The sequence below is a fragment of the Pinus tabuliformis genome, chromosome 1_1, assembly GCF_031772625.1.
Source record: "Pinus tabuliformis cultivar Carrire ecotype Pingquan chromosome 1_1, CPIR1, whole genome shotgun sequence".
Classification (NCBI taxonomy): Eukaryota; Viridiplantae; Streptophyta; class Pinopsida; order Pinales; family Pinaceae; genus Pinus; species Pinus tabuliformis.
Genome location: NC_142297.1, coordinates 971,776,063 through 971,848,151, shown reverse-complemented (window position 1 = coordinate 971,848,151; position 72,089 = coordinate 971,776,063). Strand labels below are relative to the sequence as shown.

General features: G+C 37.3%; 3 pseudogenes; 1 reads left to right on the top strand and 2 right to left on the bottom strand.

The window, feature by feature from the left end:
- Positions 1 to 30,677: 30,677 nt before the first annotated feature.
- On the bottom strand, positions 30,678 to 31,983 carry LOC149217747 (protein TRANSPORT INHIBITOR RESPONSE 1 pseudogene; annotated as a pseudogene).
- A 7,150-nt stretch (positions 31,984 to 39,133) lies between these two features.
- LOC149217746 (protein SPIRAL1-like 1 pseudogene) lies at positions 39,134 to 39,733 on the bottom strand (annotated as a pseudogene).
- Positions 39,593 to 61,516, top strand: LOC149217745 (OBERON-like protein; annotated as a pseudogene).
- Positions 61,517 to 72,089: the final 10,573 nt, after the last annotated feature.

The window sequence follows — 72,089 nt, the reverse complement described above, 5'->3', positions numbered from 1 at the left end:
AATATATATTCCCACAAATATTAAATAAAATATATTTATAATATTTGTGTGCTACCCTCACTCTCATTTCTTTAATAAAGATGGAAGGGAAATGGGAGTGAGGATGAAACAATAGATAAAGGTTAAAACTAGCAATTGCCCCTAAAGGTGCAAAGGTACACCGAAGGAATAAAAGATTTGGAAAAATCAGGAAATTTGCAAAGACAAAATGGATCAGTTTTCACATGTTTTTTTACCAGTTGGGTCAATAGAACTCAGAGGACCTATTTTTTTACATGTTTTTATTAGTTTTCAAATGTTATGAAACCAGCTCACAAAAAGATAGAAAAGAAATATAAACACCTTAGAATTCAGCCTCTTCAAGGGGGAACCTCCTTTACATTACACAAATGAACAATTCTTGGATGATACAAATGAAAAGACCTCCTTTCTATATATAGGAGTCTAAGGGGTCATAATATAATCAGAGCCGACATAACAATAATAATATAAGGGCACAACAATAACAATAGTGGGCTTCTATGGGGCACAATAATAACAATATGGAGACTACATGGGCACAACAATATAATAAGGGGGTTGCACTAATAACAATAGGGGTTACACTAGTAGTATAGGGACCTAACATGCCCCTCTCCTTCAAAAAGTGTTGTCCTCAACGCTTGAGTAGTTCTGGATTCTTCTGTATAAAGTTATCATCCATCCATGTGGAATCTTCAGTGGGTAAGTTCTTCCACTTGATAAGATACTCTGAAATTGATTGATTTCGTAGCTGTTGATTTCTCGGTTCTGTGACTGCTTCAGGTTCCAATATGATTTTTCCTTCCTTGTCAAGTTCTGGAAATATTGTTTGAATTGGGATCTTCTGCAACTTTTGAATGAGTTCCCACCCTGCTTCGTCATTCTTCCATTCATCCCTTGCTTCGTTTATCGAATTTGGTTGGATAATTATACCAACCTCTAGCATTTCTGCAACCATACGTTCAATTTCACTCCTTTGGGCATATGGATATCTGTAAGGCCTAATTTTTGGAGGAACACTTCCTGGAATCAAATGAATAGCATGATCATGATCACGAATAGGTGGGAGGCCTTTGGGAGTCTCAAATACCTTGGAATGATTGTCCAAGACTTTTTGGAGATCTGGAGAAATAGATGATTTCGATGTGGGAACCTCTAGCGAACATAATTGTGCAATTATGCCTCTTTGTTATTTCTTTAGAAGCTTTGTCATTCCATTAGAGCTAATTATCTTTCTCGGTTTCCCTGTGATACCCCTTAATTCAACTTCCTTTCCTTCCAAAGAAAATTTCATGAAAAGTTCTTGAAAATTAAAAGCTATTGTACCCAAGGATTGTAGCCATTGGACTCCTAGTATAACATCAACACCACCCATTGGAATGGAAAGAATTGGGCTATTCAATACATATTCTCCCATGGATAGCTTGATATTACGTCACTTTCCAGAGCAATTTATGGTTCCTCCACTTGCAACCATCACTTGATACTCTGGTGTTGGATATAGGAAGCAATTCAATTCTTTGGCTATCTTACAATGAATAAAATTATGGGTACTGTCCGAATCAATCAACACTATTACCTTTTTCTTCTTGATATGTCCTTCTATCTTGATAGTTTGAGGAATGGTCATTCCGGCCAACGCATTACAAGATATGGTCGGATTCAGTTATTCTTTCTCTAGTGTTTTTTCCTAGTGTATATCCTATTCTTTTGACATTTCTTGTTCCTTTTCTTCCTCCTCTTCACAATCTATGTAAATTAATTTCGTCTCAGCACACTTATGACCTTTAGTGTATTTTCTATCACAGCTGTAAGAAATCCCTTTTTCTCTAATTTCTTCCAATTGTTGTGGTGTCAACCTTGTAGGTTGTGGAAGGCTAGGGGCAAAAACACTTCCATAGTTGTGAGTGGTAGGATTCCTTGTTTCCATAATTTTGCTTTCCATTTTTCTTGCAAACCTGAATGCCTTCTCCAATGAATCAAGTTCCCAAAGGCAAACCTCATGTTGGATGTTATCCTTTAAAGTCCCTATAAACACATAAATCCTATGCTCCTCTAGAATATCTTTCACCCTTATGTTCAATTTTTGGAAGTCCTCGATGTGTTCCATCATTGAACGCTTTTGTTTGAGATTTATCAATTGGCTAAAAAAAGTGTTGCTTTTTATATCCTCATAATGTGCTATCATTTCTTCCATAAAAATTGCCCAAGTGACAATTTATTTACGAGAGCAAAGCCATTGATACCATACAAACTAATTTGGTTCCAAGTATAAATTTACAATACGTACCTTTTGTGTGTTTTTCACATTAAGGAGATCGAAAAATTGCTCCATCTGTAGTATCCATATTCTGGGATCCTTGCCATCAAACTTCCTCATATCGATCTTTGGAACATGGTGGGTATTCAATCCAACGTTAGAGTCTATCAAATCATGATTAACATTTATTTTTTTCTCATCATGATTATCCTTTACTACCTTTTCTCCATTCGTAAACATTTCTTGTAGCAACTTTGTCAAATTTGTCTTCAAATCGTCCATTTTGCCTTCCATCTTAGCTTCCAAACCATCCATCTTAGCTTCCACGACATTCATATTAGCTTCCATGTATCTATTTAAACCACCCATTTTATCTTCCATGTCTTTCTTTAAACCATCCATCTTAGCTTCTGTTACTTTTTGTGAGAGTGAATTTTGTTGCACTTGTTCTCATAATTTTAATATATCAAGTTGCATTTCTTTCGCTTTTTTCACTTTGTAAGAGCTCGATATTGAATCTGTTGTATCTCTATAATTGTGGCTCTCCATGATCTGAAATTACTTCCTACGGTAGTCCTCTGAGTCCTCTTTCCAATGCCACCAGTCTGATCAAAATTGGATTCTCCAAGGAAGAGTTATTCCCAATCTCCTAAGATGACCTGATTATATAATGTTTTAGTAGAGCGAACTTGTACGACGTGCCACGTGTCATTGTTTCAAACTTCGGATCTAAACAATATACACAAAAAACTATAGTCCGTCCTCTTTCTGTAACTTCTTACGAAATTTCAATCTGATGCTCAGAGAGAAAGTTATGACGATTTTCCCAAGGTCACTTGTTTAGAATGTAATTCGGGATTCTGCAGAAACCCTAACTTCCTCAAATTATATCTCCGAAAATATAGTGACACGAGATCTGAAATTCGGCCCTGAGCTTCTCCAATATTTCGGCTCAAATGGGTTTTTTTTTAGCTTATGAAACTTCGTAGCAAAAATGTTATAGCGAAAATGCCACGATGACCTGTTTGGAGCAACGAAACCCTAGAATCCAAACCTCTGATACCAAATGTTATGAAACCAGCTCACAAAAAGATAGAAAAGAAATATAAACGCCTTAGAATTCAGCCTCTTCAAGGGGGCAACCTTATTTTCATTACACAAATGAACAATTCTTGGATGATACAAATGAAAAAACCTCATTTCTATATATAGGAGTATAAGGGGTCATAATATAATTTGAGCCGACATAACAATAATAATATAAGGGCACAACAATAACAATAGTGGGCTTCTGTGGGGCACAATAATAACAATATGGAGACTACATGGGCACAACAATATAATAAGGGGGTTGCATTAATAACAATAGGGGTTACACTAGTAGTATAGGGACCTAACAGAATGTCTAGTGACCTAAGTTTTTATTTATGACTATGACATAGTGAAGAAGAAATATTGGGTAAATTATAAATATCTTTTACCCAATACCTTTCGCTACCTTCACCTTGATAAAATTCATTTTTTAGCTAATATATATTCGCAAAAATTATTAAATAAAAGATATTTATAATATTTGTGTGCTACCCTCACTCTCATTTCTTTAATAAAGATGGAAGGGAAATGGGAGTGAGGACGAAACAATAGATAAAGGTTAAAACTAGAAATTGCCCCTAAAGGTGCAAAGGTACACTGAAGGAATAAAATATTTGGAAAAATCAAGAAATTTGCTAAGACAAAATGGATCAGTTTTCACATGTTTTTTTACCAGTTGGGTCAATAGAACTCAGAGGACAACTTTAAAGAGTTAGAAAAAAAATTGAATCTACAACACATTGTCGCCTTCTTGCCCCACACCAAGATTGTGGTTGGCATGACTATGCCATATCGACAAGCTGCAACATTTTCACTTAATCTTGTCGAGTGAATTTGTGAATTTTTAGTTTAAAATGCATTTTTAAACTTCATGAATGCCTAAATTCTACAAATTGTATAACTCAAACTTTTAATTTTAACACATATGCCTACTAATTTCAATAATAAAAAAATCGAAAACTATGCCTTGTAAACTCCATGAGTTGTTGTGCACAACAATGCTTCTTTAAATGATAGCACATATCCATGATGAGTACTGGGAAGGTACATTGTGTTATTTTGTGTTTAACATTTAACTATATGTCAAGGAACTAATCAACGTTCCTTCCTTATACAAATGACATCACATGTCCATGCTACGAGTATTGGGCAAGTGAGGTTTGGTCCATGCTTGGAGTACTAGTTTGGTGAGGTATGACCATTTTAGGTAGTAATGTTGACCTTGAGATAAAAATAGGAGAATTTGGTTTTGTTTTTGTGTGGCTAAATTCACCAAATGAAGAAACTGCTTGAATTATAATTGTATCGTTGAACAATAAATCTAGCTTGGACTAGTACCATCCTTAGTGCGAGTTTATTTCTTCTTTCCTGTTGTTTCACTTTTATTCAAGTTACTGTAATAGAGTGAAATTTCAAGTTCTCCTATCAATATAAAATAACCCATATGTAACTAGTATCCATAAGACCTACTTCATCCTTCACTATCTAGAAAACTATAATAAGTAACTTTTCCAATTAAATGAAGATAAATTGAAAATAAATTTATGTGCCCTCCAATTCAAAACAAGGGTGCAATGCACTAATAGGAAATGCAAGCCCATGGTGATAACTTCAGTTCAATATGCATGCAAATGTGCACTTGACAACAATGCAACAATGGACACTCTCAAGTACCAATAATAAATAATTTTTCATATATATTTGTAAAGTGAACGACTTTCCGTAGTAAGTTAGATGTAATCCAATTATAGATTTGTTTAAAAAAAAGGAAAAACCCACCAAAGTGACTACAAGATCTACCACTGTAAACAAATATTAGCAAGATACAGTACAACAATTCAAGGAATTTGTTGAGTAGTACTTGATGATTGGGACTTCAACTGTTATTATCATTTCAATTGTGTTCCAGGCAGGTTCCACAAACATTGCAAGGTGCCATAATAATTTTATGTTATTATTAATTTTTACTTTTTAAATGTTATTTTTAATTTATATTACATTTCTCAATTTTTTAATATTTCTTTGCAATATGTTTATATTACTGAGATATTCTATTGTATAAAAATTAAAATAAATTCATTAAATTTGTATTTTAATACTTTATATTTTTCATTTTAATAATAAATTTTCATTTATTTATTTTTATTTTAAAAAGGACCAATTTAATAACAACTTTTTTTTATCCTCCATTAATGAGTATGGAACTTAATCTATAACAACTATTTTCACATAACTACATGATTAAATTTGTGATCGTTACTTAAAACTGTGAGAGTTTTAATCCCTTATCCATTTACTATTAAAATAGTAAATGTCGGTACACCCGATCGGGGTGACGGAGGCGGTAATGCGCCATAATGGAGACGTCAGAGGTATGATGGAACAAGGATATGCCAGCGTAGCTCGCATGAGGGCTAACATGTACATGGAGAGGCACTGTCGTTTGGTAATGAAAGATGGCAGAAGGAATGTCAGGCCGAAGAGTGCTGGGAAGGACGGTGATGACGGCATGACGAGACAACAGGGTGGTGGCATGCGGGAGTATAGAAGGAGTAGAGTAGAGAGGAAGGATAGAAGGCGAGGGAGGCGAAGAAGGAGCGGGACGAGGGAGCCACATCCTACACCAGCGAGCAGGGAACGTGCCACCGGGTATGTAAATTGTTGCCCCCCTGTTATTGTTTCCACCGTTGGTAGTATGCTGGGGGGGTTAAAACCAGAGGAAGGGAGGATGAAAACGGTCCTGTCAAGGGAGATAGGAAGAGTGATCAGTCCGGGCCTCAGGATATGGCAGAGCCTGAGAGCTGGGATTGGAACCAGGAGAGGGGTAAAGTCATAAGCAATGACAAAGTGGGGAAGAAGGAGCCTATAGCCTATGAAACTAGTAGAGAGGAAATGAGGACGAAAAGTCAGGGTAGAGGCACCAGGCAGAGTAGTCAATTAAAGAAAGCTAACGAGAAGCGCATAAGAAAGCGGGACTGGGAGGGAAACCCGATAGGGAACCCAGGTAAGCTGATAATGCCACCCCAGGAGGAGCCCTCTGATGAGAATGAAAGGGTAGCTGTGATTATGGCTAATGGCTTTACCATGCTGCAGAATACCTGGGATGGGGAAGGTCGAATTATAGAGGGGGAGCGGACAGGCATAAGAGACGCGGATAATAAAAATCTGCGAGAGGAAAAAGCAATGAGAAATAGAGGGAGGGGAGGGGATAGTCCCCCGGGTGACCTGGGTATAGGCAAGTGCACCCACAAACAGCCCAATCCGGAGTGGATGGGTACTTGGACTGGCAAGGATTTTATATTAACTCATTATTGTTCGTCCTGTGAATAGATAGAAGGTAGCAGGGAGATGGCTCGGGCAAGTCACGGACGGGGTCGAGGGCATGGTCGTGGTCGCCAAGGACAGACAAGCACTCGCCTGGGGCTACAAAATAGTAATACCCCGGGCAAACAACAAGGCCGTCGACCGATGGACGAAGCCATACAAGAAGCAGCCACAGCTTATATGAGAAATACAGATGAAGGTATACGAGAAATAATTGAAGACATGGAAGTGGAAGTGAAGGAGGAGGAGTCCGAGGAGGAAATGGAAGAGTGGAGGGGTATGGTTTCTGACCCGGGTAACACAAGGGGCAGAATGTCTCAATACAAGCAAACACTACACCTTTACTGGCTCATGAAGAAGCTACTCTGCAAGGCAGTTGAGCAAGTTTCAATGGGCATGGCTTTAATAACCAGAGACATGCCTGACTACAAGAAAGACTTGCAGACCATACAATTCCAGCTCTGCAAACAGGACATGAGACTGGACCGAATAGAGAGAAACATCCTATGCATAGCTAATAGGGGACCAGTGCATGGGGGTTCAGCAAAGGACCCAGCAATGGTGGAACCAGACCAACAAGATGAGGATGAGTAAACTTAGTCTCTTTTGTTTTCAGAATAGAACTGTGCTCTTTTTTAGCGGAAAGTCTCTTTATATTTTTGAATGTCTATAGGAACAGTAGATAAAAACTCTATTTTCAATTGTTTGGTTTACATAGCATGGCTTGAAAGACTACAGACATACCAATTTTGGATGGCCTATGTTATATTTAGGTGCCTAAAAGCTTGGTTTTCCATTGGGCAAACTGTGGCCACCTATGCTTTGTATGTGTTCTCAGTTTGTGGTTTATAAATAGAAAAGGACCTACCTAAACTTACAAAAAAAAAAATAGTAAATGTCGGTAATGATGCTATGTTTTTCAAAATATATAATCATTTTGAGGATGTCTTATTTTTCTTTCACGACAATAATTCTACCTAGAAAGTCAAAGATGGCTACAATGCAATATTTTCCACAATATTTAATAAAGCGACTCTTCGTTGCATAGTGTATGCTCTACATAATTAGATTTTAATGATTGCATAAAGTGTCATCTCAAACTTTTCACTATACCTACTTCAATTCATCCTCTGCAACATTCACATGGACACGTCAAATCACCCGATCAGATGTGCTCCCTGTAGCATCCCAATTTTATGAATAGTGAGTTGGGTCATTTAGAAGAAAAACTAATATACATTTCATAAAATTGGGATATATATATATATATATATATATATAGATATATGTATATGTATATGTATATGTATATGTATATGTATATGTACAAAATTTTGCATGTGATGTAGAGGAAACGATGAAGTAAGAGACATAGACATGAGGCGTTAACAGTCTGAAGGGAGAGAAAATTGGTGAGGAATGACAAAAGGTTGATTTTTTACACTTAGAAGATTCATACCAAGTGGTTGAATTCATACTCATCTATCATCTTAAACCTACGAAGTGTCAACTGCTTCTCCTAAAAATCTAACATACCCGGTGCCTCCAACGCTGCAAAGAGATGTGGCTCGGATAACTGCAAGGTCACAGTTTTAAGTACTATTAAAAGCAGGCTTCTCAAGCAAAGATAGATGGGTACCTATTTTTGTATCGACCAAGCTTATGCTTGGAAGAAAATTTTAATTATGCAAGACTAACTTAACATGCAAATGCGCGAGATGATTAGAAGATGGAATGAAGTTAGATTCAAGGATTGAGAGCGCTTATGCCACAATTTGCTTCAGAGTTATAAGCCAAAAACCTTTAATCGCCCAAATAAATATTCACCTTACTAGACAAGAACTGAAATATGAAGTTCTCAGCAATATCATGATATAATGCCCAATTAAACCGCAGGCTTATCACTTCAAACATTTTTAATGTGATTATAGCTCAAAGAGAACAAAAGTTTTTTTACAATTTAATATCAATGCAAATTACATAGATGCTCAAGAATAATACTCAGTTTAGGAAACAAAACATATTCAATTTATCACAATTCCATTACTTGAAAAATTTGCAAAATATTTAATATGCAATAAAAATCCAATAATTCAAGTAATTAAACAACACTTGGAGTTAATTAAACGATGAGCAATGTAAAAAAAAATGTTCAAAACCCTTGGCATGCAAAATACTTTATCAATTAAATTTCAAAAATTAATTACCATGAAGAACCATGAAATTCAAATGCTTAAATACATCAAAAAAATTATTGTTTTCCTATAGTCAAACTTTGTAGATGATTTAAATGATATTTAAATGTGTCTTGATTATAGAGAAATTTAAAATTTTTTAACACCACAAAATTTTTCCTTTAAAAAATTTGAAGTCCCAAACTCCTAACACAAAATATCCCAAAAAAGATCTTTAGATAAGAAATTTATATTATTCTTTTGGCAATTTTAATGTGATAAGTTTTATGAAAAAAATTTAATGTGGCAAAAGGTTTAATTTAATTTTTAATGCGCCAAAGGCCACATAATGATTTTAATTCAAAATTTTAGAGGCACACTAAATCAACGCCATACCTAACAATTTAAAATTAAATGGAAATAAAAAATCTTTAAAATTTTGTTTTGTTTAAAGAAAAAACAAAAAAAAAGAAAATCAAAATAAAAGGAAAAAGCAAATAAATTAAAAAAGAATTGGTTTGTTTTTTTTCTAAACCCTAATGAAGAATTAAAACAAAGAAAGAAATGAAGTGAAACAGTGAAGGAGGAGCTCAGGAAGTTGACGAAGGAGATGAGACGCAGATAGAAAGGAAAGGAGAGCCACAACGAGAGAGTTTGCAGGTTGAAGAGCAGTGAGGGATGCGATATGAGAGCCGATGCGCACGAAAGGATGGAGGAGCTCGATTTTTTATTTTTGAGTGCAGGTTCGAGGAGAAAGGAGGAGCATTCATGAGTTCGCAGATAAAGCATGAAAGCAAGGAGTAGAAAGAAGAAAGGAAAGGCAAGGGTGCAGCGACATGTGAGGAAGCAGCGATTTCGAGGGATGCAAAGGGAAGGTCGAGGAGCGGAGGGAAGAAGGAGAATCTAGGGAACTTAGAAAGGCAGGGGAAGAAACACAGATGGGAGGGAGCGAGGAAGAATATGGAAAAAACACAGCAAAAGAAAACACAGAAGAGGAAGAAGAAAAACGCAGTTGGAGAAGGCTGTGATTGGGCAGTGGAAAAAGAGGAGCAATTTCGAGAAGAAAAGAAAGGAAAATGTAGACAGAGGGAGCAGCGAAATTTTAAAGGGGTTTAGGGAAAAAAACAGTAGCCAAAGAATCTTAAAACACATCCTAAAAATTTAAATTTCAAACCAATATATTTATGCTTTAAAATTTTCTCTCAGAAAAACCTCAGATCTGAATTTGAAAACCTCGGACTAAATTATTTTTTTACTAATGTCCCTGCAAAATGGTATTAAGGCTAGATCTTGCCCTCCACGATATAGATCTAGATTCAAATTAATTTTTCCATTAGATCCACACCTGCAAAATAAAAACAAAAAATACCCAAATCCCAAATATACAAAAATGAATAAAAACCCCAAAATCCAAGCTAGAAAAAGTTCAGATCTATACAAAATATTTACAGATCTATGCACAAGAGTTGCGGATCTATAAGATATGAGGAGTATGAGTACAACTCCACTGCTAGATATTAAGATATAATATTCTTAATAGCCAGATATATCAAATTTTCTACAAAACATTTAAAGATAAATTTTGGTTTTTTAGAGAGGTACTAGCCCAAAAACACCCTGCAGAAAAAGATTAATCGTTAGATAAATCTTGGGGCTTATATGAGGTAGGCTCTTCAGAAAATATGTGCTAAGAGTTGGTAGGTCCAACCGAGGACTATCCCTAAATGCTCAATGAGAACCTGAGAGATCTTCTGCAAACACTAGATCAACCATCAAACCAAGTAGAGAAATAGAATAACAATAAAATTATGAAGAAATAGAGATACCTGCTAATTCAATCAAAATTAAAAATGTTTCCCCATATCCAACAAACTAAATAAGATACCTGTATTCATATTATTCTAAGAGAGCTATTGATTGATAATTTTCACATAATATTAAGCAGAAATTAAAACAATGTTACCATAAATTCATGAAGAGGAACACCATCGCAAGTTGAAACCCCAAATACTTTTGCATTAATTCCAAAAAACATATACAAGAGAGATTGAGAGTTTAGTACACGATTCAAAGATTGGATCTAAAGACACACTGGCACTGGCCTCTAATTTATAGGTAAAATATCCAACGACTAGTTGGCTTGATCTCTGTCAAATTAATCTCGATCGTTCATAAAGATTTAATTAATCTTTAATCATCACCATCAGGATTATTTATTTTTTGAGGAAAAATCGAATTTCTCATTTAATTGATTTTCAATTAACTCAAAATTAATTATTTTGAGTTAATTTCCTCAAAATTTTGACTTTGACTTAAACCACCAAGGCTGAATGGTTCAAAATTTCTTAATTTCTTCAATATTCCCTTGGCCCGGGACCTCCAAAAATTAACTTCTTTAAAACCCACGAATTTCACCATTGGAGAATTTAATTAATTAATTAAATTTCAGGCTTAGGATTTTAATTTAATTTTGCTAGAAAATTTAATTAATTATGAGGGGATTAATTGTTTTTCCAAACCTCTAATATTTAGACATGGTGTCTAATTACGGGGTATCAGGGACTAAATATTTTCTACATGAAGATTTTACAATTTAATACATGAAGGGGGAACACCCGTTCGCTATAGATCCTCAACATTTACCCATTTCTGCGACACAAAATATGATTTAGTAGACCAAATAATCTGTAATAAAATAATCTAGCCAATTAGCTAGGGTTATTTCCAAATTACTTTTACAAGGACTCGATAAAAAACATTAGGACTCACTTAATATTTTGACGACAAAATACACCCTAGCTTTGGGGTGAGGTCGGAGGGAAAAACTTTTTCGATCATTTGTGTCTAGAGACTCAGATGAATCAGTGAAACAAAAAACCTCCTAGCATAGAAATCGTGACCAAAATACTATGCTTACCTAGGTTGTTACATACATGATGGTCTTACTAAGATCATTTAAATCATAACCATTCAAAATGGGTTTACATCTTTAACAAACTACCAACTGATGATGAAATCTGAATGATGTGAACACTCGAACATAATAGTTCCCTTTTGCAAAAAAAGGGGTGTACTGCTATGGGGTCGTTGACACAAAGTGGTCAACACACCCTATTCGGAAACAGGTAAAACTCAAGGAACATATGTTCTCTAGCATGTAATACACACGTAGATAAGCCTTCAAAGGCGGGCATGTAACTCGCAGTCAACATTGGAGACATAACAGAGTATCAAGGAAGGCTTCCTTCAAGCTGAATTTCAATGCATAATCGAAATCTAATATGTAATTCTCTGGTAGTGTGGTGGCATGCACAACTCTGGATGTCATTATCTATTTAATCACGGGTATATACGGTTTGTGTTATAAAATGTAGTAAGAGGATTCTTAGGTAACAATGAGTAGATGCTCTGTATTGAGGTAGTTTCGGGAATGAGAGGATATTTGGTTGAAATTTTTCTTGAGAAACAAGCCACATAAATAGAGGTTGGGGATTCAAATTCTATCTGATAAAGGATTATGGTGAATTTTTCTTCAAGAGGTATATGTGGAATATCATATCCAAAAATTCATAACCAAAAAATTTGGTTGACTAAAAGAGACCTTAGAGTAATATGGACAAACCCATATGAGGAAGATTTACTAAATATGTGTTATATACGTATAACAAGATAATATAGCATCAAAAATTGTAATATGGATGCCCAAGAGACTAAAACATGTATGAAGGTATTGGAAGAAAGTGTAGGAACGATGTAGAAATTATCAGCGTTATACCGAAATGAACCAATGCTTAAATCCATATATGCATTAAAAAAAAAAAAAAAAAACACTTCATGGTTATACACATGGCGAATAATTTTCATAGTTAACCACGAAAATCAAGTGTATACAAATACTCCTTAAGTATCTATGTTGGTAATGTCCTTATATTTTCATTGGTTATGAAAGGATATGGAAATATGTAACAAAATGATCACAATGGACTTGCCTAGATCCATGTTGAAAACAGAGCTGGTAGTAGTAGGTTATTGATCTTACACTGAAATACACATGATAGATGTGTATTGGATACAAACATATCAAGCTAATGACATAAAATGAAATGATGCAAATCGATGGTAATTACTATCTCTTCTATGTAAGCAATATGAAAGGAAAAGCGAAAATTACTATTTTGAATTCCACAATAGATTTCACCCATGTCACTGGATATAGTTGTGAATAAATGAACTAAAAGAATCTATGACATCATCACATTGCTATATTAATGTGACTAACATTGTGTTATGCATGAGGAAAGTGTGATGGGTGCAGGTGAACTATCGAAAGTAGGTTTTTGGCATGGATACAAACGTAGTGGGAAAAGAGGCATTTCCTTTCTGCTACAAAAAAAAAAACAAGAAATTCCAAAATGGGAACTTATGATTAAATTGCGGGAAAAATTGAACCCATAGATTATATATTTACCTAGTTATAATAAAGTTCAGGATATTTTTTATATATATCATTATTTCAGAAATATGTACATGGTATCTCTCACACAATCAACTCAAATAAATGTTACAGGTAGCACTCGAAGGGGTCTTGTGGACAAAACTCCTTTGTATCTTTGATTTTGAAAATGTATGATTCAAGTTGAAGTATAATCGAAACATTTTACTTTTGAAGCAACTACATGGAAATGAGAAATCAAGATGTTGAATGTTTATCCGTCACTGAGTACGAGAGAAATGACTGGGGAATACACACCGAGGAGGGTGTGAATTAAAAGGGGGGGAGAATGTAATATCCCTCTCTTGATGTAATGATTATTTTATGGAGTTGTGTCAGTAGGAATGGTGGAAAAAGGCCATGAATAACATGGATATGCTTATAAACAAATAATTTTATTAATAAATAAACAGAGGGAGTCGGAAGTACTTGGGAATGAAACACTCAAATATGAGATACTTGCCAAAGGAAACAAAACACAAATCTCATTGGTAAATGAGAATTGGATAATTCTTTCATGATAAGAATTCTAGATAAGCTTAACGGATGGGAGAGAAAAATCCATTAAGTTTCTTAGTTGTATAAAGATGTTAATATTGGATAAGCATAAAAGTGTCGCAGGAGAGAAAGGCGGGATTTTACGGAAAAACCTAAGCAAGTGCATAAAAAGGGTCCAGAAAATCGGGACACCACTAAAGGAAACTTTATCATGAAAGAAAGGTATTAAATACCTATTGAAGGGATCAACAAGGGTTGTTGAATCCCTGGAAAGGTCATCTCAACAAGAGGGTGAACTAGCGGATGTCAGTTCAAGGTTGGGTGGTAAACAGAGTGAGGTTCCCAATTGATGTCCCATTTGATTTTTCGTTGGTAACTCTGGTTGTAATAGCTTCGCTATGATATTCTATTTCATTTATATAACTATATTCATGCATATGTCCTTAATATGAACAATTATATGCAGATGCAATGCGCTATTAAATTTGTAAATAAGATGATAGTACACTTAGTTACTTAATTATTGAATTTTGAGTTTGTAGATTAACAATTTATATTCTAATATTTAAAAGCAATCGTTGTTGAAAAATTAATTCTATTATTCTGTAGATATGCAAGAAGTTTTCTAAAGTAGGAATCTGTCATAAGACTTTAGGGATTATCTTACTAGGATGTATTATGTTATTCTAGTAATTATGTTATAACACTTTTGGAATTATCTTACTAGGATGTATGTTGTTATGCTAGTAATTTTAATGATTATTATCAGAAAAGTAGATGTAACAATTAGGTGGTCAATTTCAATTATTATCTGAGGATTAAAGAATAAACAATTGCGTAACAGAGTTGGGTAATTGGTAGTATTTATAGGGATGTAACTCTCTATACTCTGCAATAGATATGCTCCCAAGAACAATGATCTAGCTTGTAAACATAAAAACATCGAAATTGAAGTTGAACAACATAAAAAATATATATCTAGTCCGGCTTATACTTTGAGACTACTTATTCTTAAATTAAAAATATCATTAATGCATATCTGGGCTCAATACATGAAGGTGATGAAGGTAATTCTTATTCAGCAGTGGGAACGGACTAGGCTAGTAGTACATGCATATGATTTCATGAGTTGTATATGTGATGACTAGGAAATTGAGTGAGAAATATGGGAATGATTAACTAAAAATTTAAATTGAGATTTGTGTGATACTTTGCTAAGTTCCTCCTGCCTGAGATAAATAGATCATGTACACTCTAAGAGAAACCTTAGCTAGTTATAGTGCATAAAATTTCGAGGAAAAAAATGGAACATTTCTCTTGATAATATATAGTTAAGGTATAAGTATAAAGGGAAAAAAACGATATTAAATATATGCATGGTGGTGCTAAGACCGAAGTAAATTCCTCAGTGGTTCATAGAAAAACAAATAGAAGCAATTACTCCTTGATTGTAGCATCGATTTGAATCCATACTTATATCAACAATTCACTAAGAATGAGTATGAAGTTACACAGATATAAAAACCTATCCTTTTGAAATTAGGACGCAATCGATGAGACAAGTGGTTTAACGGATTTGAAAAGAACATTACATTAACATTAACAGTATATTAACCTTGCAGAAGAAGTTAGGGACAACATCGTATTTTGGATAAACTAATATCCTCAACAAACAATCCATATCAAGTTCAGATATAAGCACTTACGGGTTTTATATATGACTGTAAAAACAGTACAAAGACTCTTCTTCTATGAATAAAATTGCCTTCATGACTAGGTAGTATGCAAGTATTTAACTAAACACCACGTGCAGTGTAAAACAAAGAATAATTTCTAGTTGATACACCCTCATGAACACACTTCATGAAAATAAGCATGACACATTGACCTGCAGCAGTGTATAGTATTGTTAGTGTTGGGACGTTTAGCCGAAATGAAAGGATGTGGTCCAGCCAAACAAACCTAGTCATACTCTACCTGTATAAGAGGAATAAGAACAAGTGAAATAAATATATATAAGTAAAATAAATCTCAGTGTAGGGTCCTCGATCATAATCAAATCAAATAAGTAGAGAAAATACCTGCTATAAGTAAGCATGTCTGGGTATTGTCCTCTCCCATCTGAAGAGGTGTTATGGGGAGAGAAATCACTAGTTTAAGCTGGCAAGAGCTAACCAGCCTGCCATAGGGCATTTAATGCCCCTATGGAGGCTGGTTCACCCTAAATGGCCATGGGAATTCATAGGAAGATTTGACTGTTGTCGTGCAATTCTCCGATATTTTGGTGCCCCACCATTGCCTTGCTGGCGCTCGCCATGCTGGCACATACTCAAAATGAATTAGTCACCCGCTCGCGCCAATATGCCCAGCGTTCAACCATCCTGACCCTTTTCTCTCGCCCACGCGAATCCTCTTTGCTCCCGGACCTCACCTACGATGCTATGCTTGTGCGCTCATCTGGAAGCCTCACAGGACCTGCTCGTCCACCATGCTGGAACATATTCAAAACGAATTTGTCACCCGCTCGCACCAATATGCCCATCGTTCAACCATTTTGGCCCTTTTCTCTCGCCTGCACGAATCCTCTTTGCTCCCGGACCTCACCTGCAACGCTACGCCTGTGTGCTCGTCTGGAACCCTCACAGGACCCGCTCGTCTCCTCACCTGCAACTAGCGCAGTGTTCAAATCCCTTGGCTCAGCCTGCTGTCACGTAGGCTTTGGTGAGTTGCCATCCAGCTCCTTGCGCGCCTTGCTCTGCAGGAGTAAACACATATCTAACGCTTTCATTTTAATCAATGGAAGAGAATTGATGTTACATAAACTGGCAAATGTATTCTTTAACCTATTTTAATCTGTTTAAATGACAGTTTGAATTCCCTCCGAGTCCATTCTCTTCCACGAAGTAAACCTCAAGGCAACATCTCCCTTGATGTGCGAGAAAATGCCCCTCTTTTCCAGTGGGAAATGTTGCACAACTGCTACTTCCTCTCTGACAACGCTACTTCCATAAATACAGGCTCTTCCCATGAAGTTCTGGTGTGAGTTGACTTATTCTCATGATATACATGTACATCTATTGTCTCAAAGGAAAAATTAGAAGGATTTGGGACAGTGAATGAGAACTTTTCATTCCAGACTGGACTTAGATCTTTATCTTTAGTAACAGTGCGAAACCTCTGGTGGGAAAATTCAACCTCAATATAAGCACTTGATGAACCCTGCTTATCCTTGGGCATCAAATTGTGGGCACTAATAACCTCCACTACTAACTTGAGCTTACTCATTTTGCGCTTTTTCTACCTCTGAAAATCACAACAGTATGGTGAACCCCTTTCCTGTTGGGTGAAACTCTAAAGTAATAAGCCTCGCTCAAAGCCAAATTGAAATAAATTTGCCTCTACAGGCCAAATTGATAAGTTTGACTTAATAAACCAAAATATCAAAGTGCTCCTCTCTAATAGATCTATTTATAAAACCTATCCGCCTTGATAATCCAAGATTCCAAAGTGATATGGTTTACTTCATACCCAAATGCAATAATTAGCAGCAGCACTCTCCTTAACGGACTCAAAGCTCCACTAGCCTTGTAAACTCACAAACCTGTAAATTATGAGGCAGTTTTGTGATGTGAGCAAGGAAATCAAGACTTACATGAGAAACAAAACTCAATTACTATACTACACTAAAACAAAATAGCATATGTTTGCTTAAGAAAGAAAAAATCAACCTTTATAGACATTATTGAACTCGACCAACCCCCTTTAATCATTTTCACAAAGAGCAGAGCAGAGGAAAATAGTTTAGCACAATGTTTAAAACCCAACAGAAGGACACCATAGAAGGATAAGATACCAACACCTTATGATACAGGACATATTTAGATTGCATATACCCAGTGTTTTATGCCATAACAATAATAATTTTCTGATTTGTAGGAAAGCAAGTAACCATTACTGGTCAAATCACATGTTGGTCATATTCAAATCCATAGTAGAGGTATATGGAGCAGTTGGAACAATTCCAGGGCCTTTAGGCTGAAGCTAACAACAATAAGTGACTGCATAGTTACTTGCTACATCTAGTTATGTGAAATAAAGCTGAGATTATCTCAGTGCACATCAATTGTTTTGGATCATATAATTTGTCCAACATCACAAACAAGCTGAGAAAACTACTGGCTCAGCCTACGATCATGTAGGTTTTGGTGAGTTGCCATTCGGCTCCTTGCGTGCCTTGCTCTGCAGGAGTAAACACATATCTAACGCTTTCGTTTTAATCAATGGAAGAGAATTGATGTTCACAGAAACTGCCAAATGTATTCTTTAACCTATTTTAATCTGTTTAAATGGCAATTCAAACAATGTGTATTTTAGAATCTGCAATTTTATGAATAACCGGATTCTGACCCAGTGGGGACGATTTTATTAGCCCTTAGATCACGCCCTCACAAGCCACAGCTCAACGTGTACTATATAGCACGACCTCTGATCTTAATCTCATATATTTATACCTCTCGCCCTGCATAAATCCACCGGTATGGGAAATAGGGGATTGTGGCTCCTAACTGAGGCACTCTCGTGGGTATCTAATGAAAGTTTGAATTCCCTCCGATTCCATTCTCTTCCACGAAGTAAACCTTCAAGGCAACATCTCCCTTGATGTGCGAGAAAATGCCCCTCTTTTCCAGTGGTAAATGTTGCACAACTGCTTCTTCCTCTCTGACAATGCTACTTCCATAAATCCTGACTCTTCCCATGAAATTATTGGTGTGAGCTGATTTATTATCATGATATACATGTACATCTATTGTCTCAAAGGAAAAATTAGAAGGATCTGGGAGAGTGAATAAGAAATTTTCATTCCATACTGGAGTTGGATCTTTGTCTTTAGTAACAATGCGAAACCTCTGGTGGGCAAATTCAACCTCAATATAAGCACTTGATTAACCGTGCCTATCCTTGGGCATCAAATTGTGGGCACTAATAACCTCCACCACTAACTTGAGCTTACTCATTTTACTCTTTTTTTACCTCTGAAAAACACAGCAGTATGGTGAACCCCCTTCCTCTTGGGTGAAACTCTAAAGTAATAAGCCTCGCTCAAAGCAAAATTGAAATAAATTTGTCTCTACAGGCCAAATTGATAAGTTTGACTTAATAAAACAAAATATCAAAGTGCTCCTCTCTGATAGATATATTTATAAAACTTATATGCCTCGATAATCCAAGATTCCAAAGTGATATGGTTTACTTCATACCCAAATGCAATAATTAGCAGCAACACTCTCCTTAACGGACTCAAAGCTCCACTAACCTTGTAAACCCACAAACCTGTAAATTATGGGGAAAATTTGGGATGTCAGCAAGGAAATCAAGACTTACTTGAGAAACAAAACTCAATTATTATACTGCACTAAAACAAAATAGCATCTGTTTGCTTAAGAAAGAAAAAATCAACCTTTATAGACATTATTGAACTCGACCAACCCCCTTTAATCATTTTCCCAAAGACCATAGCAGAGGAAAATAGTTTAACACAATGTTTAAAACCCAACGGAAGGACACCATAGAAGGATAAGATACCAACACCTTATGATACAAGACATATTTAGATTGCATATACCCAGTGTTTTATGCCATAACAATAATAGTTTTCTGATTTATAGGAAAGCAAATAACCATTACTGGTCAAATCACATGTTGGTCATATTCAAATCCATAGTAGAGGCATATGGAGTAGTTGGAACAATTCCAAGGCCTTTAGGCTGAAGCTAACAACAATAAGTGATTGCATAGTCACTTGCTACATCTAGTTCTGTGAAATAAAGATGAGATTATCTCAATGCACATCAATTGTTTTGGATCATATAATTTATCCAACATCACAAACAAGCTGAGAAAACTACTGGTAAGAAATACAAACAAAAGAATAGGAAACATAACCTCTCCCTTTAACATATCTCTGTTATTACATAAGAAACAACAAGCATTGCACTGGCCAAAAACTCAATTTTAGAGACAAATTATTAAAACTGGTTTCCATCAACAGATCTATGCATTCTCTTCCTTTCTCAGATGATGTAATCTCAACAACTATTAATCTTCCTTGATTCTCCCAGACAATCGAAAGTCTATGAAAGGCGGACCAACAGTTATATGACACTTCCAATTCATAAAAAATACGCAGACCACCAGTACTTGCTACTAATCTCTCTAATGTGACAGGGACATAAATGTGTTAGTATAGGAATTTTTCAAGAATCCAAATGATTCAACAGATGAGACAATCCAATTAATGTTATCTGTTATATACGAGTACTTGAACCAATTGATTTTTAATCTGGAAACTATAAGTGAAAAAAGCTTCTCTATTTAAAGGCAGAATACTAAATAGTTTGTGGTCATGAGAAATAATCGAGAATTAGGGGTGCTAGGATTACAAACTACAATTACCCTGACTTCTCCATTCTCCAATTGTTGTTCCATAATAAAAGCCTTCACCTTGTTGGTCTTTTACTTGAGACACACTTCAACAAAATGACCACAACTCTCTGAATAGTATGTAGTCAAAAGCACTTCACTATTGAAGGCAGAACACTCCATTGTCATGAGAACAAATTGAGATTTAGAGGTGGTAGGATTTACAAACTAAAATCACTCCCACTTCTATGTTTTCTAATTGTTATTCCATGATGAAAGTCTTCATACAAGAGGATCAGTTGTCCAAGCTTCTCTATTTGAAGGCAGAATACTAAATTAAGATTTAAGAACAACATATCCAAGCTTCTCTATTTGAAGGCAGAATACTAAATAGTCTGTGGTCATGAGAAATAATTGAGAATTAGCAGTGCTAGGATTACGAACAACAATTACCCTGACCTCTCCATTCTCCAATTGTTGTTCCATAATAAAAGCCTTCACCTTGTTGGTCTTTTACTTGAGACACACTTCAACAAAATGACCACAACTCTCTGAATAGTATTTAGTCAAAAGCACTTATGAGATTGAAGGCAGAACAATCCATTGTTCTGAGAACAAATTGAGATTCAGGTTAGTTATTTGTTGCCTAGACATAATACTCTTCTGAAGGTGAAATTTTAACCCTGATTTGTTTTAGTTTGAGGGCAATTAGAACTCTTTCTTAATCTGATTTGTTTTAATTTGCAGTATAAAATCTTGATTATATAATAATAGAAAATTACAAAGAAGTTGGTTGGGGAGGCTGATTATATTCCTTGAAACATACCCTTCGACCTGTAAACATGGGTTCGGTTAGCTCGCCAAATCTTTAGATATTCTGAATAATATGAAACAGAGGGTCTTCTAGCACAAACATGGTTGGCTTCCATCATTTAACGAGAATCTAGGTCCCAAACACTGCAGCATACCGTTTGTCAAGAGTCTGTCTTTAAACATATCCACAAACCCCCTTCTTGGATTTTGATGAAGCAGTTTCTCTCTTCAGCATTCATGTTCCCAGGCACGCATTGGAGGAGCCAACTCAGGGTTTCATTTCAGTTGCTTCTGCATGACCCTCCACCTTTGATTTCTATCAAAGAATACAGCTAATTTCCCATTGCCAGTTGGAAATCATTTGCAAAAATTGCCTGGCAGATTTTGAAAAACTGGTTGTTAGGAATGCACTGCATACATTTTTTAATATCCTGCACTTCACTTTTCTGTAGTTCCTTCTTTCCTTGGCGCAGATGAAACAACATTTAACCGTCAAAATCATGCCCTTTTAAATCCCCTACACTTCCACTCTCTGTAAGGTAAGTTATTGTATGAGACAGATTCTTCTCAAAACTGAAAGAGGGTCAACAGCTTATGTCCTTTGTACTCAACAAGCAACATCCTTATCCTTCTCTACCTATTCTTTGATGAATATATCCTAAAATAATGATATAGTGAAATGATGAAGGCCCAACTGCTGATATCCTTATTATTGTTATGTCCATTGTCTTTTCACTCAAAATCAACAATGCCTATCAAGTATACATATAACCCTACTGTTGTAAGATAATGATAAGACTTTGTCTGGTGAACAATGTGTTACTAAATTTCTTCTTTGCTAGAAGACTGAATTAATGCTTCTGGATGATTGGTTACTTTCCCACTCACAGATGCTTCAGGCTTGTATATGACAATCCCTAGCTATAGCTATCGTCTTGATTATGCCAGTCCGTGATGAACTGCATCAGGATGTAAGCTTAATGCAATTCACACATTCAACACTGCCTTTTCACTTACCGACACATTGGACTACACAGACATGCCATTAATGATTATTTGAAGCTTCAATGATTTGTACATGAGAACTTGACATTTCTTAACATACTTGTGCCATATTATTTCTTCAAATTGAACTCACTTTCAAGGACCAAATTCCCAAACCATAAATACTGATCTTATCATTGTCATAAGTATATGCCAGATTCAAATCTAGTTCATTACACAGGGATCCATTCTTGATTGAAATGATTGTTGTAGAAGTTATTGTAATTAGACCACTGATAAATGTGCAAACTTCCATGTCCAGTCTTCAACAAAATTAGGACAAAGACTCTGAGCCAAACTGAAGAATGAGATTGAAACATTCAATTATAGTTGTTTCACTCTTGAACTTGCACAGGTCGACTTAATTCTCCTTGACACTCATATATGTATAGTTAGTGAATTCTAGACATCATGGCAAAGGAGAGTGTTGCAATCACAATTTGACTACTGCAATTAGACTCAAAATCTTCGTTGTCATGCAATTAGGCTTAGGCACTGCAATTTGGATCATATTAAAATCATGGACAGAATGGCAATAGCAATCATCATTCCTTGTCGTTGTCAAAATTATTGGCATACAACTTCTAAAGAAACCCAAGGCTGATAATGGGTCTTAATACCACAATCTGTGTTCTTAAATTCAAAACTATGAGGACATACCTTAATTGCAAGGCTGCAATACTTACTAACTTCTTCGCAGGGATAAGACAATACTTAGTCCATTTTGAGAGAGGGAGAAGATGAATTCACATAGGGACTTTCAATTGTCTGGGAGGCTCAAGGAAGATTAATAGTTGTTGAGATTATATCATCTTAGAAAGCAAGAGAATGCATATATCTGTTGATGGCAACCAGTTTTAATAATTTGTCTCTAAAATTGAGTTTTTGGCTAGTTCAATACTTGTTGTTTCTTCTGTAATAACATAAATCTGTTAAAGGGAGAGGTTATGTTTCTTATTTCTTTTTGTTTGTATTTCTTACCAGTAGTTTTCTCAGCTTGTTTGTGATGTTGGACAAATTATATGATCCAAAACAATTGATGTGCACTGAGATAATCTCAGCTTTATTTCACATAACTAGATGTAGCAAGTAACTATGCAGTCACTTATTGTTGTTAGCTTCAGCCTAAAGGCCCTGGAATTGTTCCAACTGCTCCATATGCCTCTACTATGGATTTGAATATGACCAACATGTGATTTGACCAGTAATGGTTACTTGCTTTCCTACAAATCAGAAAACTATTATTGTTATGGCATAAAACACTGGGTATATGCAATCTAAATATGTCCTGTATCATAAGGTGTTGGTATCTTATCCTTCTATGGTGTCCTTCTGTTGGGTTTTAAACATTGTGCTAAACTATTTTCCTCTGCTCTGCTCTTTGTGAAAATGATTAAAGGGGGTTGGTCGAGTTCAATAATGTCTATAAAGGTTGATTTTTTCTTTCTTAAGCAAAAATATGCTATTTTATTTTAGTGTAGTATAGTAATTGAGTTTTTTTTCTCATGTAAGTCTTGATTTCCTTGCTCACATCACAAAACTGCCTCATAATTTACAAGTTTGTGAGTTTACAAGGCTAGTGGAGCTTTGATTCCGTTAAGGAGAGTGCTGCTGCTAATTATTTCATTTGGGTATGAAGTAAACCATATCACTTTGGAATCTTGGATTATCAAGGCGGATAGGTTTTATAAATAGATCTATTAGAGAGGAGCACTTTGATATTTTGGTTTATTAAGTCAAACTTATCAATTTGGCCTGTAGAGGCAAATTTATTTCAATTTGGCTTTGAGCGAGGCTTATTACTTTAGAGTTTCACCCAACATGAAAGGGGTTCACCATACTGTTGTGTTTTTCAGAGGTAAAAAAAGCGCAAAATGAGTAAGCTCAAGTTAGTAGTGGAGGTTATTAGTGCCCACAATTTGATGCCCAAGGATAAGCAGGGTTCATCAAGTGCTTATATTGAGGTTGAATTTTCCCACCAGAGGTTTCGCACTGTTACTAAAGACAAAGATCTAAGTCCAGTCTGGAACAACATCATTATTGTTACTAAAGATTGTAACAATCTGTGTAACCTATATCAAAGAGGAATAATTTGATTAATAATAATGTTGTAACAATATATGTAACCTATATCAAATAAAAATAATTTGGTTAAGGAGATAGTAATAAAATGACCACAGACAACATATTTTGCTCAAGAGTCTAAAATTAGAAGAAGAAAAAAAATTAGTGGTACATAGGTATATGACACATAACCACTTACAACACAACTATAAGAATAAGCACTTAGAATGCCTATATCGCCACTTACAATGACTATAAACATTATGATGGAAAAACCTGACTTCTTCAAGCTCTTCCTCCTCTCCATCACACTTTTCCTCGGAAATGTCGCCGAAAGTGACAAGTTCTTTATCTTCCAAATTTTTAGGAAGCGCCATCTCATCTACTTCTATAGGACACCCTTTTATTCAAAACATGTGAAGCTCCACAAGAACATCAAGTCGTCCTATCTTCCTCAATGCATTACAGGAAATCAAACCCATCTCTTTGAGGTTTACAGGGAATGCTCCAACCTCCACTAGATTGCTACATCAATAGATATCGAGATTCTAAAGGTTGGGACAAACACCTTCTGGAAAGGATATCTCCACTATTTATGTGTTTGACAGACTTAGATCTGTAAGCTTAACCATACATTTCTCAGCGGAAAAATCCAATTCATTCAACTTGATTGTTTTTCCTTTGGACGATTTTGGTAATAATGTCTTATCTCCTCCTCCTCGTTCCTCCTTTTTAAATGGAATTTCTCGTAAAGGGCATCACCATACATGTAGACCCTTCAAATTGTTCAGCTTCATGATAGCTGGTGGTAAGTATTGTATTCCACATTCCTCTACGTGCAAATGTTCCAACTAAATCAACAGTCCAATTGACTTGAGCAGACACTGCAATTTCTGACATCTATACAAACACAATTCCTTCAAACTCTTCAAGTAACTAAATGAAGGTGGCAACACTTCCAGCCAAGGGCCTTGTAATGTCAGGAGTTCGATATTGCTTAGCCCTGCAATATCACTCAGTAACTCTTTCAAGTTTGTACCCAACAAAGTCATCCTTTCCAAGCATGGTTGACGTACAACTTGGGAAAGCGATGAATCCATTCAGAGACAAAATTCTTCCTTATCCAAGCATTCAAGGCTGATTATATTTCCAAGTGTTTAACTGAAAATGATCAAACTAGAGTTGAAATGCAGATTTTTAATTTGCGATAGATTCCAAAATGAAGTTGGAAGCATCTCCAAATTTTTAAACCCACCCATATCGATATGTTGGAGGCTTGTCAGATTTTCAAAGGAATCTGGAAGCATTTCCAAACATGTGCACCCACTCAATTTTATCTCTTGGAGGTTTGTTAAATTCCCAAAGGAATCTGGAAGCATTTCTAAACATGTGCACCCACTCAGATCGATATCTTGGAGGTTTGTCAAATTTCCAAAGGAATCTGGAAGCATTTTCAAGCATGTGCACCATCTTAGATGGATCTCTTGGAGGCTTGTCAAATATGCAAAGGAATATGGAAGCATTTCCAAACATGTGCACCCACTCAGATCGATATATTGGAAGCTTGTCAAATTTCCAAAGGAATCTGGAAGAATTTTAAAACTTGTGCACCTTGTCAGATGGATCTTTTGGAGGCTTGTCAAATTTGTAAAAGAATCTAGAAGCCACTACAACAAAAAATTTCATCGGTGAGGGTCATGCCTATGACACCAATGTTGCATATGGTGACGGTCCTTAAAAAAGTGGTGTTGTAAGTGCATATAGTGATGGTCCTTTAACGTTTGTCACCAAAGCCATTTTTAGTGACACTTTTGGTGAGGGTTGTTAAAAGTCCGTCACTAATTCTCTCTTTGGTGACACTTCTAGTGACGATCTTTTATTGACCCTCACCAATGCTCTTTTTGGTTACTTTTGGTGACGGTAAAAAAATGTTCGTCATCATTGATCATTTCAATGAGTTTTTGATGACGTGATGTGCATGCTACTATATTTTTTATCAAAAGATAATGATTTAAGACCATTGTTGTGGAGTATTTTTCATTATGTCTCCAAGGCCATAGTGGTTAGAGTCAGTCAATTTGTTAAGAAGTAATTAGTGTGTATCATTTCCCTCAAGTAATGAAAATATAATTTTCCTATGAGTCAATGCATGATTCATCTCTATTAGGCTTATTATCTAACAAATTCCCTTTAGATAGGTTCCACTAGTGTGTGTTGGAACTATATTATTTAATACATAATAAAGCTTTGTCAATTCTATTAATGAGAGAGACCTAGCACTCCTCAACACTCTTGGCACATCTTAAAAAGTTTTGGCACACACTAGCATTCCTTGGCACCTTGCATGTCTTGGAACATATTTGTACTTAGAACATCTTACCGTGACTAGGACACCCAAGCACATGTGGCAGGCCCTAGCATAGCATAGAACTCTCCTAGCATGTGTTGGCATGCCTTGTAGTCCCTAGCATGCCCCGGAACACTTTGGCATGCATTAACATACATTAGCACTTGGCACACATTGGAACTTGGCATGTATTGGAAACCATTATCAGTGTGCCTAGCATGCCCCTTTTGAAAAAGATAAAGTCCTGACTTATTAACCCTCTTATCTGTTCATTTCATTGCATTTTAGCTTGGTTCTTCCTTGTGTTTCCTGGACACTCCTTAACACATATTGGCATACCATAGCACCCTGCACATCCTAGCATCCCTTAGCATAATCATGTCTTGGCATGCCTTGGTACTATTTGGCACATGTTAATACACACTAGAACTCCCTAGTGCACTCTGACACTTCTTGACATGTTCTGATATTCCCTAGCATGTCTTACCAATGCTTAGCATACCTTGTCATTCCCTCCTTGGCATGCCAGCTAGAACTCATTGACACTCCCTAGCACACCCTCATATTCATTCACTTCCTTGCATTTTGACCTAGTTCTCCCTTGTGTTTTCCTACTACTCCCTAACACTCCTCAGCATGCATTAGCACTCTCTAGCACACCTTAGCACTCTTCAACATGCCCTGCCACTTCATAACATGTGTATCACTCCCTAACACACATTGGAACTTGGCACGTGTTGGTGCTTGGCAAGTCTTAGCATGTCTAGCATTCATTGAGATGCCTTGGTATGCTTTGGCATGGTTTAATATTAAAGTTATTCGACATCGACTATAAGAAATTATATGAGAAGTAATAGAGGAATATTTGGCACTTAGAATGCACTAATACTTGGCACTTGGAACCTATTGGCACCTAGTGTTGGTGTGCCTAGCATGACCCTCTTGGAAAAGGTAAATTGATGACTTATTAACCCTCTTATGTGTTCATTTCCTTGTAGTTTAACTTGTTTCTCCTTTTTGTTGCCTTGACAGTCCCTGGCATGTATTGTGACACCCTTGCACATATTGGCATGCCTTAGCACTTGGCACATCTTAGCATATTTTACATGCCTTCGCACTATTTGGTACATGTTAGCATTCCCTAGCATGCCTTGGCACTCACACCCTCACAACTAGCCTTACATTTTTTCACGAATTGGGAACCTAATCAAGTCCTTAGCTACTACAGTTCATGTGACATTGGCTTGCTTCAGCTACAATAACTTGACCAATTGCACCTATTACAAGTAGATTGTGCCTTGTTCACCTAAGAATTGCCTATAACTCATCTTAGGCCACTCATGTCCAAGCTCAACTTGTCCCACTTAAGAACTTACCAAGACAAGGATCACATCTAGCCATGGCCATAAAACAACTAAGCAACATAGCTTACACAAACAATATTTCACATGTATGTCCAATTCATATAAACAATAGAGCATTAACTAAGATTTTTCAAGAACCACAAGATGCACAAGACACACATGATATAAGTCGGCACAAGTTGAGTGCCCCAAATCTTATACAAAACAATTTACAATATGCAGTTGACTAAAATAGTTAAAAACACGAGCATTTGTCCAAAATGTGCCACATGTCATATAAAAATAATAGCTAAAGGAAAAACAGTGTTGTGCATAGAAAAAAGTCTCCCTTTGTCTAAAAATGCTCTATCAAGCCCCTTATCGCAACCGTAGGTTTTCCTCTTGTAAATCCTATTATGAACATCTTCTAACACACTTCATCCTTGGCACACTTGAATTCACTGACACACACTCTTATTTGTTCATTTCCATGCATTTTGACCAAATTCTCCCTTATGATGCCTCAACACTCCCTACCACTCCTCAACATCCATTGATATTGTCCAACATGTGTTAGCGCGCCTTTTCATTTCTTGTTATGCCCTGACCCTTCTTGGCTATCATGCCCTCACATCTACCCTTACTTAATTTGCAACTTGGGAACCCTTACTTAATTTGCAACTTGGGAACCCAACCAAGTCCTCGTTTGACTACAAGAGCTTGAACAGGTTACCATTACTACAACTAGACTATGTTGTTGAATTGTGTAGCCTGGGAGGTAATCTGCAAGCCTAGTGAGATGGGTTTGTGTGATTTTGGTCACAAAGGGCTTTGTGGGAAAAGAACCGAAGTGAAGGGGTTTTGGACCCAAGATGGGTTTTAAAATCTAGAAGAAAATTAAAAAGGAAAATTAATATTTCCTAAGGTCTAAGTGGATAAAACTTGTAAGTTCTATAGGGTTCCTAAGAGGCATAGCTAGGAAAATATATTTAAGGAGGCATTAGTATGAAGGAAATAACATCAAGTGAGAAGGATCTCATTTGATCAAGGAGGCCAGGAGAGATGTAGTTGTAAAGTAGGTCGAGTTAGAGGGATGAGTAAGGGTTGATAAAGGGAGGCCATGATCATCCACCAAGAGCAAGATCATCATGTGAGGGTTCAAAATAATGTCACATACCTTAATGGGTTCAAGCTAGGAAGTAGGATGGCATACTGTTGGTTCACTTCTGGTAGATAAATCTCAAGAGAGGAGGCTCATGAGAGTTTGGGCATGTGCTTTTAGTGGTGTTTTTGTGTGAATGCCACATCAAATTCTGAAATAGCAAAGAGGGTTGAGAACTTGTCTTATGGTGGTTAGTAGGTTGAAAGTTATGTGATAAAGACCAACACAAACTAAGGAGGACCTGCACCAAAATTTAGGGCCAAAATAGAAGTAGCCGCAGGTGTAATATTGACTGAGGTAACTGTAGTTTGAGGGTTGTATAGATCTGAAGTTCAGGTCAAGATTCAATAAAATAAATTCTTAGAATCTATGGATCCATATGAGCTAGGTCGAGTCTCTTATGGAGGAAAGAGTTGTTGTTTTTCTATGGGTGGATAGGCTTTGTTCTAAAGAAACTAGAATATAAGTATAATGCCCTAGTTAGGGTGTTTTCCTAGCATGTTCAATCCATAAGGTATGCCCTTAAGAATATGACAATTTGCATAGAAGAAGAGGGGTCGTGACCCTTAGAGTGCGGTTTCTCTCTGCGATATAGACCACAAATCTGGAAGATGGTTTGTAGAAGTATGTGTGGAGATAACAGATCCAAAGGAGGGTGGAACCTGAGTAGAAGATTGAACAAAAGAAATGTGCCATATGAGGAATGGATTGACATGAAGAAGAGTTGATTTTGGTGGATTGTCCATAGAGTTTTGGACAAAGATCTGAAGTAGCCTATAAACAATTAGTCAATGGAATGTTAATGATTTGTGACCCTAGTTCAGTCATATACAGATTGTTAGAAGGATGATAAGAGGAGTAGTTCAGATTTGTTCATAGATTGGACAATAAAGAAATTGGTACACAAGAATAGTGATTTTGAGAGGACTCGAATCACTATTAGGTGGCATATTTGAAGAGCCCTAGATGAGGGAAGTGTTGTGGGCCCTAGATCGATAAAAGAATCAACTATGGTTGGGAAAATTGATAGCAGTCTTAGTACAGTTGGAGGGTTATTAGGTGATTGTCAAAGAAGATCCCTAAGTCTTGTACTTGTGAAGGACAACAAGACTAGTAGAAGGGTAGGTGTATTGGGCCTAAGGACGTGCAAACTTTTAAGGACTAAAGTAGCAGTCAAGTGGGCTAGCCAACTAGCCCTAGTTCACTATATTATAGAGGATTGTGTCAGTGAGAAGAAGGGTGACCTCTATAGCCCTAGAATTGTCATCTTGGAGCAACAATATGGAAAAAAAAAGGTAGACCAAAGAGTTGTTCACAAATGGAGTTGTGAAGAACGTCTGATCGAAGACCCTAAATGTTGCAAACCTTGAAGGAAAAAGGAGGTAGCTAGAGGGAAAAAAAAATTGAGTCGATTGCATTAACCTAAAGGAGTTGTGGTTGTGTTTTCGGCTATGTTTACATTTGTGTGGTAGTGGAATGCAGTTTGTGTCATAAAATTGTTCACTGGAGCTCATCTCTTTATTTATTTTTATAATTAATTATTTTGTTTTGGTTCTTAGTTGCCTGATCTAAAATATAGATACTTTTTTCTTATGCACTTCGCATCTCAAAATTCATGTCTGATTATTTAAATTTGTTTAGTAAACCCTTACAAATGTTTAGAGTTTTTCCAAAAGCCTCATCCATAGATTCATTTTTCAAATGATCTGACTGGTATGGATTCATTATACAAAGGTAGAAATGTGTTAACCTGGGGCAATTTTGAGCCATTGCAATAATTGTTTCATTTGTCATTTTCCTACAAAAATACGAAATATAATTATGATTAGGACATCCTTGAGATATTGCAAGGATTCCTTTTTCTATGACACTAACTCGATCCTGGCCAAATGGATCCATTGGAAAAACCTGTAATTCTCTTAAGTTTTTACAACTTGATGATACAATTTCCAAGCCCTTGTCTCCAGCAATATCAAGAACCCAAATCCGTAATAGGTGATGACAATTAAAAGCAAGCCAGAACCACTCCATACTTCGCATATTGGCATAGCTTGAATTAAAAAAAGTTCAAGTTTGAGCACACATAATACAAGGCAGGAAGATACATAAGTTTTATTTTCCACATCCCTGAAAAAGTTCTAAGTTCCTTACAATTGTTAAAATATTCTTCCAAATATATAAATTTCCACCAATTGAACTCTTGAAAAAATGAACATGTACCCAACTCCATCAACTAAGGAGCTATTACAAGAAGTCGCTTCAATTGTTCTAAATAAAGAGTTTTATTTAGTTTCAAACTCCTTAGAGAAGTGCATCTAGCCACAAGCCTCTCAAGGGCATCAAAATTCACCTCACTTTGTAGACAAGTAAAATTCACTGAAAGTAGAGAAACATGAATTTTTAGAAAATAGTTTGGCCAGTAATCACCTTAATCATCCACCTCACTCTCATGTAGGTCCAATTTTTGCATGTTCCTGCAATGGGTTGCAATTATTTTCAAGATATTAGTGTTTAAGCCTTCACAATTTGTGAGCGAGAGAGCATGGAAATTAAGGAAGGAATGCATTATGTTAGCAAGGCTTTCATCCACGACAATCATGCTCTTAAGCCTGAGCTCCCAAAGCCATGTATAGGCTCTACGCGTGACTAGGAACAAGGGGTGAATTTCCGCCCCCTAGTGGAGAGGAACGAGGTTGAAATTCGAGAAGTGTGGATTCCCCTTATGATTTATGCTTGTTATCTTGTGGAATTACCTCACCAAGATCATCGATGAGACGGAATAATAGTTTCCATTGAATACCTTCTAGCAACTCCAGGCCTTACATACCAGCAAAACCATGCACCTGTCCTTGATCGAATTCACAAACAACACATGCTCCAACACCTCATTTGGGAATGAAGATGAAGAATCCCCTCTCTTCTTCATCATTCTGACCCCCTTCGCATTTTTGGCCTTCATTTAGAGGTCTACAGTTCCATTCATCTTCTTTACATCAACGGTCTCATCCCCATTGCCAAAAAATTTAACTATGAAATGACTAGGATTGCCATGTGTAGGTTTGTAATTAATAGGTGGATCTCCTATAGCTATTGCAGATTTATTCTCCCCAATATTTGGAAGCAACCACTAAGGGGAGAGGGGAATGGATTTTTCAGACCTGTGTAGATATCATGTGTTGAGAGACTCCATGTGATGTAGTGTAATCACAGAAAGCTAAGGTTTGTTGTCGGCCATGGTCTTCTGAAAGAGAGGTTCACACAATAGTGGATGCTAAAACCCATTGTCCATATAAGTGAGAAGCGACTTTGTCATATCTTTTACTTGAGATCTCATCATGGTTGAGGATGAGACAAAATGACTACCAGAAAAAATTTGCTTTGATACCATTGATCCAGATCTTAGGGTTAAAATCTGAGAAACTTGAATGTGGAGAGAGAAGAAGAAAACACCCAAAGAAAGTCTATTGAAATAAAGAAAAATAGTTACAATTACATCGTGGTAGATCCCTCTATCCTTTTACAAACTGAGACTCATTATTTATAGGCTTCATGAGTTACAATGCCATGAGTAAATACCATGGGTGAATTTCACTTCCAATTCAAATCACCCCAAAATTCATGAAAAATGAACCTTTTTTTGTGGCAGGGGGTTTCTAACAACCGCCTCTAAAAGTGTTTTCTCATGATTTTTCCTTTGGGGGAGTGTGTGTTAAATAATTGCCCCAAAATACATTTTTCATGGTGGTTATTTGAAAACCCCCCTAAAATTCATGAGAATTTAACTTTTGGATGCGATTTTTGAAAACCTCCCTAAAAAAAGTCACGAGAATTTAACATTTGGTGGTAGTCATTTAACGACTGCCTCTAAAAGTTCAATTCTCATGATTTATTTATTTATTTATTTCCCCGGGGGTGGGTGGGAGGGGGGGAGAGGGGGTATCCAAAACCACCTCCAAAAGTTCAATTATTGTGAATTTTAAAGGGGGTTTTTTGACAACCCGACAATGTAAATTTTGGAGGCATTTTTTGACAAGCCCCCATCCCCCACCAAAATTCATTATAATTAAACCTTTAGAAGTGGTTGTTAAATGACCACCTCTAAATGTTCAATTCTAATGAATTTTGGGGGAGGAAAATATTTTGGTGTATTAAATGGGAAAGGGGACATAAAGGTAGCATGGATGGGTAGAAGTGAGAGGTTTGGGCATGGTTTACTAAAATCTATAATCCTAGCATTAGAGAATGAGAAGGGGCCTTAAGACCTCATGGCATAATGGCTATGGGGCATAAAGGGAAGGCAATAAGAGCAATTGATAAGGGGAACCCCCAATAGTTGTGATAAGGGGATTAGGGGCCCTATTATCACAACCCATTAGCCCTTAACCCATAACCACTAAATTCCCTATCCCCTTAACCCCCAAGCCATAATCCCTTAAACCCTTGATCCCTTACACCCTAAGCCACTAACCACTTAATCCCTAACCCCTAACTTAGAATCCCTTAACCACCCTTAAAATTCATGACAATGTAACTTTTGTAGGAAGTTTTGAACAACCCCATCCCCCCAAAAAAGTAATTAGAATTAGACTTTTAGAGGCGATTGTTAAATAACCACCTCCAATTGTTTAACTCTCATGAAATTTTGCGGATGGGAATATTTTGGTGTATTGAATGGGGTAAGGGGACATAAGGGTTGCATGGATGGGTAGAAGTGAGAGTTTTGAGCATGATTTACTGATATCTATAATCATAGCATTAGAGAATGAGAAGGATCCTTAGGACCTCATGTCATAGGGGCCAGGGGGGCTATAGAAATTGATAGGTGAACCCCCAATAATTGTGATAAGGGGCCCCTTTTTCACGACCCATAATAAGTAAACTCCCTATCCCTTAAACCCAAAGCCATAATCCCTTAACCCATACACATAACTCATAAACCATTAACCCCTTGATCCCTTAAACCCTAAGTCACTAACCCCTTAACCCCTAACCCCTAACTTAGAATCCCTGAATCCCCTAAGCCTTAACATTTTATCCTCTTAAACCCTAACCCTTAACCCTTAACCCCTATCCCCTAAACCCCTAAACCCTTAACCCCTTAACCTGTTGACACCTAAATCCCATAACCCTTAAGCACTTAACCCTGACCCCTAAGCCCTTAGTGCTTAACCCTTAACCCTTGAAGCCCTTAACCACTAATCTATTAACCTATAACCCATAATCTCCCTAGACCTCAACCCCCTAACCCCTAAACCCCCTAAGCCCTAACTTTTTACCCTTTACCCTTGACCCATGACTGCTAAACCCTTAAACCCCTTAACTCTTAGAACCCCTAAACCTTTCTCGAAAACCATAAGTGCTCCAACACTAATCTTCTTAGTCATATTAGGTTTTTGTCTACTAACTCCAACAAATACAACCTCCAAGAACTACTAGGGTCCAAGGAAAAGAGCCACAAGGTCCCCAAATCTGATCTAAATTTTATGGACAATCACATTTCCCCCAAATATTCTCCACATATTTGCTTTCAAAGGGAAACAATATGGTCTTCTAATGTCCACAAATGCATCTAATTTCATTGGAATAAAGTAAGGTTTCAACACTTGCAATTATTTTCAAAGTCTCAATGTTGCATACAGATTCAATTTTACAGTTTGAAATGAACTCCATCAATTCAATCAAAGTTACAAATGAACTCAATCCATAATTAATAAGAATACTAAAACTCAACTTTAGAACTTGTCATCCCTCGTTCCTCTTGAAGAAGAGTTGTTAATATCATAATCAATGGTTGGGATAGTAATTTCCCAAGTCGTTTCTCTCAATCACTGATCAATTGAATGTCATTGCTCTTCCAACATATAAAAGTGTTAAATGCATCTGCACTATTCTCGCATAGATTACTTCTATGCTTAATCTTGTTTTCATAATCAAGATCAACCAAAATTGATTATGAGCACACAAAATAATATCCTTCTCTTAATTATTCTCCATTGGGCATGACAAAGATTGGTTCAATTTTTTTATGTAACCCTTTGCAACATTCACTTGACCATTAAAAGATGTAAGTAAACATTTTTTTCCCTTCAACTCTGTATTTGAAGGTAGTAATTGCGGTTGACCTTGCCAATAAACAAATTCTTGTGAGATTCCACATAATAAGAAAATAATATTAAATAAGAAAATAAACAATCATAGAACTTACCTATGTTATTGAGTCACCAATTTGGTCAGGAATATGTTGTCCTAAATTCAATGGAGTTTGTTTTGGCGAAGCCTAACTAGGGCTCAGGGAACTCTGCTAAAAAATAAATAGTTTGCATGAATACCATGAAATCAGAAGATGAAGGGTTAAGCTACAAAAACAATGTTTGATTAATTACACATCATACAACAATGCAATAATGTTCATATTGGCACTATGCTTTTAAAATCCCAATCTCCAAATATGGCATACATAAAAAAAAAAATAGTTTACACGTGTAATTCTTACATTTTTTATCGGTTTTGGATCAACTCGACCATTTTCTTTTCCCACCTCCGTGGCAACTTTCAATTCCATTAATTTTTCAATAGTTTCTTTCAATATTCCAAGTTCCTTGTCTTTTTCTCTCAATTTCTCTTTTGTATTATGCAATTTCTTCTTGTAAGCACACTCTTTTCCAAACAATTCAATTGGAATGACTCCAAAGCCAACCCCATGTACACGACCCCTCCTCTCAATCCCAAAAACTATTGCAATGGCATCCTCCTTTGTTGCATATGTAGGAGACACTAAATCATTTTGTATCGATTCAATTTGTTTATAGCAATGTCAACATTTCAACAAATTCATGTAAGAAACATCATTAACATTAAAAAAAAAAACTAAATAGATACAAGAATAGGTCATGCATTGTGGATGGTTCCACATCTAGATAATAATATTTTTTCTCTCTAACTAGAATTATGATGTGACCAAAATCACGAAAGGTGTGTGCAACTAAAAAATAGGATAATGAGGGCATTATCTATTTACCCTAACCTTCATGGTAATTTGAGGCCATATAGAGTAGTTTGGTAGGTTATTTGTTTTAGAAAGATCCTATCCAAAGCATGATTTGAAATGGAATAGTGAGGCTTAGTATGTATCTTCCATTATTAGTTATATATCTATTACCAATCAACTCCAAGTAAACCATAATTGTGGGGGAGAACCTGGGCAACTCCTTCTCAAAGATAAGTTATAGAGTGGGGAAATAAAGTCATTACAAATCCTAGGATAGTAGTGAATATGGTTCAAATTCTAAATATTTTGGAAAAACACATTGATTGCAAGATACATTCTAGATCCAACCCAAAGGACATGTTAGGGAATGTGTTAAAGAACATACTTAACAATCTGATAGGTAGGAGGACATAAATAATTTGAAACATTAACCAAGGAAATGATTCTTGAACTTACCTATGCATGGATCAAGTTGTTGGAGATGATATCCACCTCATTGAAGATGGTTTTGTATTCATAAAGCCATAGAACACAAGGATCCAATTCTTGTAGAAATGGGTTATGTCTTCCTCTCTATATGATGTTCTCATTAGGACCATGGAATATTCTTAAACTACCAACCTGAAACTCTAAGTGGAGTAAAACACTTAGCTAAATTCCTTGAATGAATTTGGTGTTATCCCATCACTTCACTAGTGTTTTAGGGGTCATTGGTTCTCTCTATAATCTTAGGCTTTCATTAGTAGCTCATGGTGTCAATCCATTTTGAGATCTCAAATCAACTTACTTAGTGCGACCTGGTTTTGTTATTAATAATAACATTCCTCCATGGATGTCAATAAAGAGGGATCACATAATATTGGAAATTATTGTTCTAGGTATATGTTTAGAATACCTTGAAAGGCCTTGTTCATGAGCAAGTTAGTCAAAGATAAACATTGTAAACTTTTACAATATTGAACAATTGCTACAAACCCTTCAAGTAGAGGTTACTTATCACATGATCTAATTTTTTGGGATCAATAATACACAAGAATAAACAAGTGATAAAAGAGTAATTTAGTTTATTGTAATAGTAACCGAAGTTACATTTGTCATTTGAAAAAGAAGTTAGTACATAAGTGAGCCTAGGCCAACCCCTTAAAAATAGCCATAAGGCCTTCCTCTTTTGCAACTCCTTGACCATAAGGGTCTAATTGAAAAACACATAGTTCCTTTAAAGATTTGTAGGTTGAGGTAACCACTTCAAGCCCTTGAACTTGAATATAATCCAATATTTGAAATTGTTTACAATAATAAGTCCATTATGCGCACTCCTCATCTTAGAGTTGGGCAGAGAGGGAGAATACTTGCTTAATGTCAACCTTGTAAATGAACAACCTTGCCTACTCATTGGTTGGACTCTCCATCACTAGTTGAAGGAGTATATGTGCCCTAAATCAAAGATGATATCTTAACATGAGTTATTGACACTTGAACATACTTGCCATGGATCTCATGGAAAAAAGATGGAGAGACTCTTTGAATATTAGGAAACATTTTCTCATACTCTACTTAATCTGTAGGTGGTAGCGCTTCAATTTTTTCCATTTATTGGGAAATCTCACCCAAAAAGTCAACTGTTGAAGAATCAATCCTATGCTAAATCACTCCTACCTTCTCATTTTTAAGATCTTTGTGAGCTTTCACCTATGACCCTTAAAGTCAGTGCCCTTTAGCACCTCGAATGGTGGAATAGGAGGTGTTGCAATAGGAGGTAAACTCCATTCCCCTTCACCTTTGTCGAGACCTCTAGATGCACCTACAATCTATAACCCTCCTTTGACTTAACACATAATTTTGTTCTTTTTTCACTTCCTTTACATACCCTCCCTTTAGGGGCATCCTCATAAGAAGAGCTTGTGGTTGAAATATTACAACAAAAAAATGGGGCACACAATCTCTTTATAGGGTTTCAAGGGAGGGGTATTGGAAAATAACCATCTTATCCCCTATAGCCCTTAAGACCTTCTCAACACATAAATGAAATGAAAAATTGATAACTAGACCCAAAGATAGATCTCAAAGTTCAAGGCCAAACCCAAATAGAAAAAATCACACCATTGATTAAGCATTGATATTGAGTTTTGGTAAAATCAAGGACCTCTTTTCAAGATCTTGACCTTGTTTTTAGCATTCTCAAATGGAAGGTTTAAAACCCATATTAAAAAGTGGATATTCTCATCTTAGCCTTTGCAACCTTTGTCCAAGACGAATTTATCTAATGGACTAGCTTGGATATTTAGGTCTTGATTTCTAGAGTACCCAATCAATGTTTTTGAGGCCAACTCCAAAGCTCCAACTAAAATTTAGTCCTATTGAAAAGGAAACTTGAAAAATCCCGCTATTTGGAGACATTTTTCCTTCCTTTTAATTGATTTACAACAAACCTCAGTGCCTCTGCTTTCTTATCTTTCTCTTCCAATTTCCAAAAAAAAATTATTAATCATATATCATAAACACTTTATATAAGTAAACATTGCAATCATTAACTTATATAACTTATAGAGTATCTTTACCCCTAAACCCATGCAAGAACCCATTGCACTCTAATATGGTTCTAATTGTCTCCTCAAAACACACCTTGCAAACTCTTACAACTCTGGGCTTCTTTGTCGAATTAGTGTATTTGGGGGAGGGTTTTCCATGTTTCCTTACCTGAAATAAATTAATTCCATATTGTAAAGAAATTTAAGTTGCTCTGTTCCTGTAATAAGACTTTATAATGGTTACAACACTCAATCAAATATTAAAATGACGAAATCTTATTTTGTTCATAACTATATTGTATTTCGAAATATCAGTTATTCGAGTAATTATAGTTCATACAATTTAGTATAGCTATAGAAATTCGTTTATCAAATTTCACGGCTCCACTAAATTTACAATTAGATTATAATACTATTATTATGGCCGACCAAGTTTTATTGTTATTTTTATTTTGGGATGGCACCAAAGGAACAAGGTTGAATTCTTCATTTGAAATCAGCCATTACCTTCTGATTCTGCATATGCACAATGTCTGACTATGAGGTATGTTTTTTCTTCATTTCTTTCATTTTCTTTAGGTTTTTTGTTAGGTGGGGTCGTTGATTTCATGGGACCTCCTCTGGAGCATCCTTTCAACAACAAAAACAGAAAACCCCTCCACCTCGGCAACAATCTAGGACTCCTAGCCTACGAACCTCTCTTTCCCTTGCATCATATGAAGCTTGTGGATCAACATACCTACGAGGGCCTAGTGAGATCCAGATCTGCATGTGGGTCCTTCGTTTCTCCACTTGGGTGTTCATTTCTGACCTCCAAAGAGGTACCCAAGTGAAGATCCACCTCCTGGTGCAGAATGCACCTTTGTAGAGGGTCGGTCAGTAACGAAATTATCATTGTTCTGCCCATCAACCCTGTGATAATTGTTCATTTTTCTGCTCACCTGTCCTTCAGGCTGTGCAACAACAGGAGGAGGAGGTTGAGCCACATTGGGAGCCACCACCACCTGTGGGGCGGGCTCTATTTTCTCAGCAGGCTTTGTGGGTGGTGGCGCATCTGAACCAAACAAATACCCCAGAGAATTATGCCCCCCTCCACTGCTCACACCACGCCCCATGACCAACTGAAAACTGTCTCACTGTTTGAGATCCAAGAAATTAAAAAATGGCACCTATGCAACTAAAATACAAATACAAAATGCCAAATATGAAACTTGAGGTTTTGTCCCTATTCCTATTGTTATAGACTCGAGAGATGTGAGTCGTGCAAAGGAATATGGGAGGAGGTAGAAAGAAGGAAATGGAGAGGTAGAAAGAAACATTGGAAGAAAGTGAATGGCCAGCGAAGACAATGGGACATAGAGTAGCCAATTCAGATCGGATCTTGCTTCAAGATGTAGCAGGGGGAGGGCTTGATGTAATTGCAGATAGAATGTGTGAACAACCAAAGGAATTTCTAGAAGATCTGGAAGCGGAGCTTTGGGTGATCCTTGAAGGCACAAGAGGTCTTCAACACAGGGAAGAATTTTCCCTTTTGCAAAAGCTTGTGTAAGGCAGGAGTGATCTTACACCTATGTCAATGTCCAGGGCACATAGTTCAGCTAGAAGTATTTGTTGCTATAAAAACAGGGATTCAAGCCTTTTTGCATCCAGATATCAGTGTCACTCAAACGGTCCTCATTGAGATATTTTCCTACAAATGATGTAGAAATATAACATGTCAGAGTCAACTTCCTGCGGATGATTGTAGTTGTGAAATTTGTCGCACCAAGAACGGATTCTGTAGCCTTTGCATGTGCGTTATTTGTAGCAAATTTGACTTTGAAGTGAATACTCGTCGATGGGTGGGTTGTGATACTTGTTCCCACTGGACACACACAGATTGTGTAATCTGTGTTAGACAAATAAGCATAGGTACTAGTCTTTTAACCATTTTTTGGGGAAGGACACACACAGATTGTGTAATCTGTGTTAGACAAATAAGCATAGGTACTAGTCTTTTAACCATTTTTTGGGGAGGAGATAAGAGTTTGCAAATCCTGTAGGTTTTCTACTTAGTTTTATTTCTTGTTTTTGTTAAGTTGGTTTTGGAGAAGAGAGTTAAGCTTAGTGTCTTGTAATCATTGACCTGGTGGATATGAAATATATCCAATTGGGACTAAAAATTATGCATTACGAGTTTCTTAAATTCCATGGTATTTAGTCTCAATCTTATTTTAAGTTTTCAGCAGAATCTTCTTTTCAGAGCTTATTCCCATTGTAATTAAGTTAGGATGCACCAAGCTTTAACATTAATTCAAGATCACCGGTACATTTTTGCATCTCTTCAACTGAGGGAAATGATTGTATTAAGGAGTGCAAGAGTTGCAAACTTTTATTATCCACGTGCCCCTTCCCTGGATTGTCAATTCCCTGTGGGGTTCTAACGTCTGTTGAATTGCTTGCTTCTAGACTTCCTAAGCTTCCACTAGATGTATAGTTGCCGAAAAATCCAGAGCGCTTCCTAACTTCCCGTGTTCTTAGAAAAAAGGTTGGATACGGTTCAAAAACATCACGGTGGCTTGTCGTTGCGTTTGCAACAAGGTTTAGCTCAAACTCAATCAACTCTGGATTCTGCAGTTCTTGCAGTACTGATACTCCGATACCCACCTCTTCAAACCTATACAGGCATAATTCTGCATCACAGTACCACAACTGAGAGAGTGGTGGAAGGTCCTTCCTACAAGTGACACACCATTTTCTCAGGTGCTTCAGGCGAGATCCTAAATATGTCAGAAGGCCAACCAGGATGTTGTCTGAATCTGCAGCCTTCCCCGTATGATCAGCCCTATTTTCACTTGTAGAACAATTATAGAAAAATTCCTTCACCAATTCTGGCACCAAGACCTGAGGCCCATACTGATAAATTTTAGAAGGGCAGCATTTTCCAATATCATTCCTTAATCTTTCATCATTTAGTCCATCCATCACCTTTTGCATTTCGGCTTCAGCCTGTTGAACCTGATTCAAGCTCTGCTTCACTGAAACTTTGATAGACCGCAAGAAATCCACAGAAAATGCTTTTCCTGATAGATGGCCGAATTTCAGCTCAATTATCATAGGACCATCAAGATAGAATCCTAGAGCTCTGGTGACATTGTCAGAAATCATTATCTTCTTTATTTTCATTTTCACTAGAACAGTTGCCAAACATGGGTTCACCGAAAAAGAACACCATGGTAATATGCTCTCTACAGTTGAATGATCCTCTTTACATTGCAGCCTGGCAGCTTCAACTAAATTGTTCAAGTAGGATACCAGCTTTATTATAGCTAGATGAGGATTTAAACAAATTCCGGTACAGCCAGCATGTTAATAAATTCTAATACTGTCAATATGCCTCCTTGCTGTGATATATTTAGTCGTTTAAAATAAGTGTTGATTCCTTTTAATATGCATATCAGGATGTTATATGTTGACTTATTGACTGTTCTGGATATGGGAGCGTGGTACAGGGTCCTCTAAAATGCTTTTCAGGTGTAGGGCCTGTAAGAGGACATCAGAACTATTAGGGTGGGTGAAGGATGTGTTTCAGCACTGTGCCCCTGATTGGGATAGGAAAGCTGTAATGTTCCCAACTGAAATTTTCCCAATTTGCATTTAAAATTTTTGAGTTTTTACTGAGTTTCAATGAGTCTTTTAGTGAACTATTTTGTCAACACTTAGTGAGTAAATTGATGTAGGTGTCCTTTTTAACTTGCAATCAATTTGCAGTTACATAAACATGAACCAGACTTCATTCCAGTGAATAGAACAGTATGTAAGACTCAGAAAAATAACACAAAACACTATTATGACTGATATTAAAGCAAATTGAAGGGTACACAGCCACCATATTAATTTTCTATAAGGGAAAATACATGATGAGAACACAACAAAGAAACTGGACTTGTTTTTCATAATATATCAGTGAAATATCAGTCATACAAGAATGTTGATCCAACCTTAATACATTGATAGCATAGCTTCCCAAATGGCCACGTGCTCGGTGCTTCCATAAACAACTCGTCCCCACTTATCAGCAGCTATATAACCCCAAAAACTTGATGCCTAGGCTTCACTGAAACGTTGTCCATGATCTGATAATAATGTCCCTTCTACATGCACCTCTGGAACTCATTCTCTGCAACCCAAAATGCTGCCACAATGCACAGGACCTACCCAATCTTAAGGAGAAAATCCACGGTCAACAAGGGTGGATTTACTCAGCTGAAAACAAAGGAAGAACTTGGCCCATGAACATGCTAACAACCACAATAAACTCACTGATATTCAGTTTGTCTTCACACCCACGCACAAAGACAAAAGAGAGGCCAATGGAGGTTAAACTTGTCCAAAATGCGTGCTACAGCCAGCAATCAAGCACAACCACTTCTCTTCAATATATTCAGTCAATGGAATGAGGAACGTTCAGCAAATAGTGCTCAGTTTATATGCCCAAACCCTTCTTCAAAAAAGAGGCAACACACACAACAGATAGAAGGGAAATGTGTCCCTTTGATGTAACATACACGGCAGGGGTATTAACAAGTATTTTGGTTCACTATTATGCATTAAATCATAGCCCCACACCAAATAGAACACAACCTCCACACTGGACTGATATCTCGCCCTTTCACTGAGTGAACTCGACCCCACAATAGTGGCTATGCAATCAACAAACCATACAGAAAACCGTGCTAATGAATAAGAGAATCGACCTCCTTCTTATTAGCAAAATAAGACCTCTGCTATAGGCTATAATTTCATCCTTCTTGAATTTTATGCTTGGGAACTAGAAACAATCTCCAGATATGCCTCTCCAACCTTGAGCTCGACCCTTCTAGCAAGACAATGATACTCGGTCCCTTGATGTAGGAGAATAGACCTGTGAATACAAGACTTTGATGTCAACAATTCCCTGCAACAATTTATGATCAGATCTTCAATATTGAATCAAACAACTAAACCAATTGAGCACCAATGGAAGATCTGATATAATCTTCCCCAATTAGCTAACTAGGGTGGCACTCGAAGTCCACCGAAATTAGCTTGAGTTTCACTTGAAACTCTTAAACTCGCTTGAGCTCCCTTCACTTATCAATGAAATAGATAGAATCGAATGAATTGAAATTGAGTCCCTCCTTTATTTATAATTCTCCATTGAGCCTCCTTCTAGCTTTTAGATTCTCCCTTTTCCCTATTATTTTATTCGTGGGGCCCATTCTCCACTTTTTCCGCCATTTGAATAAAATAATAATTTTCTGTCATTCTGATAAAATAATAATTATCCTCCCTTCTCCAATAAAATATTAATTTTCCACCATTTTATTAAAATAAGGATTTGTCTTCCTCCTCAATAAAATATTATTTTTCCACCATCCCATTAAAATAATAGTTTCTCCTTCTCTCACAAAATAATATTTCCAAAATTGGCAAAACTCCTTAGTGAATTTTCACTCACAAAATTTGGGAACATGACAGTCCTCCCCGCCTAATATTGCTTGTCCCAAGCAATCCATCCTATAGTCCAAGGTCCCAAATAAGTCTAGAGAACCCCTGTGACATATGACCCAAAATTTGCATATCTACACCAGCAGAGATAGAAGCATTGTAGCTTGTTGCTCTTTCAAGTAATGTACTCTCTTGTGACCCATGAAAATGAATCATACTGCCACAGTAATGAGTCTTTGTCCCCAGAGAGAAAGTAAAGAATACAGGAGCCAATTGTGGCTGCATGACTACAAAATCATTGTAGAATCTCTGTTTTAAGAAAACCTCCAGTTCCATAGGCAAAGCCATTAACATTCCAAGTTGTATAAGGGACTGTGTAGCAGGGGTTGCTTTCAGAACCATATCATGTAGTATGTTTGCTTGTCTGCCTACTTGTTTTTCATGTCCATTGAGAACCAAATATAAATGGCCATATAGGGACACATATACTGTAAGCACAGTTACCAGAGTACTAAAGTAAATTCCCACAGTGGTACAGTAGCATGATCTCATTTGGAAAAAGTCAAAGCGATGTCCCAAGCTATAGATATACCAACTAAATGTCTATTTACCATTTCCACTAGCTATCTTTGCCTCAAGGAGAGAAGTTTGATCAAGTCCTACACCACAACCTCTACCAACTTGGATGTATTCATGATTAATTACATTTCCTTGGCATAGGGTTGGATTAAGACCAGCAAAAATATCCTCACTCAAATTGGTCACCTTTGATGCTTTGCTTACACCTCCTCTTGTGATATGAGATAAGTGATCCAGATGCCCATGGTGAAATCGTACCTTAGGTGGGTTTGCTAGCAGCCACTGCCAAATGGTGACATTACTAGCCTCTTGATTTGATATAATTCGAGCCAATGTTGTCTTGCTGCTCATAGAGATGTGCATTCTCAGATGAGGAATTGTTGGGGGTTGCACCCCATGGTGTCCAAAATATTTCCGCAACAGATTTCTCATCTTAAAATCTCCTTCAAGATAGTTGTTTTGATTCATGTCAATTATTTGCAGATCTTCACTATGAGTAAAAATAATAGCAGAGTTTTGATTTTCCAGCTTCCCTTCACCAAGGATAGCATGTCCCGAAAGTTTGATGCGATATATTTTCTGGTCCAGCTGATCCACAACCTTAACAAGGACTGAGTAATAAAACCTTGGGGACTTATCTTTCTCTCTATCTTTTTCTTCATCAACGTAAGCAATCCATGGAGATGGGTATGTCAACATAAGGCCCAAGATGTTCTTCACCCGATCATTAGAAGATCTCTTATGTGTACCATACAATTTACATGATACAATATATGTGAATTTAAGGTCTTCCATTGTTTGCAATTGTGCCCATACTGATCTCTGATTATTTTTGTGCTCATCCTGAATAGACCTTTGTACCTTGTAGCCTTCAAAAATTTCTTCATCCTTTACCATATCCAAAAATGACTGGAGTTCTATAGCTTCCTAGTAGTACATCAGACCTCTGACTGTCTTGCTCAGAACCTGCCCTTTATTAAATGCTCAGTGCAAAGGCTTTTGCACTTTATCTTTTTGTTCTAAGACATCACCCTCTGTCTCACAACTTGCTCGTCCTAGGAAGTCCTTCCATTCAGGTCTCACAACTTGCTTATCCTAGGAAGTCCTTCCATTCACCTGTGTAGATTCCTGGCAAATCGAAAAGAATGGAGACACCATCTCCATTTTCCAGCAAAAGTTTCTTCAATGAGAAAAGAACATTCCCCTTGTAGTATGGCACCATAACACCTTTTAAGTCAGACAACCCAGGAAGGGGTTCCTTAATCCTTATTGTTCTGCTTCCAAGGGTGGTAGAATGTAATTGAATCCCATCCATAACAAAGTAAACCTTGATAAGTATAATACTTTCTTTCCTCCTGTCAGCCATTTGATCTGGGGATGGTGCTAGGAGAACTTGAGAAGGGAGTGCAACGACTTTGCCCCAGCTAACTGTTAGTCCATATTAATGAATAATGGCCCCTTGCATTTCATTCTTTGCTGCCTCATCTTCAACTCTGTACATAAAAGGGACAAAAATATCATTATGTTGCCTCGTTTGTCCTTCTTTTGTGCTTGGCCACATTGTTCTAGCACTGGCAATAGAACCAAACCGAAAGTAGCTTATTGCTGAGATTAATCTCCCATCCAGCATGAATGGAAGGGGAGCGATTTTGAAACCTGGTATATCATTGTGCCGCAATACTGGCCCTTCTTCATCCGCAAGTTTGTATGTCTTTGAATATAACCACATTGAATAAGGAATATGGTCTGCAATCTGTTCCCCATTACACCCTATAGGAAGGCGCATTTTACCAGAATCTATTTCTAATCTCGATGAGGAGACAATGTCAAAGAAATTTTCATCATGGTCCATCTCAGATACCAAAGTATGGAAAGGCATAAATGGGGGCAGCCCACGGTATATTGGAGCATGGTCAACTACCAAGGAATCTTTCTGATTATTAACAGTAAACACTACAATTTGTCCATTATAGAATTGTACCTCACTGGTGCATTCGGGCGACATAGTTTTAAACGAGGGTTTCTCTGGATAAAATAGTTGATGGATAGTAGTGTTACATCTTCCATGGTGATTTGTTACACAATGTTCTATTGCCTGCCTTGAATGATTTTCAAATTGATATAGTGTTTTAGTAGCACAATTCAGATTAGTAAATGGAATGAGCTCAACGTTAAGGCTTAACAAAACAGGTGGATTCAATTGTGGATAATCCTTTTCTTTATCCCTTTTTAAAATAGGTTTAACCATGTCAGAATTAACATGACATTTGGATCCCAAGGGAACATCCATCTCCAAACCCTTAGCTGCTTTACGTATTATTTTTGAAAATCATTTTCCCCTTGATTTTGTACTCAGAGCAAAGGCAGGAGATATACCAGATCGATCCCTCTCTTTAGCATTAGAGACAATCATGAGAAACTCTCCATTAGTTTCATTCACACCATCTTTGGTTTCACCAAAGACTGATTTGTAAAGTTCCCATATAATGCCAACATCCTTATTTTTGCTTCGATCAAACACAGTGGCGATCCCTCTCTTTATCATTAGAGACAATCATGAGAAACTCCCCATTAGTTTCATTCACACCATCTTTGGTTTCACCAAACACTGATTTGTAAAGTTCCCATATAATGCCAACATCCCTATTTTTGCCTCGATCAAACACAGTGGCTGTCCAACTTCTTTTCTGCCTCCCTTCTATTGTATTCGATAGAAGTGTTCATTTGTAGATAAAAAGCCATGATCCATGATAAGTCGAGTTCTATCACCTCCCACAAAATTAGACATTAAAATTGTTTTGTTCTTTCTGCATTCTTCACTGCATGACTTAGGGGTACGTTCTATTACTCTGGAAGTAGTACTAGTTTCCTTGTCTGTCATACTCAAAATGCTATTGGATGCAAGTACCTTGATAACAATCAGTTCTCCAGATGGCAAGTTATTAACCTCTGGTAGCCCAACTTGCTTGTTTTGCGAAATAACCCTTTCATTAGGATAAAACCCATGCCTTGTTGCCTTAGGAAAGCTTTGATCATTCAAGTGGAAATCCCTTTGGGTGTATCTTCCTCCAGAATCACTATCCACTGTGTCCTTGCTCCCTTTAGATGTGCCTTTGAGAGCTTCAACTGCATCTGAATTCCCTACTAGTACGGAATCAGCTGCATTCAAGTCTGTCTCTTCAACTGAATGCATTAAATCTTCAGTTCTGCTAGGATCCTCAACTGCCTTTTCCTCTTCAAGGTCTCGGGTTTGGGGCTTGCAATTTCTCTCTTCTTTCCTTGCTAATAGCCATGCTACCATGAATTTTTCCAACCATGAATTTTTCCACTTCTAGGGTAGTTCTAGCATACCACTCCATCAATTCATGTGTTTTCCTTTGCTGCCATCTAGCTGCTATGAGACCCTCCATATTTTCCATGATACCTTCGATTTCTTCCTCTGGTTCACTTGTCTTTAGGCCCATAGCTAGCCAAGATGCTCTGATACCACTATAATGTTCCCAGCTGAAATTTTCCCAATTTGCACTTAAAATTTATGAGTTTTTACTGAGTTTCAATGAGTCTTTTAATGAACTATTTTGTCAACACTTAGTGAGTAAATTGATGTAGGTGTCCTTTTTAACTTGCAATCAATTTGCAGTTACATAAACATGAACCAAACTTCATTCCAGTGAATAGAACAATATGTAAGACTCAGAAAAATAACACAAAACACTAATATGACTGATATTAAAGCAAATTGCCCCGGATGCGGGTGACACGGCAGCAGAAAACGAGGAGACACATGCCAGGCATGTGCTGCCTCAGGTGTAAGGACATTCTCCTCTGTCAGTTCGCCGCCATGGGATATATGGCTAGGCTCACCGCAGGTCGGCATTCATTGCCGCATTCAAGCTGCTGGTCCGATAGCAGAGAGCAGTTATGGCGTTCGAGGATCGAGATTTGGTTGCAGGGTTTAGAAAAGGCGATGAGGGGGGTCAGCACAAGCTGCTTCATGCTTGGCGTTCGGCATTTTTCGCTCAGGTGTTTGCATGGTCTCCGGCCCTCCGGGAGACATTATCCACTGCTCCATTGTTTACCGTATGCAATTTCGGGACTGAAAGGCCTTTGTGTGTATTTCGCCTCTGTTTCATTTCTAGCCACCTGCTCGCCTCTCTGCCATTTCCGCCTCCCCACCCCGTTCCGCTCTGTAGCCTCAGCGTTCCGGCAACAATGGTCCGGCCTCGAGAGCGAATGCTCAGCCGACGAGGCACTACACGAGGTGGCTCCTCTCGGACGCCTGCTGAAGGTCCTCAGTCCTACTGTTGTCGTTGCCGCTGCCATAGCTTTCCTGCAGCTCATCCTATCCAATCCAGACAATTCTTGGACTCTTACAGCTCAGACCCGGACTCAGTTCCTTCACCAGCATTTGGCTCAGCCATTTTTGCCTTCAATAGCTCGATGGACAGACCCCATATCAATGCCCATGTCTCAGTACTATTTCTGGAGGAGGCACAATCCGTCAATGTTGAGCACCGCGACCAAGGGATGCAACAGGGCGAAAGGCCAGAATTGGTCCAGGCCTCGCCTGGGAAGGAAGCGGATATGGTCCAGGCCTCACCTGGGAAGGAAGCGGATCAGGCCCCCAACCTTCCTCAGCCTCAGGAGGCATCTACGTCCAAGCAGGTCGACACCAACCTTGACCCCTTCCCTTCTGCGGAGCAAATTGGACGATTCGGATGGTTCCCGATCGTCGAAGAGGAACCGGAGGAGTAGCTGGTCTCCCGCGCAGATTCACCAGCCTCAGCGACTCTCAGGTTTTGATTCGGCGTTCGGTTCATATTATCAGTTTTTAATGCTTGTTAGTGTCAAGGTTTTTGAAGCCCCTGCGTGGGATAATGTTGCTGGTATTTTGCTACCCCTGCGTGGGCTTTCTAGTTTGATATGGATAATGTTTTTTGAAGATCAAGGAACCCCGCTATGGAAGGTCTTAACTAGTCTTGGCACCTCTGCGAAGGTAGCCCATTTTGATCTCAAACAGACCAGAGTGCCAAAATCAGGCCTGTGAGGATGCATCTCTGTGACTGTACTGTATTTTTGTTCTGTATATAATAGATTAGTATTTTAGCGAGAAAAAAAAAGATATTAAAGCAAATTGAAGCGTACACGTCCACCATATTAATTTTCTATAAGAGAAAATATATGATGAGAATACAACAAAGAACCTCAACTTGTTTTTCAGAATATATCAGTGAAATATCAGTCATACAAGAATGTTGATCCAACCTTAATACATTGATAGCATAGCTTCCCAAATGGCCACATGCTTGGTGCTTCCATAAACAACTCGTCCCCACTTATTAGTAGCTATATAACCCCAAAAACTTGATGCCTAAGCTTCACTGAAACATTGTCCATGATCTGATAATAATGTCCCTTCTACATGTACCTCTCGAACTCACTATCTGCAACCCAAACCTCTGCCACAATGCACAGGACCCACCCAATCTTAAGGAGAAAATCCACGATCAACAAGGGTGGATTTACTCAGCTGAAAACAAAGGAAGAACTTGGCCCATGAACATGCTAACAACCACAATAAACTCATGGATATTTAGTTTGTCTTTCACACCCACGCACAAAGACAAAACAGAGGCCAATGGAGGTTAAACTTTTCCAAAATGTGATAGCCAGCAATCAAGCACAACCCCTTCTCTTCAATATATTCAGTCAATGGAATGAGGAACGTTCTGAAAATAGTGCTCAGTTTGTATGCCAAACCCTTCTTTAAAAAAGTGGCAACACACACAACAGATAGAATGGAAAGGTTTCCCTTTGATGTAACTCACATAGCAGGGGTATTAACAAGTATTTTGCTTCACTACTATGCATTAAATCACAGCCCCACACCAAATAGAATGCAGCCTCCACACTGGACTGATATCTCGCCCTTTCACTGAGTGAACTCGACCCCATAGTAGTGGTTATGCAATCAACAAACCATACAGAAAATCGTGCCAATGAATAAGAGACTCGGCCTCCTTCTTATTGGCTAAATAAGACCTCTGCTATAGGCTATAATTTCGTCCTTCTTGAATTTGATGCTGGGGAACTAGAAACAATCTCCAGATCTGCCTCCCCAACCTTCAGCTCGGCCCTTCCATCAAGAAAATGATACTTGGCCCCTTGATGGCAATTTTTTTTGTTATATAAATTCTTTTGATGCACAATATTCAGTTGGTAATCTTACTATGCCATCTAAATTCTCTATTTTCTTTCCTTACATTTTGGCTTTGTCATGCTTATAAACCCATGTAGCAAGTCTTAGGCATATTGGCCCAACCAAAAGAGTTATAAAAATATTGTTTAGAAATGTTAATTGAATCTACTACTTGCCTGTGTGGTTATAAGACGAAGTGGGCTGAACCTTGTAGTAAAACACCACTTTTTGAATTGAAATGCGAAATAGAACCTTTATTTTGAAAGAAATTGCACTTCACAGGGATGGGATATTTTCTTTTGTGTGACATCTTTCCCTCCAAATATTCATGCATGCCATTTGTGGGTTTATTATAAATGTTAAGGATTTTATGCAGCAGGCTCTTGGATACAATGTGTAGAGGATGAAAGATGGGTGAAGGATGTGTTTCAACACTTGCCCCCATAGTCACCGCATTCTCCTACATTCTATGATTAAATTTGAAATTGGCCGAATTTCAAGAAAGGACGAACAAATTTGTTCAAATTCGCCCATTAAATTCGGTTTTAAAATCATTCGGTTTTACAGATTTTAAGGTTTTCACACGGTATGGCTCACCAAAACCCACAGGGTCATCAAAGAGTGTCATCTTCTCTGGCCAACCGGGTTGACTTGCTCATTACGCGCTTGCATATTGGGTGCCTCTGACCATGCCCATGCTCACAACCGCGAATTTACAGTATTGTAGGGGAGGGACGGCATTACCTGTGCACCCTCCCCGCCACGTCGCCTGCCGCCACGTGAACGCTCGTGAAGACCGTACGACACCTGTCCACCGTGGAGGTCCACATGTTGGGCATCGTGTCATGTACTTAGGTTTACTTTCCGCACCGTTTCCAAGGTTTGTTTGGGGTCATTGCTGCGATGTTCCATTTTCCCTTTGTCTTTCTGCTCGGGGCCGTTTGTTGGGTGAAGCCCTCCGCCGAATATGGCGCGGGACGGCCCCAAAACCTGCGCGCTTCGTCTAGTATGCAGGTGCTGATGTCCATGTTTGTTCAAGGTTTAGGGTTTATGGTTGGAACATCACTTCTGGCTTTCTTGTGGTTTTCCGCCTGGATTTGTTGGTCGTTCTGGACCGCTAGTTGTTTAGGGTTTCTTTGGTGGTGGTCTTATTCGCAGTTTTTGTTGTTTGGGGAGGAGCCGGTTGCAGTTTTACCGAGTTCAAGGTCGAAGGTTTTTTTTAAGAGGTAATTGCAGGTTTTGTTGTTCTGTGCTGGTTTTTTTGGTTGTTTTCTGTTGTCTAATGGCTTATTTCTTCTCGTTGCAGGTGTGGAGAAGGTCTGGCGAAGGTGTGGTGAGCTCCGGAGAAGGTCGGCGACCATCCATGGCCTCTATCTGGTAGGATTTTAATCCTACCAGCAATTTCTCTGTGTGTTTCAACACAAACAACCCTATTTGGAATTTTTGTAAACTTTCTATGGCAGGTTTTGAGGGTTTAGGGTTACAGGGATCTTTCATCCCTTTTTTGTGGATATTTTGATGTTGTTTGTGGCTTTTCATGCTGGTATTTGTGAAATTTTTGTTGTTAGGTTTCACTTGGAACATCCAGTTTCTTCGGCGGAGGGCTTCGCCCAACAACCGGCCCTAAGCAAAAAGACAAAGGGAAAATGGAACATCGCAGCAATGACCCCAAACAAACCCTCGAAACCCTACGTCCAGAGTCTGTACCTCAACAATAACCTTTTTACAGGGGCAGTTCTTGAAGAATTCACCAACAGGCTTGTCTCGGCAGATATTCAAGTCCTATACCTTCAACTAAACTATCTTACTAACATTACTCTCAAGCCCTCCACCATGCTGCCTATCACAAGCTCTCTGTGCATTCATTACAACTGCATGCTGCTTCCCATTCAACCCCCATGTCCATTCAAAACAGAAAAGCAGAAGAAGAGGCCTACATACCAATGCAACTTGATGGGCTAACTAGCCTTGCATCCAAGGAAAAATCTTATTTCAATGGCCTCAGCAGGCTCAAAGTCCTACAGCCAAAGCCACAAACCCATTCATAATAGCCTGCTATTCTTTGCAGGTGCTGAAATTAGTGTATATCCAATTTGTTTTCTTTTATTATATCTTTAAATCAAATTTGTCCTCTTTTATATCTCTCTACATATGAAATCCTTAGAGTTATAGAAAGAACAAGTCTCTGCAATGTGGGTTTTGCTGAATCTTTGCAGTGTAGAGCTGGAATTTATCCTTTTGGTGCAGAGAAGGGAAATAAAATGAGTTGTAACTGCTTGGGATTATGGATGACTGTATTTCCTACAACAATTTTGTAACGGTTTGGGATAATGGACGATTGTATTTCCTACAGCCTTAAAATCTTATAAGGGTTGTATATAACTTTTTAGGGGATAATGAAAAACTGCTGGTTTGTGGATAAATGCAGAGTTTTGGTTTCTTGCATGCCTCTAATTTATTATTTTTATGAAAATGCTTTATTGCAGTTAATAATCTAAGGTTTTAGGCCAGTTTAAATAGGATCATGAAGAATGGTTGATTTATACATAAATGCCTAGCATTGGTGTCTTTCATGGTGATTGTTTTTAGGTTGTAGGTCAGTCTAAAGAAGATCATGGAGAATGGCTGATTTGTGAATAAATGTGCAGCAATGATGTTCAATTTTTAGTCATTTATGCTAATTGTTTTTAGGTTGTAGGTCAAGTTGAAGAAGTTCATGAAGAATGGTTGATTTATGGATAAATGTGCAACAATTTTTTAGTGTCTTTCATGGCAATTGTTTTTAGGTTACAAGGATCATGATAAATGGTTGATTTATGGATAAATATGTAGCTATGGTGGTTCAATTTTTAGTGTCTTTCATGGTAATGTTTTTTAGGTTGTAGGTTAGGTTGAAGAAGTTCACGAAGAATGGTTGATCTATGGATAAATGTGCAGGTATGGTGTTCAATTTTTGGGGTCTTTCATGGTGATTGTTTTAGGTTGTACATCAGGTTGAAGGGGATCATGAAGAATGGTTGCTTTATGGATACATGTGTAGCAATGGTGTTCAGTTTTTAGTGATTGTTCAATTTTCAGGGGATCATGAAGAATGGTTGATTTATGGATAAATGTGTAGCAATGGTGTTCACTTTTAATGTCTTTCAGAGTGATGGTTAATGTGTCTTTTATAGCGCTTGTTTTAGAAAATAAGAGATTCCTCAAAAGAATCCCATCTTTGAATTGTGTGGATGCCCAAATCCTGTAAAAGTGTGGTCCAGATTCCTTGTGCAGCATAACATTGTGTAAATCTATGATCCACTGTTTCTTGTTGTTGTCTACACAGGTTACAACTATTAGGACCTACAAAATCTCTTTTTTGTAGATTCTCCTAGGTTAATATATTATTGTGTAGGGCTAGCTAGGTGAAGCATTTTAATTTGGCTAGGATGGGCCATTTCCAAATACAATAGTTCCACCATTTGTGATTTGGCTCCACCTTTGAATATAGAATTGCTTGATATGTCAATCGGGGTTTTACCTCTCCAAAGGATGTATCCCAGCTCCAAATCAAATGGTCCTTAGAATTGTTTACTCTAATTCCATTTAGGTTTATCTCTAATATAAAATTCTTCCATTCCTCTGCTGGGATTCCTTCCATTCCCAACTCTAATGAGGTTAGCTAGTAGTTTCCGGAGGACAAAGAGGAGCCACTTGTTTTGATATTATGTAAATGGACAATTCCTTTGGGATTAACATAGTTAATTAATTCTAGAGAAAACTTGTAGGCGCGACCTTCTCCAATGAAAGGGTCCTTACCCAGGACTCTTTGTTTGTCATCCCCAACTTTCCAAGCGAGCTAGTTAAAGAGAATGGGAAAAGATGTAGTGAGATCTTTCCAGACAATGGAGCCTCCTTTGACCAGATTTTTTGCATATCCTTTGATCTAGTCCACTATAGACTTGTGATTTAATTACTTTCCTTTTATAATCTGACTCCATAGACCCCCACCGAACAGGGCTCTCCACATGTTTTTTAGAGATAAAGATTTTGCAAAACATGATAGGTTTTTAAATCCCCATCCTCCAAGGTGTTTGGGGATAGATAGTGCTAGCCAATTGATAAGATGGATTCCCTCCTTACTATTTTTTCCTTACACCCATTGTACATTACTGTCTCTTATACCCCTTCAATGACAACCTTTTCTAGATTTCCTTTTGCAATTGCATCAAAGTTCAAGCTGTAGATTTCTTCTAAGGAGGTTTCCATTGTTCTCCTGGGGACCAGTCAGCTATCCTTGACTGCATAGCTCCAATAGATGTTTGCCCTGTGGCTCCTTAACCTGTCCATCTTCTTGGGAAATCACTTTGTCCTCTCAAAGTCTCAGCCTAATCAGCCTAATCCAATAAATGTGCTATCTCTGATCAAATCCCCTTTTTCCAAAATCTGGTCCAGAAGGAATCTTTTTCTTCACTGGTAGCCCCTGAGCAATGCTTGGATGTAACAGTCCTTAACCAAGAAAGAGCATTTGTCTTTGTTAATCCAACACAGTTTATTCAAGCTTTGGCATATGAAGAACTTTCCTTTGGTCAAGATCTTCCTGAAGGATCTTTACTTCTGTTGAGTTACCAGATAATGGTCCTGGATTTTCCTCGAAACCTCACCAATTTCTTAAAATTGGCTGTTGATTTGAATTATATTTCAGTAAGTTTCTTCTCCAATTCATCCTTTTTCTATGAGCTGACTAGATATCCTATCCAGACTTGGAATTTTGGATAGAGCCTGATGACCCTGCCACTGATTATCTTACGGTGTTGTTTTGATTCAATTGTCTATTGAGCTACATGTTATCCCTAATGTTTCTATAAGGCCAAAATACTCTATCTTTGCTGATGGAACAACCAACTTGCATTATTAATATTGGCTGTGAATATATTTGACATATCTTCCAAGTATTTGGTGTCAGAGCTTAGCATACATGGATTCTATGGAATAGACTTGAAAGCTATGGACAGCTATAGCCACGTTTTAGAATATTGTGAACATCAACCAGAGAGATGACTACAGAATGTTCTTACATAAAACCATCAGAGAATATTTTAGTCTAGGTCAACATGAGTTAAGGAGTCCATCTTGGGATATAAATTCAGTTAAGCAAAGAGTTCAACTTGAGCAACTGTCTCTAATGGTTTGGAATCTTGGATTTACATTGATGTACACGTATAATTTTCATTCAAACTTTCATATTTTCTGTATTTTTCTATATTATATAAACTACAATAAACTGATTTAAGTCGCAGACATAAGATTAGAGATAGATTTGCTAATAAAAAGAGCACTGGTCACAAAGGCTAGTCAAATTGAAAAGTTGTTTTATACAATGTATATAAGATATACCTCAGTTCTCATGACTGATTCATTTAATAGACTATAGATGTTCCTTCTAAAATGGATTTTGGCTACAATGTCGCACACATTATGAAATAAAACAACCTAGGTTGTAAGCCAAAATGTTTCTGTGACAAGAAAAAGATACAATCCATCCAAAATCCACATCATAATGTGGTTAGAACCAAAAACATATGACACCCCTATTCTTTATGGCCCTGAGAATCTTGAGTGCCAAAACTCCCCGAGTTACCTTCTTGAGCCAGGTAGGTTGGCCTACCAGTCAAGGGTTGATTAGGAAATGGTTGATTGCTGCCATATGATTGATTCCAATTTGCAGCTTCCAACCATGGAGGTACTGAGTACCCATACCTCACATTTGCACTATTGACCCCTGCATTAAGTGGAGGTGTGTAATGAGCATACAGAGAATTGACACCAACTCTGGTAGGAACAAGGCAAGTGGGTAAACCCTCAGTTTGATATTGAGGCACTTGAATGTTTATGAGATCTTGGAATAATGGTGTATTATCTACAATGGAGTCCAATGAGTTTGAAATAATCCTGGTTTCATCAGCTATACTTGTATCGTTGATCATCCCTTGTTCCTTTTCAAGCATTTGTTGTGCCTTTCGTTTTTCCTTTTCCTGTCTTGCCATTTGCTTTTGTTGGTCCTTAACTTGCCTTGCTTTATCTCTTTCAATCCTTTCATCTGCTCGACGTTGCGCTGCAACAATCCTTGCTGCCTTCTTCTCCTTGACTAGATCCTTCTTTTTCTGTTTTAATTCTTGCATTTCAAATTTCTTTTTTTCAAACTCAACTAACAGGTTTATATAGTCCTCTGAGGTGAGTAACTGTGAGCTTCGACCCAAACGAAGACTACCCGGTGCACCTTGCTTTTTTTTCATTGATACTCTCTCTACTAGTAGCTTTAGGAACCGTCCATGTGTCTTCACCACCCCTCCCACCTGCATGTCATTGCTTGGTACTTCCCTTTCAGTATCTGTTGGAACTGATTGAACTATATCATTATCTTCATTTGATGCCTCATTATGTCCTTCATCTTCTTCCATTGATCAATTGTCCACAAAAAAATGAACAATTTCACTGTTCAATTCTGCTGGTTGTGAGGGCATGTTCATGCTTTCTTCATTGGTTGCTGAGACATTATGTGCATTCATATTGATCATTGCTTCTGCTAACCATGAAGGTGGGGTTACTTGGCTTGGCAATGTCAATTGGTCATTGTCAACTGCATGTTCAACAATGTCATTAATAATATCAGCGACAAGAATTTCATGTTCTTGAGTTGGTGGAACGATCTCCATGTTATTGCGAATTTGTTCATGGTTATATTGTGTTTCACATATAGTTTCATCATATTCAGCATATAAGTGTCCTTGAGATAGGGAAATCATATTACCAGCTGCAACAACATCATCTTGGTCATCTACTTCTTGCACTTCAACACCTGTTTGGGCATTCCCTTCTTCCTGACCATCCACATGAAACGCTTGGCTACAACCAGTATCATGCATAAGAGCATCATAGTTCAGTGGCCATATTCCTGTCCTCCTAAAGCCAGCCTTGATATTTGATGGTGTCAAAGCCCTTTTAAAAGCTTTACTTGCAAGCTCTGCTAGCTCGAACCTTTTCACCTCAACCCCTGGATTCTTTGCCATCCATGCAGCGCGCTCCGACTTGAAATAGTTCTTGAAAGGGCCAAACACACTAACATCAAGGGGTTGCAGTCTGTGAGTGGTATGAGTGGGCAATGTCAACAGGTCGATGCCTAAATTGTTTGCTTCCTCAATTGTTTGTACAACCATGTGGCTCCCATGGCCATCTAATATCAATAGGTGTCTATTATTAGGCGAGACGCCACCTGGTACCGATGCAGCAAAGTGAAAAAGCCAACTTAGAAACAGTTCTTTAGTCATCCATGCATGGGGATGTGCAGCCATGCATGCACCTGGTTCACAGTTCTGTATATAGTTTTTCAGTTGATTTTTACCTTTGAATAGATAAAATCCTGGGATTGAAGTACCAATTGCATTGACACAACATAAAATAGTTATCCACTCCCTGCTCTTAGGCAAAATCTTTGGCACATTTCGGCTCCCTCTCTTGGCAATTACCCGCATGCCACAATTCCTCCCTGCCTGTAAACTTGTTTCATCACAGTTCCATATATGGTCTGCTCCATAAGAATGTTTATCGTAAGCACTAGAAAGTGTGTCATAGAACTTTTGCACAACTGCAGGGTGCAAATTTAATGCTCTGTCTCTGTCAAGGCCCTCAACAGTATGCAATACAAGTTCTGGATGCCTTTTTTTAAACCCAAACCACCATGATTTACCAGGAAACCCATCTTTGAATGGGTTTGGCCTCCCTTGACAGATTTGAGCAACTATTGATTTGAGTTGTATCAACTCTAGCCCATGTCCCAATTGGGCCATCTCCTTACACCACTCAACCACCTCGGCCTCCTCCTCCTCAGTCATAACTGTAAGAGGCCCTCTATGTTTTGTATGAGTCAGTCCATTTATCCAATAATGTATTGATGAGGGAGGAATACCATGTTTTTTTGTAGATGCCCGAACTGAGTATCCATTAAACTCTATGTCGTCAATTGCAACTAACATTTGTTCTTTTGTCCATCCTCTTATAGCACTGATCTTTTTAGTTGAGCTTGCTCCTTGGACTGTTGTTGATGGTGGTTATGTGGCTAATGGTGTGTTAACATCAGCTGCTGTCACATGGTCATCCTCAACAATGTTCCCTGGTGCATTGTTGGCATTGACATCAGTTGTCCTGTCCTCATCAGACGATGTGCATCGCAGCTGCGCACCCCTTGTCACTCTCTTGCCACTTCTCCTTGTACGAGCAGTATAACTTCCTTTTGCCATAGATGCAACATCCTGTAAAATTATTGCATGCATTTAAACATTAGAATATTTGTAAATTATGCTTTCATACAAGGCAAAAATACTTCTGCTTTATTACATGAAATTATCAACATGTATGTTACAGGAAATCAAATTGCATTACTTCGTAGTCTCTCATTGCAAATTACTTCGTAGTCTCTCAATTGCCTCCCTGTTCATCAGTTTAGCAACTTTTATATGGATATCTGCTAATGGGCTTCAAGTAGGATTCTATGATAGAAGTTGCAGTGCAGTTGAAGGCATTATTCAGCAATCAGTTTCCAAGGCTTTTGCTCAGAATTCCCTTATAGCAAGCTGGGCTTATAAGGATGCATTTCCATGACTGCTTCGTTAATGTAAGGATAGGAACTAGCTAAGACATAAGCAAGTGAAATGTGCACATATATTTTGTTTCAAATATCATTTTCCATTTTTTTTGATGTTTGGCATTGCCAAAAAAGTCTCAGTACTGCAACTTCTCCATTGCAGTACATGGCCACCATTCCAGACATAGTAATTAGTTTGGAAACTCAAACAAAATATGGTCATATGATCCAGAAGAGTGCTATGCCTGTCATAATCACAGTAAGGCTGGGCATAAATTCTATGTTGGGAACAACTTGCAGCTGTGATCAGCCTTGGAATGGACTTATCAGTCATAAAAAGTTTTAGAAAATTGAACTGAAAAAATTAAGTATGTTGAAGGCATTCATTTTTTTTATTTTAAGGAATGGTTTTAACTTTTCTAAATAGCTATATTTAGAACCTACTTTTTATTCAATGGCTGTTTGTGAAACCATCCAGCTATCCTTTTAGCAGTTATGGCTAGACAGATCATGTAAGAACTCTGATAAATGAAAACAATGAAAACAAAACTGTAAGAAGAATGAGTTTCAATGGCTGTTTGTGAAACCATCCAGCTATCCTTTTAGCAGTTATGGCCAGACATATCATGTAAGAAATCTGATAAATGAAAACAATGAAAACAGAACTGTAAGAAGAATGAGTTGTAATTGATATAACTAACCTAGATATATTGGCAACTGTTTTGTGATGTTGTCTTCAAGTTTGCTGAATAGTTTGAAAGCATAAGATGCAACTTCAATAGTGGGTGGACTTCTTTTATAGTTTTTGGCACTTGAATTTAATTGGTGGACATGGATGCACATGGATTGCAATGGCTTCATTTTGAATGTGTGGTCTGGATTTAATTTGATGTGATCTAATGGTTGGGAATTGGTTATTTGTTGATCCATGTGCTTTGATCTGTTTTAATGAGAAATAGAGTGAGTTGGGTGTCATTTATTGCAATTATTGGGTCTAGGTGTCATTTATTGAACAAAGTGGGTTTAAATGTTATTGGGTTGGGTGTCATTTATTGAACATAGGGTGTTTAGTTGTTGAACAACACAACAGTTATCGCTGACATACATTCCCTTTTATTATGTGCAGGTAGGGATATTTATTTGGGATACAAAGCTTTAGTTCTGATGAGTGGGGGTTGAAGTGACTGCTACTTTGTACTTCTGGAATAGACCATTTTGGAAGCCTTTATGGTTTTAGCTGTTTTCTAGTTGGGTCAATATGGTTTGCAATTTTAAGTAGTAAGATACTATTTATGGACAGTTGTGGGCCCAGTCAATGTATGGGGAAATTTTGGACATAAATTAATACTTATTTCTGCTTAATGTTATTTATTTTTGTTTAAATATTGGTTTCAAAAGTCTCAATTTATGGTGGTTTGGTGGGACCAGTACTATATCAATTACTGATCCCTGCACAACATTAGGAATCTCTCCCCTATCTTTTCTCCGCGAATTTGCAGTATTGTATCTTTGCTGAGCATGTTAAATTAAATAAAGTCAACTTCTATGATATATAAATTTAATATATAAATTAACATAAAATACAAATACTTTTTTATTAAGGTTATAAATTAATAGAAAGTACAATAGTATTTTTAGGTTGTAAGTTAGTTTAAATTTATATATATTAAACTTGAAGTTATATCAATTATAATTATAAAATTTTGAAATTTATTTTTATAATTATAAAAATTATATTAGTAAAATTATATAATTTTAATATATATATATATATATATATATATATATATATATATATATATATATATGAATTAAATGGCGAATTTTATCAATGATATTGGTTAGACAATTTTTTTTCAAACTTTATTGTTATCGATTTCGAACATGAACACGAACCAGGTGACTTAGCTTGCCCCTGATTGAGATAGGAAAGCCCTCATGAAGGGTTTTGATGGTGTTCGAAGGATATTTCATGGAAGTGAGGACTCCAAGGGCAAAAAACTATTTTGGAAGTCTAAAGAATTATTGGAAAGTTTGAAGACTAGAGCTGTTGATGAGGCTGCAGTTTGCAAAGTGTGATGCAACATTTCTTTCAAGGTTTGGTTTCTCCAACACATGGAAATTTTTTTTGTTATATAAATTCTTTTGATGCACAATATTCAGTTGGTAAGCCTACTATGCCATCTAAATTCTCTATTTTTTTCCTTACATTTTGGCTTTGTCATGCTTATAAACCCATGTAGCAAGTCTTAGGCATTTTGTCCCAACCAAAAGAGTTATAAAAATATTATTTAGAAATGTCAATTGAATCTACTACTTGCCTGTGTGGTTATAAGACAAGGTGGGTTGAACCTTGTAGTAAAACACCACCTTTTGAACTGAAATGCTAAATAGAACCTTTATTTTGAAAGAAATTGCACTTCACTGTGATATTTAGATTTTTTGAAGCTTGTTGTACTTTTACAGGGATGGAGATATTTTCTTTTGTGTGACATCCTTCCCTCCAAATATTCATGCATGCCATTTGTGGGTTTGTTATAAATGCTAAAGATTTTATGCAGCAAGCTCTTGGATACAAAAATTCATATAATGTACTGGGGAATCAACGACCAACTCTCCTTCTTATTCATGGTTTCAAAGCAGACACCCTCTTGGGATGGGATACCCAAATTTGTGAGCTCGGGAAGCACTTCGATCTCCTCATCCCGAACCTCCTATTCTTCGGGAACTCCACCACCACGAGCTCTGAGCGCATTGAGCTCTTTCAAGCAGAGTGCATGAAGAGTATGGTGGAATATCTTGGGGTGCAAAGTGTGATCGTGGTGAGGCACAACTACGGTGGCTTCGTTGCCTTCTGGATGGCGCACAAATACCCTAATCTCATCCAACACCTAATTATCATCAGCTCAACAATTTGCATGACGTCGTCGACAAACAATATTCTTCTCAAATATTTGGGCTCCGACAACTTTAAAGACCTAATTATCATCAGCTCAACAATTTGCATGACGTTGTCGACAAACGATATTCTTCTCAAAGAGTTGGTCTCTGACGAGATTAAAGACGTTCTAATTCCCAACAATTCTGGAGACATGAGAAAAGGCATGAATATTACATTTTACAAGATGTCATGGCTTCCAACTTGTATATATGAGGACCTCCTTCAGGTATTGTTTGGTTGTTTCCTTTGGAACGAAATGTTAAGTTATTATGTTTAATTTGTTAAGTTATTTTGTTTAATTTGAATTTGAATGCTTGGTAGACCATAGGAGGAAACAAAGAGAAGAGACTAGAGTTGTTGAATGCTATTGTCATTGGTTCAAATAATTCGCACTTACTGCCCACAGTAAACCAAGTTTGTTTCTTTACGATACATTGGATTTAATGGTGTACAATTAGTATGTGCTCCATGATTGTAGATTTCAGAAATATTATGAAAATGGATGGACAGTTTCTTTATGATACATTGGATTTAATGGTGTACAATTAGTATGTGCTCCATGATTGTAGATTTCAGAAATATTATGAAATTAGATGGACAAAATTTTAGGGACAGAAGAAGAAGGGAGGTTAATTGTTTGAATTAGTTGTTGTATTGGAATTCCAAAATGCCTATCCTTTCCAGATATCGTAAATGCTAGAATATCCCAATAAATACCAGTGAGGTCAAATAGTTAACCTCTATGTTGTCTGAACTAAGTCAATTGTTTAACCTAGGTGCTATATGTGGCATTTCAAAATTGTTATCCTTATCTAGATTGTAATGCTGGGAATATCCCAATAGATAGCAGTGAGGTCAAACAATTGAGCTCACTGCAGTGTAATTATTTTAAAAATCTGCAATCAAAATAAATTCATCATTCCAAAATATTAAATAAGGATACACTAATGTATCCATTTGTTTCAAATATTAAATAAGGATACATTAATGTATCCATTTGTTTCAAATTATTGATGTTTGTAATTATTGATGGAAACTTAAGGTTTTTGTGTTTCCATGAAATCAAACAGGACGTTCTAATAGTTTGGGGAGAGAAGGATCAAACCTTGGATGCTCTTGGATGCTAATGGAAGACTTTGCAACAATTTTTTCTCAAGAGAATTTAACTTCTTTTTAGCTACATGGAGACAAAACAACGCAATTACATCAAAGGTGTCTCTCTGCAAGCTTGGGATGGGCAGACATATTTGACTCCTTCGGTGTATCTTTGCACCTTTAGGGGCAATTGCTAGTGCTATTCTCTATAGATATTTTTGTTATTCCCCTAGATCTATTCTATAAAGGTAGAGGGGGAATGCAGTGTATTTTTGTATTGTGTATTTTTTTTTTGAGGTTTTTGTCTTGACACCCCTTTGCTAGTTGAAGTGTTTGTGGGAGGACATAGTTATCATTGAGAGGTAGAGAGTGATTTGTTTGTATCCATGCAATTTCATCTTTGGATACTTGTGCTTGGTGTGGATTTGGAAGTGTTTGAATGCCCCTTGAATATTTTGTTGGTGTAACAAATATTAGCCAAACTTTGTGCTTACAATTTTAACATATGTTTAGTGGTTACATTTCAGGATCATTGTTATTGATCATTGTATTTTAACATCTTGAATTAATTAATAACGAGAAGCACTCCCAATTAGGATTCAAGCATGTAGCTCATTATTTATAATTGCATCATATGTACTCACTGCTTTTTCTTTTTGACAGACAAATCAGTGTTTTAGAGGCAAATTTTTATGTTGTCACAACAAATTTACATGATTCACAAGGTGAAAAATCTATCTTTAGTGTAATTGCATATTTTAGGTTTGATAATTATAGGTCATTTATACACTATAAATGTCTTCAATGTTTCACTTCTCAACTAATTTTCCCTCCACCCACTTTTCATAACTTCCATAACCATTAAGTAGGGACATGTAACTTCAATGTTATTTTGTTTGTTTAGTTAAAGATTTTCCAAGAGTTTACAAAGTTTTATAATTTATTGAAAGTTGTAGAATTTACAATTTATAAAGTTTCAAGGTCTAATTCTTTAAAGGGTGCTAGCTCAATGGAAGAGCATTTGCTTTACAAGCAGGAGGTTGGTGGTTCGATTCCATCATGCCCTGGTATTCATATGGAATGGCAACTATTAGTTTTTGGTGATGGAGGCTCTTTTGACCATCACCATGAGCTTATGGTGACATTTTTTGACCTTCACCAAAATATGAAATGGTGACGGTCAACAAATGCCACCATATATATGCATCAATAGTGACGTTCAATTTTTAGTGATGGAGACTCTTTTGACCATCACCAATGAGCTTATGGTGACATTTTTTGACCCTCACCAAAATATGAAATGGTGATGGTCAATGAACGTCGCCATATATATGCATCAATAGCGACGAACATGAAAGGTCCATCACAATAAATCATTGTTATTCATATGAAATGGTGACGATCACTATCCATCATTATAATCATTATTCATGATGAACCTTGAATGTCACCACAACACCTATACTTTTGGCGATGCCACCTTTGGTGACGTTCAATTTTTTGGTGACAGAGGCTAAGGTCTGTCATCATTTCTCATATGAAATGGTGACGGTCACTATCCGTCATTATAAATCATTATTAGTGATGAACCTTGAATGTTACCACAAAACCTATATTTTTGGTGACCCCCACCTTTGGTGACATTCAGTTTTTGGTAACGAAGGCTCTTTTGACCCTCACCAATGAGCTTATGGTGACATTTTTCGACCATCACTAGTGACCTTTTTTCTTGTAGTGAGCATTTCCAAACATGTGCAACCACTCAAATCTATCGCTTAGAGGCTTGTCAAAGTTCCAAAGGAACCTGGAAGCATTTCCAAACATGTGCACCCTCTTAGATCGATCTCTTGGAGGCTTGTCAAATTTCCAAAAAAATCTGGAAGCATTACCAAACTTGTACAATGAGTTAAATAGATGCGTTGGAGATTCACATTTGTTAAGGAGTTTGGAATCCTCTTCAAACTCTTTCACATACCCAGGTGGACGTATCGGAGATTTGTCAAATTCTCGAAAGAATCTGGAAGCATCTACAAACGTTCACACCATTGTAAGTAGAAATGTCACAGATTTGTGAGACACCCTAAGGTGTATGGTAGCATCTTCAAACTTATACATCCATTCAGATTTATCTCCTGAATATTTGTTGAAATCATATTCGAAGAACTGGGAAGCATCTCCAATGTTTCGCAACCATTGATATACAGACCTCGGAGATTTCTCAAATTCCACAAAGAATTTGGAAGCATCTTTAATTTTTGCAAAAAGACAGACAGAGATATTGAAGATTTAACAAACTCCCAAGGGAATATATGAGATTAAGCAAAATTTCACACTCAAGCAGATCTAGATATTCGAGATTTGACAAATTCCCAAGGGAATCTGGAAGAAAATTCAACCTCTTACACCTACACAAACTTAGATATTGGAGATTTGACAAGTTCCCCTAGGAATTTGGAAGATAACTAAAATCCTCACATCCTTCCAAGTTGATGTGTTGGAGATTTGTCAGTTTACCCAAATCTCCAAACTCGATGAAACTTTTAAATCTATTTATTGTGAGATATTTCAATGAGCAAAGATCGTAAAATTCTTCTAGCAATGATGTTCTTAGGAAAGCTCCCCAATAAGAAGAAGACGGTTTTTGAGGGCTTAGTAAAAATTTTAGCAACACATCGTTTCGCAGCACAATCTTTTGAAGGTGCTTCAACTTTCCTATTGACTTCAAAAACTCTGAAAGTGGAGCATCAATATTCAATTCCTCTAGCTGCAAAGGTGGCTACATTGTTCATAAATCAATCATAAGAAAGATAAAAATATATTGATTCTCATTTGAAAATTAATACAGCTACATCTACATACATGTTGTTCCTCCCACAAGCTTTCTATAATTCTCTTCCGGACACTTCTAAAACTCTTAAATCCCACAGTGGATTCCAAGAAGGCAGGGAATCGAAGGCATACTCCTTCTAGCGAAGCCATATGAGCTTTGGAGAGCTTACCGAAGGTAAGATATATTCAACATAATAGTCTTTAGTGTCCATAAGTTGTAATTTCCTGATCCACGACACTTGTACTTCATTCAATGACAAAAATTCGTTGCTGCAAATTCTATGCACTTCTGGTATTACCTATTTGGATTACAAAAACAATACACAACATAACATTTTTAAAAGTGGCCTTACTTGGAATAGGAAATCTTGCAAGTTGCTGACATATTCAAAAGGTTCGATGAACGAAGACTTGTTTTTATATTAACATAGTTTAACTCGCTCTAATACCATGTTAGAAAATTTTGACAGGGGCAGAGGAGAGGAGTCTCACTTGGAAATCAGTTGTAGCAAGCAAATCTTCAGTTGCGGCAAGCAAATAGAAATTGGATAGAGGCTTAAATAAAACACAAAAAATAACTCATGACAAAATAGAGTAAAGATTGGAGAAACACAATAAACTTTGGATTAAATTCTAATGCATGAAAAATACATTCATATGAGATTGCGGCTCATTCACCAAGTAAAAAACAAGTTTACGACAATTTACACTTCACCAAGGGTTGCAAATTAACACATAGTAACTGTTGCTTTCACGCACCCACCAAAATTTTCTGCACAATTTTCTCTTCACCTCTCAGACTTTTCACCCTCTCTCTCGCTCAACCTTGAAAATGATTTTTTCATTCATATTTATCAAAATATACAACTTTGACTCATTAATTCATGGCAGATCAAAACATTAATACACAGTATGGGTGATTTTACATAATAAATGATTTTCTGAACTTGCAAGTGTTGTGGAGTGTAGATAACAGTCGCGGAGTGAATGTTTGCCCATACCTATTTACCAAAATTCATTAAGTGCTTTAACTCTATGATGTGTTGTGGAATGGTCAGCATTGTACTTCTGCTCAGAACTTCAGTCCTTCCGCCTGCAAACAAAATTGCAACCTGCAGAAGTTGACTGGGAAAGTATGGTGGTTGTCAGTGTGTTTAAGGCGGTGGTTGGGATTAATATTTCCAACACTCCCCCTTAATCACAACTGCCACCATTGAAAATTCCCAAACAGTCTCTGAGATAAACTAAACTTTCACATGCCAATGGCTTTGTGAAAATATCAGCAAATTGTTCCTGTGACCTACAGTGCTGCAACACAATTTCACCATTGTTAATTAACTCTCTAATAAAATGATATTTAGCATCAATGTGCTTGGTCCTCTTGTGAAAGACAAAATTCTTTGACAATGCAATTGCGGAAGTGTTGTCGTAGAAAATAGTTGTTGTTCCCTCTTGGTCATGGCGAAGATCCCTCAACATCCTTCTCATCCAAACTGCTTGACACGTTGCTGCTGTTGCGGCGACATATTCAGCTTCTGTTGTTGACAGTGACACTATTGGCTGCTTCTTGGAGGCCCATGAAATGGCTCCGGAACCCAAATGAAAAACATATCCTGACGTGCTCTTTTTGTCATCGACACTTCCTGCCCAGTCATTATCGGTGTAACCAACTAGCTTGAAATCATTTGTTGTAGCGTACAAAATACCATATTGTTTTGTCCCATTGACATACCTTAGAATCCTTTTCGCTACTTGCCAATGTGTTTCCTTGGGTGTCTCCATGAACCTCAACACCAAACTCACTGCATACATTATATCCGGCCTAGTGGCGGTCAAATACATCAAGCTGCCTATCATACTTTTGTATAATGTCGAATTGACATTGTTGCTGCAATATTCTTTTCTCAACTTCATCCCCATGACAATTGGAGTTGGTGCGGGCTTGTTGTTCTACATATTAAACCTCTCTAAAATGTCTGCTACATACTTTTCTTGAGAAATAAAAATACCTTTTTTTATTTGCTTCACTTCTATGCCCAAAAAATACCTTAACAACCCTACGTCAGCCATTTCAAATTCATTCTTCATGACTTCTTTGAAATTAGCGATGAGGAAATCATCACTTCTTGTAAAAATAAAATCATCTACATACAAGACAACAATAAGAATCTTGCCATCACTCTCTTTGATGTAGAGAGTAGGCTCACTGTCACATTTTCGAAACCATTGTCCAACAAGTAAGCATCTATCCTACTATACCATGCACGTGGTGCTTGCTTTAGCCCATAAATAGCTTTCCTCAACCTATACACCTTGTCTTCATGGCCTTCTACCTCATAACCATGTGGTTGCGCAACATATACTTCCTCTTTCAGCACTCCATTCAAGAACGCTAATTTTACGTCCATTTGATACACTTTCCATTTATGTTGCGCGCAATCGCCACAATTGTATGCATTGTCTCCATCCTCGCGACTGGCGCAAATGTCTCCACATAATATCTTCCATGTTGTTGCTTGTATCCTTTGACAACTAGCCTCATTTTATGCCTTTCAATCTTCCCCTCAATGTTGCTCTTGGTCTTATAGACCCACTTCACTCCAATGACTTCTTTTCCTTGTGGAAGGTTCACTAACTCCCATGTGTCATTCTTTTCTATTGCTTCTATTTCTTCCTCCATTGCCGCAACCCATTTTTCTTCTTTAACTGCATCTTCAAAATGGATTGGGTCATATACATGAAAAAATAATGAAAATAAGGAATTTAGACCAACACTACTATCAACTTCATCTTGCTCATAAATCTCATTTAAATTTTTGAATTTTTGTCTTCTTGTGCTTGCTGAAGATGGGCTTGACATGTCACTTGGTGTTGCACTTTGCGGCGTGCTTGGAGAAGCACTTGCTTGAATGCATGATGTTGTCCTATTATTTGTTGACGGTGTTACTTGTTGCCTACTTTGTTGCGCTTGAATAGGAGTAGAGGGAGTCATTGTTGATAAATTGCTTACTGCTGTCAATTCCTCTTTGTTCTCATGTGGTATACATGCTTTCACATTGACAGTTTTCTCTAAACTTCCATCCCATGCTTCCTCTTCTATGAACTGCACATCTTTGCTGATTATGAACTTCTTGGTTGATGGATTGTAGAACTTGTTTGCCTTGGATTCATTACTATATCCAACAAATATGCATTTCTCCCCTTTGTTGTCCAACTTCTTCCTCAAATCATCTGGGACATCTGCATATGCCACACATCCAAAGACTCTCATGTGAGTGACACTATGCTTTCTTCCACTACACGCCTCTTCAGGAACCACATTCTTGACACTTTTGGTTGGACACCTATTAATGATATACGCTGCACAAGTGACAACTTCAGCCCAATAATCATTTGCAAATGCTTTTCCTTCAACATACTTCTTTCGATTTCCATAATGGTCATATTCTTCCTTTCCGCGACACCATTTTGTTGAGGTGTGTACCTTGTTGTAAATTGCTTGTGAATTCCATGCTCCCTGCAAAATCAAAGGAATTCATTTGAGTTGTATTCGCCACCTCTGTTAGTCCTCAAGACTTTGATGTAGTGTTCACATTGCTTTTCAACAAGAGCCTTATATTGGTGAAAGCGCTCAAACACTTCACTTTTTTGTTTTAGGAGATAGACCCATGTCTTCCTTGTGTAGTCATCTATGAAGGTCAATAAATAATGGCTGCCACCAATTGATGGTGTCTGCATTGGTCCACATAAATTTGAATGGAAAATCTCGAAAGTTGCATTTTCCCTTATTGACTTTCCTACTGGAAATGTATCTCTATGTTGTTTTCCCAAGATACGTCCTTCACATAGGGTATCCGGTTTTTATATAAGCGGAAACCCCTTCACCGTGTCTTTTCTATGCAACAAATTCAAACCTCTAAAGTTGAGATGACAAAATCTCAAATGCCATAACCAATTTTCATCTTTGACCTCTGCTTGAAAGTTTACTTGTGTGATAGCTGCAGCTTTTATTCTATCCTCTTCTAAGTTCATTGATAGTTGTGCTTGTGCACCCTCTTCCTTCAAATCTGATCTTATCTTTAGGGGAAACATTCTATTTTTTGTCATCTGAACCTTTGCAATCAACTGTCTTCTTGGAGGCTTATCCAAAATTGTGCACTCATCATTTTTGAAAAAGACATTGTAGCCCTTTTGCATGAGCTATCCAATGCTTATGAGGTTATGCTTCAAACCAAGGACAAAGTAAACATCTGAGATGTACTTCTTCTCCCCCTTCTTTGTTAGGATATTAATTCTTCCTTTTCCCATGACAGAGACTTTGCTATCAGTCCCTAATGTCACTTCATATTTCACACTTTCATCTAGATTGGAAAACATTTCTATGTTTCCTGACATGTGGTTGTTGCACCCTGAATCTAGATACCATACATCACTTTGTTTTTCTTGTGCTACATTACAAGCTAAAAACATGCTATCATGGTTTTGATTTTCCTTTGTGAAATTTACACTTGGTTTGTTACTAATGTCATATTGCTTCTTTCTACATTCATTTGCATAATGACCATACTTCTTACAGTAATGACATTGAACTTGAGATTTATCATACCTCTGACCTTGTGCTTGATTTTGGCTTGGGCCTTGACTCGGATTGTGATTGTTGCCTCTTCCATTTGAGCTTGAAGGGATGCTTCTTCAACCTCTGTGTGGGCTTCTTCCTCTTCCTTTAGCATATGATCTTCCTCTGCCTCTACCTTGACCAAATGAAACTTGTGTCTTGAAGGCATGCTCCAATGAGGAGATTGTTGCTCTATTCAGTCTATGTTAATGAGAAATCAACGATGCATGAAGCTCATCCACTGAGAACCGTGAGAGATCATTTGTCTCTTCTATGGCCACAACAAGGCATCAAACCTTGCTGGGAAACTTCTCAAAAATTTCTCAACTGTTCTCCTTTCCTCAAGTGTCTCACCATCAGACCTGATTTGAGTAACCAACCCAACTACTTGTGTAAAAAATGAGTCTACATTCTCAGACTCTTTCATACAAATTGTTTCAAAGTCTCTCCTCAACATTTGCGGTTTTGTTATCTTGACTTTTGCCATGCCTTGGTATGTTTTCCGGAGGGTGTCCCATGCTTGCTTGGACTTCATTGCTGCTGTAATCCTTGGGAAAATACTTTCATGAACTACTTGAAAAATGTAGAAGAGAGATTTTGCATCCTTCTTCCTGTTGTCCCTCAATAAATCCCTTTCTTCTTGAGACAAGGCATTGTATGTTGCTGCATTTACTGGTTCTTGAAAACCATTCTCCACCAAATCCTAGATGTCTTGAAAGAAAATAGGGCCTTCATTGTAATAGCCCAATAATCATATTTTTTTCCAATAAATTGAGGTATCTGAGGATTAGTCAAGATTGTGCTTGATGTTGCCATTTCTGAGTGCACAAAAAAATTTCTACCTACTGATAAATACACTTTAAAATATCTTCCCTCAAAACAATTTTTTTAATTGCTAGTAAAAACACTTGCTTTTATAAGGGGCAGAGGAGAGGAGTTTCATTCAGAAATCAGTTGCGGCAAGCAAATCTCTAGTTCAAGCAAATTGCAACTGGACAGAGGCTTAAATACAACACAGAAAATAACTCACGACAAAACTGAGTAAAACAGAGTAAAGCTTGGAGCAACACAATAAAACTTTGGATTAAATTCTAATGCATGAAAAATACATTCATATGAGACTGCGGCTCATTCACCAAGTAAAAAACAAGTTTACGATGATTTACACTTCA